General features: G+C 39.8%; 7 protein-coding genes, 1 long non-coding RNA gene and 2 other non-coding genes across 11 annotated transcripts in view; 5 read left to right on the top strand and 5 right to left on the bottom strand.

Annotated features, from left to right (window-relative positions):
* LOC121862819 overlaps positions 1 to 634 on the bottom strand; it is a 987-nt gene extending 353 nt beyond the window's left edge. Inside the window, exons 1-2 of one of the 2 annotated variants that reach the window (XM_042361138.1) lie at positions 183 to 634; positions 1 to 98 (exon numbers count right to left, since the gene is read on the bottom strand). The exon at positions 1 to 98 is cut by the window's left edge and continues 353 nt beyond it. In XM_042361138.1, the coding sequence (XP_042217072.1) occupies positions 1 to 98; positions 183 to 488 (404 nt within the window). In that variant the 5' untranslated portion in view covers positions 489 to 634. The other variant, XM_042361137.1, reaches the window with a different exon arrangement.
* An 8,675-nt stretch (positions 635 to 9,309) lies between these two features.
* On the bottom strand, positions 9,310 to 11,004 carry LOC121862818 (DNA-directed RNA polymerase II subunit RPB1-like). The gene is made up of 2 exons (XM_042361136.1): positions 10,916 to 11,004; positions 9,310 to 10,276 (listed from the first exon to the last, which is right to left on the bottom strand). The coding sequence occupies exons 1-2, from the start codon at positions 10,916 to 10,918 to the stop codon at positions 9,464 to 9,466; spliced, it is 816 nt and encodes a 271-aa protein (XP_042217070.1). The 5' UTR covers positions 10,919 to 11,004; the 3' UTR covers positions 9,310 to 9,463.
* Positions 11,005 to 16,065: 5,061 nt separating this feature from the next.
* Positions 16,066 to 17,082, top strand: LOC121862817. The gene is made up of 2 exons (XR_006088287.1): positions 16,066 to 16,145; positions 16,628 to 17,082. It is a non-coding gene; the product is annotated as an uncharacterized LOC121862817 (long non-coding RNA).
* A 4,693-nt stretch (positions 17,083 to 21,775) lies between these two features.
* On the top strand, positions 21,776 to 23,241 carry LOC121862816 (glycine-rich cell wall structural protein-like). The gene is made up of 2 exons (XM_042361134.1): positions 21,776 to 21,829; positions 22,073 to 23,241. The coding sequence occupies exons 1-2, from the start codon at positions 21,827 to 21,829 to the stop codon at positions 23,006 to 23,008; spliced, it is 939 nt and encodes a 312-aa protein (XP_042217068.1). The 5' UTR covers positions 21,776 to 21,826; the 3' UTR covers positions 23,009 to 23,241.
* A 2,289-nt stretch (positions 23,242 to 25,530) lies between these two features.
* Positions 25,531 to 27,417, bottom strand: LOC121862844 (glycine-rich cell wall structural protein-like). The gene is made up of 3 exons (XM_042361166.1): positions 27,379 to 27,417; positions 26,196 to 26,989; positions 25,531 to 26,133 (listed from the first exon to the last, which is right to left on the bottom strand). Exons 1-3 carry the CDS (start codon positions 27,415 to 27,417, stop codon positions 25,851 to 25,853), a joined length of 1,116 nt encoding a protein of 371 aa, XP_042217100.1. The 3' UTR covers positions 25,531 to 25,850.
* A 4,670-nt stretch (positions 27,418 to 32,087) lies between these two features.
* Positions 32,088 to 35,914, bottom strand: LOC121862843 (uncharacterized PE-PGRS family protein PE_PGRS54-like). Its single transcript, XM_042361165.1, has 3 exons — positions 35,897 to 35,914; positions 33,855 to 35,407; positions 32,088 to 33,765 (listed from the first exon to the last, which is right to left on the bottom strand). The coding sequence occupies exons 1-3, from the start codon at positions 35,912 to 35,914 to the stop codon at positions 32,088 to 32,090; spliced, it is 3,249 nt and encodes a 1,082-aa protein (XP_042217099.1).
* A 7,302-nt stretch (positions 35,915 to 43,216) lies between these two features.
* LOC121862815 (glycine-rich protein DOT1-like) lies at positions 43,217 to 45,482 on the bottom strand. Its single transcript, XM_042361133.1, has 2 exons — positions 45,470 to 45,482; positions 43,217 to 44,735 (listed from the first exon to the last, which is right to left on the bottom strand). The coding sequence occupies exons 1-2, from the start codon at positions 45,470 to 45,472 to the stop codon at positions 43,902 to 43,904; spliced, it is 837 nt and encodes a 278-aa protein (XP_042217067.1). The 5' UTR covers positions 45,473 to 45,482; the 3' UTR covers positions 43,217 to 43,901.
* A 2,050-nt stretch (positions 45,483 to 47,532) lies between these two features.
* On the top strand, positions 47,533 to 47,605 carry Trnav-uac. The gene has a single exon. It is a non-coding gene; the product is annotated as a tRNA-Val (tRNA).
* A 2,707-nt stretch (positions 47,606 to 50,312) lies between these two features.
* Trnav-uac lies at positions 50,313 to 50,385 on the top strand. The gene has a single exon. It is a non-coding gene; the product is annotated as a tRNA-Val (tRNA).
* Positions 50,386 to 66,360: 15,975 nt separating this feature from the next.
* On the top strand, positions 66,361 to 69,397 carry LOC121862801 (glycine-rich cell wall structural protein 1.8-like). The gene is made up of 2 exons (XM_042361117.1): positions 66,361 to 66,376; positions 66,892 to 69,397. The coding sequence occupies exons 1-2, from the start codon at positions 66,374 to 66,376 to the stop codon at positions 69,235 to 69,237; spliced, it is 2,349 nt and encodes a 782-aa protein (XP_042217051.1). The 5' UTR covers positions 66,361 to 66,373; the 3' UTR covers positions 69,238 to 69,397.
* The last annotated feature ends 2,692 nt before the right edge of the window (positions 69,398 to 72,089 follow it).

Genomic DNA, 72,089 nt, shown 5'->3' with positions numbered 1-72,089 from the left:
TGCATGGTGACCACCATATGTTGGTGTATGAGGCGCATAGCTTGTGTGGTGACCACCATAAGTTGGTCTAGGGGGAGTGTAGCTTGCATGGTGACCACCATATGTTGGTGTATGAGGCGCATAGCTTGTGTGGTGACCACCATAAGTTGGTCTAGGGGGAGTGTAGCTTGCATGGTGACCACCATATGTTGGTGTATGAGGCGTATAGCTTGTATGGTGACCACCATAAACTGGCCTTGGAGGGGTGTAGGACCCATGAAGTCCCGTGGAGTGGCCGTGAGCAACACCATGGCTACCATGAGCAACACCACGGCTACCGTGAGCAACACCATGGCTACCATGAGCAACACCATGGCTACCGTGAGCAACACCACGGCTACCGTGAGCAACACCATGGCTACCATGAGCAACACCATGGCTACCGTGAGCAACACCACGGCTACCGTGAGCAACACCATGGCTACCATGAGCAACACCACGGCTACCATGACCTATATGAGGTCTGGATGAGACTGACCCATGATGGGCTCCACCTGAGGAGTGGACGTCAGCGTGACCACCGGCCACCAACACCACCACCACGGCCACTAGCAGCTTCTGTATGATAAAGTAGACATGTTAATTATACGCAACATACGATACAATACATAAATAGACGCACAATTATTGAGAGGCTCATTACTTGCCTGGTAGATTTTTCAAAACAAATACAGGAAATGAAGAAGAATTTCACTTCATCTTTCCATTAAAAACTTTTTGGTTTTAATATCATTCGTATGACCATTTGTCTTATGTACAAGATTTGGTTTTCTTTTTGAAGCTTTTAATGATCAGAGTTTATGTATTCACTTTACAACAATTTGTATATTATTTCGGTAAAGTTAAAAATTTATGTTTATTACGTCAATAGGTCTATTAGTTTTGTAGAATATGGAAGTTTGGTCAGCTTATATCATCGTTATGTACATATTGAAAACTCGTAAGATCGAGAGAAGTAAGAGATGCTTACCATGTCGAGGTTGAGAGACAAGTTGTCAGTGTGGGGCCGTGGATGCCTTTTATAGTCCACACATGAGCTATTTTAGCACCTGGTGAAACCAACCTCGGCTGTATTCTGAGAGGCAACGCCCATCGGTTTAGGCGAGGACACGCGAACTTTTAAACTGGTTCCTGCATACAACTGATTTTCATGTTTCAATTTATTTTAGAAGATATGTTAGACACGAATCAAAATTTGTTTGTGTTCCTTAATGGATTTAACAAAAGCATATATAATGTATTTTTATAACAAAAATTAATTATATGTAAGTTTATGTATTAAAGATTTTGTTTGGACATTATGCATTATTAGGAATAATGTCTTCATCTCAATAATTCCTCGCTGCATCTCTCATTATACCCCTGAGTGTTCATCAGTGTATCTTCCTCTTACTCTCATTATATAATCATTTATTTCTCTTCCCTCTCTTCTTTTACCTCTTGTTTTTTTATTTAATTTGCCTTCTATTTTATCTATATGGATTGATCTTTTCTCAGACGCTGTACAAAATTATTTTAAAAATCACGTCTTTACGACTATTGAAAATAAACAGATATCATATAATCTCAGAACTACAATTACTGTTTTAAGGAAATACATGTATCATTATTATCAGTTTACTCTTCTCGTTACTCCATCTAAATTTTCCTTGATGAACGGAGGTAGACCGAAAAAAAACAATTAAAATTATACCCCAATTCTTCAAGCCTTAATTGTTGTCCATTTAATCGTACAGTAGTGTTGTAAAATACATCATCTGATGAGACAGTCCCTTGCAACAAGAAAAAATAAATCTGGTGTCATCACGTCGCTTCACAAGAACCAGCGTCACATTGTCACCAAGAAGCCTTTCGATAAAATCCTCTGCACATCTTACGAGGCGTTCATTCATATACACACCTACAATATCTCCTACATGTCCACCCACCTTAGTTCTTTTGCATCCATCACCTCATCGTTTATTTTTCTTCTTGGTCTCTCCTTCACCCTGTTACCCTCCATCTCCGAACAATTCGTAGCCCGTAGGTAGTGATCTCATAGTTTAAATAGATTATAACAATAATTGGTTTTCCATGAGACGCTTGACCACCAGTGGTTTTGTATTCATGAAAGGCGTTTTATTTATTCCCCAAGTATCGAGAACACAAAATAAAACAAATAAAGGTTATGGTGAAGGAAACAACTCATTATAGATGCCTTTGTTTCTGTGACAGTGTCAGGAAACTCTGTAATCAGAGAATATAATATAAACAATTATATAGATCAGGATTCTGGTTAGTGTCATGAGTATAATCAATAATATATAAAATTATCTTCACTTTCAAGGGGTATTCATAAATATTTATATTCATACTTCATAGGTTTTATTTTATGTCAATAACACATTCCAAAATATTATAAATATATAGTTAAGCCCAATTTACTGTTCAAGAATAATTGTGACCACAAGTTCTTCCAAAAAAATTTTATTATCACCAGTTCGTATTGTATGTTAAAAGATTCTTAATGATGACGGCCGTAGCCTCCTGTTGAACCGTGGGGAGCGACGTGCCTGCCCACAGATGACCCACCATAGACTCCATGAGACCCACCATATGTTGGTCTATGTTGCGTGTAGTTTGTATGGTGACCACCATAAGGTGGTGTATGAGGCGTGTAGCTTGTATGGTGACCACCATAAATTGGTGTATGAGGAGTGTAACTTCCATGGTGGCCGCCATGAAATGGTCCATTCGGTGCGGGAGGAAAAAAAAAGAGACCCACTAACGGTCACGCTTTGATACAAATTGATAGTACCTGACAAGGCTACATTAGGAAAAAAACACCATTACATTGATTCATAGAGTGAACATAGAGATTCATGGTCACTGTGTTAATTATAGCTCTCTCTCTCTCTCTCTTTCTCTCTCTCTCTCTCTCTCTCTCTCTCTCTCTCTCTCTCTCTCTCTCTCTATTCGTGTTTTCTCCCATTCTTTCTATTTCTCATAGAGTGAACATAGAGATTCATGGTCACTGTGATTAATTATCGGCAGCTGCCTCTCTATCTCTCTCTCTATTCTCTCTACGTTCTCTCTTCTCTCTCTCTCTCTCTCTGCTCTCTTCTCTCATGGTCTCTCTATTGACGTGTTTTCTCCCATTCTTTCTGGATATTTCTTCATCCCTTGTGTGTAAATGGTGATTTAGCTCTTGCTTTATTCAAAATTTTCAAGTGTTCTCTTATAAAAAGAAATCTAAAGAAGTTATGTTAATGAGATGTTGTCCTTCTCTCTCCTTCGGTCGGCTTTGCTCTGCCTCAGGGGAACGAGAGCTTCTGCCCCTACTCCGACAACTGCTGCAGTATTGACTATGAGGCTACAGTCACTGAATGCCGCATAGATCTGCGGCTCAACTAATTTAACACAGAAGGATAGTATGTATTAGGATATTTAATATTAAGGTAAATAAATGGCGGCGAAGGTGTGGCTATTGGGGGTAGCAGTAGCAGTAACAGTAACAGTAGCAGTAGCAGTAGCAATAGCAGTAGCAGTAGCAGTAGGAGACAGCCACCACAGTGGAATGGCATGTCGATGGAAAATGCGAACACATGGGTTAAAGAAACTTACTCAGAAATTGTCAGGTGGTCGCCATCTAACCTGTTTGAACCACCCAAGTGTGCGGCCACCATTGAAATGATTCGGGAGATAACTCGCCTCATAACCGAGTACACTCAGGACTGCTTCCTTGCCCCTTTAGCTCTTCTGTCAGAGGACACACACAAGGACTAAGCACAAAGAAAATGAGGCAGCAATGAAGAGAAGATTGACAATGTGGCAGACTGGGGCCCTTGATGATCTCCTATGTGAACCAAGAACACTGCAGGAGAGACTAAAATATATATGAGACGGAAAGCAAAACACCGATGACGTTGAGGGAAAGTTTGGAACAAAATGCGTGTGGGACAAGTGTCTTTGGCGGTAAGATCTCTCACAGAGGAATCCGCCGGTGGGGTTCTGCCAATAAACAGAGAGACATTAAAACAACTGAAAGAAAAACATCCCCCTGCAAGTGAAGAGGAAGGCATGAGGTTCCAGGGTGACTATATCCCACCAAATGCTGTAATGTTCGAGAAAAACAGGAGGAATGGTGTGGAAAAAAGCACTGAAGACTCAGGGAGGTGCCGGCCCTTCAGGCCTGGATGCAGACGGTTGGAGAGTCATCATCAGCACTAACAAGTTTGGCCCTGTAGCAAGTGATCTCTGCACTGCTATTGCCGCCCTTGCAAGAAAGCTAGCAACCTCATGCTGCCAACACCTCCAGGCTCTGACGGCCTGTCGCCTCATTCCCCTGGATAAGAATCCAGGATCATCACCAACATTTGTAAACACAGTGTGTATACATTTTTTCTGAAACTTTACAATGTGTATACAGAAATTGTACTAAGATTTATATAACGTGGGTGATAGAGATTAGGTGCAGAGAAAGAGCGAAAGGAAAAGAGAGACAGACAGGCAGATAGAGAGATAGAAGAAACAGAAAGAGTAAAAAGAGAATGAAAGAGAGAGAAAAAGAGAAAGAAAATCAGACAGTGAGATAGAGAAGAGAAAAAGAAAAGAAAAGAGAGAGAAGACATCAGTGCCAGATTTAGACCTGTGGAGGCCCATGGGCAGCCTCTTTGTGGAGGCCCTCCTCATTATAACTACCCAAGAGGGTGGGGTGGTGAGTGAAGCGAACCTAAACATCTGGGAGTTCCGGGGGGCGCTGTAAGACCCCCGGGGAAAATTTTGAAATTTGAACACTTCTTTGGAGGATTTTGAAGCCATTTGCAGTTATATTGAGGAAATTAGAACATTGAGAAATTTTTAATTTACTGTATATTTATTGATAGTGTACAAATTCCCAACACACACACACACACACAAAAGTGAGACATGACTGGAGTCATTCATGTGGTTTCAAGTCGACCAGCCCTGATATGTGGAGGCCCCCAGATTGTGGAGGCCCCTGGGCAGCTGCCCACTTTCCCCACTCCTGAATCCGGCCCTGGAAGACATAGAGATAGAGAAAAAAGGAGTAGGGGAGAGAGCAGAAGACAAACAAAAAGACAGAGAGACTGGAGGTCACCACCTAGCGGATATTGGTGTAATCTAGTGTGAACTTATGGTCAGGAAACAACCATTATATAAATACGTGGGAATGTTGTTGGTGTAGACGGTCTCTCTCTCTCTCTCTCTCTCTCTCTCTCTCTCTCTCTCTCTCTCTCCCCCTGTCTCTTTTTTCTCACTAGTAGTATTTTTGTCTGTCTGTTTCTCACGTCCGAGTCACATCCGGGGCCAGCCACACCACACACACAGCCCCGAGGCTAAACACGTTCCCATATAGCATTGAGAGGGAAAGTAACCAAGGTGTGAAGGGAGAAGGGGAGGGGTTCGAGAGAGGGAGAGGGGAGTGAATGGTTTGGAAGAGGAAGAAGAGGGGATGGAGGGAAGTGGAGAAATGAGGGGAGAGGGAGAAGGGAAGGGAAAAAATAACGGAAGAAGGGGGAAAAAAGGGAAAGGTGGGAGAGAGAAGAGGAAAGAATGGAAAGGGGAGAGGAGATATATGGGAAAGTGGGAGAAGAGGGAAAGATGAAAGGGGAGTGGCATGACAAAAGGAAAGAAAAAGAGGAAAGGGTGAATGGGAAGGAATGAAAGGAGACGGGGAGAGAAGGGGGTGAAAGAAGAAAGAGGGAGAGAGTAGAGGGTAGGATGGAAAGGGAGAAATGGGCATGGGAGAGCGAATTGAGGGGGAGGAGAAGGTGGGGGAGTGACGGGGGGGGGAAGAGGAGAGGAGGTGAATGGTTTAGAGTCTCTCTCTAGGAAGAAGAGGATGGAACGCTGAGGGACTGGGAAATTGGGGGGAGGGGAAGGGGAAATCAAAAAATACGGAAGGGAGGAAAAAAGGGAAAGGTGGGAGAGAGAAGAGGAAAGAATGGAAAGGGGAGAGGAGATATATGGGAAAGTGGGAGAAGAGGGAAGGATGAAAGGGGAGTGGCATGACAAAAGGAAAGAAAAAGAGGAAAGGATGAATGGGAAGGAATGAAAGGAGACGGGGAGAGAAGGGGGTGAAAGAAGAAAGAGGGAGAGAGTAGAGGGTAGGATGGAAAGGGAGAAATGGGCATGGGAGAGCGAAAGAGAAGAGGAATGGGTGATAGAAGGGGGGGAATAAGGGAAGAGGAAGAGAGAAGAGGGAATGAGGGAAGAGGGAAAGAGAAGAGAGAAGGATGGAAGGGGAGAAGTAAGGGAAGGAGTGAGAGAAGAAGGGAATGAGGGAAGAGATAGAGGGAAGGGAAAAGGAGAGTAAAGGGGAGGAATGAAGGGAGATAGGACGGAACTTATTACAGACTAAATGCAATTTAATTGGTACTTATTTCACGAGTTACGTTTTTCATCACGTACTTAGTTTTTTTAGGCACTTATATATTTCAAGGTACTTATATTATCAAAGTTCTTATATTGTATACAGTACTTAATATCATTTGAAAGTCATATCTCGGTACTTATATTTGTGGTAGTGACTTATATAGTACTTATATCTATGTGATACTTAGAATTATATGCTACTTATGTTTACAGATTACTTACACTTTACACTATACAGAGTGTTGTGTAGAGTATATTTTTAGCCTAGATATAGCGTGTCGGTTTGGGGTGAAAGCACTTGTGTCACCGTGAAGTAATTGTGCGGCTGCCAGGGTGAAGGTTGAGGAGAGAGAGTGCTTGGCTGGTCTCTCTCTAGAATTAGACAATGTGATAAAGTTGTGGCTAGAATACAGGCACTTCTGGCAAGTTTGTTACGCTGTACCCATACCGGAACACTCAGCATGTAAACTTTGTGATAAATTTTTACAGCATACACTTGAACACAATATTATTGAATATGACACTGTCAAAGACTTCAGGCCACCTGGCTTATTGTATCACGAACTTTGTAATTACTACATTGAATCAGGGGTGCTTGAGGACATTCTTGCTGTTTATTCCAAATTTGCTAGCCCACACTGATTAGTCCTCAAATAGAATATGACGTCCAATGTATATGAACCACTGTCCTGCATGGCAGTGAACAGTACTTGACTCTGACCGATATATACTGCTAATGAATATGATGTATTTCTTTGTGTACGAACCTCTGTCCTGCATAGCAGTGAACAGTGACATTAACCCATATGAATCTGACCTATATATATACTGTTAATGAATAAGATCTATTCCTTTGTGTATGAACCTCTGTCCTGCGTGGCAGTGAGAAGTAATACCACCCTCAGTGTCAAGACCTGACTGAAATACTCAGAACAGGCAAACTGTACTACAAGCTTTGTCAATAAATTTTTTAAGCTAAAAAGAAATCTCTCTCTCTCTCTCTCTCTCTCTCTGTGTGTCTGTCTGTCTGTCTGCCTGTCGATTTATTTATTTGCCGATCTGTTAATCTATCTATCGTCTGTTCATATATCTGTTAATATCCTTCGCTATCTGTTTATTTATGTTTTTCTATCGGTTTCTATCGGTCGATCGGTCGATCGGTCGGTCGGTGTCTGTCTGTCTGTCTGTCTGTGGTTGTCTCTCTCTCTCTCTCTCTCTCTCTACTAAATATTTAATAATTAAAGATACCAATTACAAAATAAGAAAGGTTGTTAAATAAAACAAACTTGATTTCTCTCTTTAAACTGAAATTCTCAAATCATCCCTGAGTTCAGATAGACGCAGAAGTTCTACAACACTTCACTGCTCAATGTTTTTATTCTATATGCCACTTTTCTTTATCATGGCAACCCTTAGACCTTGCATGTCACTGTGTGTGTGTGGATGTGTGTGTGTGTGTGTGTGTGTGTGTGTGTGTGTGTGTGTGTGTGTGTGTAAAGATCAGTATAAGAAACGTTTCAGTACTTGGCACGTCTGTTCACCATGACAACACAGAAAGTTGCTGCGGTGTTGTTTGTGTCTTTTATAGTTCAAAAGGTCAAAGGTTAAGGTCGTATCTTAAACAAAATAATTTGCTATGACCTACTTAAAGAGAAAAATTAAAAACAGAATTGGCTACATCATAATAGAAGGTGAATTATTGCAAGCATCTTGACAACTGAGGCATTTATTAGAGAATTTCTTGCCTGTGAGTAAGTAGGTTTGTGGTTAACCTACAAATTATGACACACACACACACACACACACACACACACACACATATTCTACTACTACTACTACTCTACTACTTACTACTACTTTGCTGTCACTATGAATCGAGTATGACGATCATCCACCTATGATATTATGATAAGAGTTATTAAGGATGTCACCTAGGTTGGTGAGTTCTGAGGTGACTAAAGAGACCGATACGGAACCAGCAGGGTCGATCACAGATGTTGTACATGTGGGGGGGCTACATCTAATTCGGGAGGGGAGGCGGCAACATGGCCAGCCCAGCGAAATTGTTCACCGATAATGGTAGCCTCGATGCTTCTACAGTTGGTGCCAACAAGTATACTGGCATTTAGTCTTGTCTTCCCAGCGAATTCGGAGGATGGAACATAGACTACGTTGGTGAAAGTTTTCAATTGCCTTGAGGTGCCTCCTGTATGTGACTCATGTCTCACTGCCATACAGTATAGCAGGGTGGGGAGGACCACTGCTCGATATACGTGTAACTTTGTGGATAATTTCAGCTCCCTACAGCTGAAGACACGGGTACGGAGTCTGCCAAAGGCTTGAGATGCACATCTGATCCAATGATGAATTTCTTCATCGATGTCCGCGGTGCTGGACAGGTGGGAGCCGAGATACCAAAAGTGGGTAACATTAGAGAATAGTACTATTAAGCTGGACGGATGGTGGAGGTGTGGCTGAACCAGAGTCAGGCTGAAAGAGAATGAGTCTTACATACATTCACCTCAAGGCCGAAGTGTGCATACACATCTGCGGAAGTGTTCAGGATCTCCTGTAGGTCGCGTTCAGTGTGAGCGACAGGGGTGAGGTCGTCTGTCCTCCATAGTTAACCTCAAGAATACGATGACTTAATCCCCTGAAAACAACGACGTCTTATTCATGGCGCTGTCCAATATACTCAAAGGGCTTAGGCATCTTACTGAGAGAAATAGTGCATGGTCGTGAAGGGATTAAGTCATCGTACTCAATATATTAAGATATTATTCAGTCGGTTAAGTCGCTGTACTCAGGTAATTGACATTAGACAGATGTATAAGAAATTCTTCACTAAAAACGTTATTCTCACTATTGTAGGTTTTAATTAATATTCGTATCAATTATTCATCTTTTATTCAAATTTGAGTTATGCATTTCAAAAAATAAATATAATAAATATCTAACACTACAGAGATTAGGTACAAGAATGTTTTCCAGTGGTGGTTATGATCGCCCTGTGTCTTGGCCTGTTTGTGGGTTTTTTATCAGTGTCTTAATGACCATAGCCGTAGCCTCCAGCTGAACCATGGGGACCGCTGTACCCACTGTAGACTCCATGTGGTACACCATAGGTATTGCTAGGGGGTGTGTATCCTCCGTAGGTTGGTGGGGTGTAATAAGGCGTGTAGCTTCCATGGTGGTGACCTCCATAGCTTGGCCTCGGGGGAGTGTAAGTAGGTGTGTAGCTTCCATGGTGGTGACCTCCATAGCTTGGCCTCGGGGGAGTGTAGGTAGGTGTGTATCCTCCATGATGGTGACCTCCATAGCTTGGCCCCGGGGGAGTGTAAGTAGGTGTGTAGCTAGTATGGTGGTGACCTCCATAGCTTGGCCTCGGGGGAGTGTAAGTAGGTGTGTAGCTAGTATGGTGGTGACCTCCATAAGCTGGTGGGGTGTAACTTCCATGAGGCACACCATAAGCTGGAGGGGTATACGACCCATGATTTCCACCAGAAATGCCATGAACTGAACCACCTACGTGAGATCTGGACAAGGCTGAGCCGTGAGAGACTCCCCCACCATGAGGTCTGGTAAACGAAGAGCCATGGGAGACTCCCCCACCATGAGGTCTGGTAAATGAAGAGCCATGGGAGACTCCCCCACCATGAGGTCTGGTAAACGAAGAGCCATGGGAGACTCCCCCACCATGAGGTCTGGTAAATGAGGATCCACGAGAGAATCCCCCACCGTGAGATCTGGATAATGATGACCCATGATGGGCTCCACCTGAGGAGAAATGAGATGAGGAGTGGACGTCAGCTTGACCACCGACGATCAACGCCACCACCACCACGGACACTAGCAGCTTCTGTGACATAAACAGAATAAACATACAGTTAGGTAATAGGAGAAAAAGATTATGTTTATCTGGACATCTAGCTATCAACTCCCATGGTTTTTTGTTTGGGTTAAGAATTGACAGAAATGTGTAACTAATGGCAAAAAATCAATCTGATATTGAGAGATAATGTTGAAGAATGTCACCTCAGAGAGAACACTTGTCCTGTGCTCAGATTTCAGTGTGTTTACAATCGTATTGGTAATAATTTTGATGTTTTTAGACTTCTGTTGTGTTCAGAATACTGGAAAGCATAAAATCTAACAATCTTGTGATTTTTTACATATTCCTTAAACATCCTGATTTTTTATTATAATTTCGATGTGCTTGTAAGTTCACATTGTTTAAAAGTTCAATCTCCTTAGAAATACTCTACATTTAGAATCTGGCTATACTTAGATCTTACTTATATTTAGATATTTAAGTATAGAAATTAAATATACATAGATATCCACTATTGTAAAAAAAAAAAGCTCACTATGTCAAGATTTTCAACATGTTTAAAACTTTAACGTATTTTAAACATTTTGAAGTGTTTAAACGTTTAGAATTTTTTGTAGTTGGGTATTTTTACAACTCATAAGAGACAGAGAACTCAGACATGCTTACCATATTGAGGTTGAGAGACAAGTTGGTAGTGTGGGGGTCGCTGACGTCTTATATAGCCCACGAGTCAGCTATTTTACCACCCGGTGAAACCAACCTCGGCTTGATTCAAAGAGCCAACGCCCATGAAAGAACCGAGGACATAGGAACTCTACAATTGAACCCTTGTATCCAACTGAGTTTCCCAATTTTTCTTGTTTTCGTGGGAATCATTAAAGACGAATTGGAGTTTTGTGTTTTGTAATGTGGTTGTGTTTAATTGTTTTATAATTTTGTTTATTCCTATGAGGGAAATGGATTTGTATCTAAGAATTTTATAGATTTTGCCTTTTGTTTATAGACGAGGTAGCTTAAGGATGCGTTTCCAATATCCTTCTTTACTTCAATATATTCTACGATGACTTTTATATAGTTTCTTCTAATTTAATTTAGTATACGCTAAATTAACATCCTTATTTTTTCTTCTATATTCCTTCATTTTCTTTTAATCTCCTTATTGTTATGATAAACATGATGAGTGATATATAGCAATCTATTGCAATTGCAAGATTGTAAAATATTATATCCCGAGAGAGAGAGAGAGAGAGAGAGAGAGAGAGAGAGAGAGAGAGAGAGAGAGAGAGAGAGAGTTAGAGACATTAAAAACTACTATTACTTTAGCCAGTGAGATATAACAAAATTTGACCACAACATCTAGTGACTCACAAAACGCGTCATATTAATAATTGTTTAGACAGTTGATCCTGCCAAGCCCTTGAGCACTGAGTCATATCGTTTACCATGACTATAGGAAGTGAGTCATATCGTTTACCATGACTATAGGAAGTGAGTCATATCGTTTTCCACGACTATAGGAAGTGAGTCATATCGTTTACCATGACTATATGAAGTGAGTCATATCGTTTACCATGACTATAGGAAGTGAGTCATATCGTTTACCATGACTATATGAAGTGAGTCATATCGTTTACCATGACGATATGAAGTGAGTCATATCGTTTACCATGACGATATGAAGTGAGTCATATCGTTTACCCTAACTATATGAAGTGAGTCATATCGTTTACCATGACGATATGAAGTGCGTCATATCGTTTACCATGACTATAGGAAGTGAGTCATATCATTTACCATGACTATATGAAGTGAGTCATATCGTTTACCATGACTATAGGAAGTGAGTCATATCGTTTACCCTAACTATATGAAGTGAGTCATATCGTTTACCCTAACTATATGAAATGAGTCATATCGTTTACCCTAACTATATGAAATGAGTCATATCGTTTACCATGACTATAGGTAATGAGGCAAATATATCTATCATTATCTAATATAGAAATGCAAGAAAATATCTTGACTTTATGTACCAAGAACTCCAAAATTATAATCACCTTCCCATTGAGCCGTGACATCTACCCTCACCTGAGTTATTTAAAAATAAAATCTACATTACCAATAATAAGAGCTAAAAAAAGTTACTGACCTTGATTGACGAGGCATTAAATATGTTTTGCACATTTATTTTTATTTTTTTTACAGGCATTAGCCCACCCGGGCACAGGTCATTTTTAATGACCCACATCAAGGCCTGAAGGACAAAAATATAATAATAATAATAATAATAATAATAATAATAATAATAATAATAATAATAATAATAATAATAATAATAATAATAATAATAATAATAATAAAGAGCCATTAATAAATGCAAATATTAAAAAATATCAAGAGTGTGAAATGATATATGTATGTTGTGTTGTCAATAGTAAGAGAAACAAGACCCTGCAATTGTGTGTAAATGAGGCAGAAAGTCAGATCAACAACCTGGTCACATATGGCAGCAGGGTCTACCATTAGACAACACATTATGCTTCCAATATCTTCCCAGGCGGTAGTACCTCCCTGTTTGATAGCTGCCTACTTCCTACTACCTACAAAGTAGGTACCCATTCACAGCTGGATGGACTGGGCTATCCTTGGCGCGAACCAGAGACCCTTAGAAGAGGTGGGTGCTTTATTCACTCGGCTTTGAATATTGAGCCATTAAATGTACGCTGACTTTAATAAAATAAGCTACAAAATGTACCATGACTGATTATTGCGCTAGTAATTGTAACAAGACCTTAATAAAACGACCAATTAAATGTAACAAGACTTTGATTATTGAGCTATTCAATTCACCCAGATCTTTATAAAACGAGCTATAAAAAGTACTGTACCATGACTAATTTGTGAGCTATCAAATGTACACCGACCTTACTGGAACGAGCGATAAAACGTGCCATGACTGAATTAATTACATCCACCTTGATCTTAGCCATCATTACAAGGTCTGGTGTCTTTTTTTTTCTGTTTTTAAGTCTCGGTGGGGACGAGAAAGTCACCATCTACAATGTGAGAGAAATTTGTCTTTTCTCAGGTTTTCTTGGGAATTCGAAAATATGAGTTTGAAGTCTATATTGGTTACCTGAAAGAATGTCTGTATATGTCATGTGTTTTAGGGATAATTTCAGTATATTTCTGATGTTTTGTTGTTTAAAACTTTGAATTGATTTGTACATAGGGCCGATTATAGAGATTGATAAGATGTCGGTAAAGTGTAACTGGATATCGTGACTATTAATCAAACGAAATTAATCTTATCGAGTTTAAATTAATCTAACTCTAATTAATCTTGGTTATGTTAAGAGAATGAAGAACATCTCAAACTAAAAAATATACAGTGAAAATTATAACACAAATAATTCCTGCGCAATAACAGAGTCAATGTGTTTTTTAAAAAGTGAGGAACTCCTGTATCAAGATACGAATTCTTATAACAGATCAAATGTTATTATATATGAGCTAATTTTCCTTAAATGGTGTGTGTGTGTGTGTGTGTGTGTGTGTGTGTGTGTGTGTGTGTGTGTGTGTGTGTGTTGTGCAATCTTACGTTCACTTATATACAGGCTCTGGTCCAATGCTCTTAGGCTGTTTATACCCTGGAGACATAAGCATGAGAGCCTTGGGCCTCCCCTGGTCATATGAAATTACTTCATACCTCAGTCATTGTCATGCGTGATTGTGTAAGAAAAATTATATCAACAATATCAAATAACATTATATGATACACACTTGGATTTTACTTATTTAGTTATCCGTGTTAAGGACAAACTCGTAAGCCCAATAAAAGGAAGTTGTTGGTATTGAAGGTGTTAAATTTGAATTGCTTAGCTCGGCTATTTCAGAAGATGAAGAGCTTCAGATACTGTCCCTACCCAGGTGTTACTGTCGTTCTCCCCAGGATATTTTATATACGCTCTATGTCTGTAGCTTTAGAATCTAAGGCTTAGATAGACGAGCGTTTGCATTCGTTCAATGCGATCGTGTTATTTCGAAGCATTAATGTAAAGTACAGTGCATGTTATCAGTTTCGGAACTCGGTTATATACAGCACATGGATACCATCAAATTATACGACATCAATAATCACAAACTATAACGCTAAAAATTTAAATCCACACATGACATAGAGAATCACTAAGCACAGTAGATAAAAAAAAAGTATCTGACAGGGTGGGTCCAATGACTTCCGAAATTATACGAACAACTCATAATAACTCGGGAGGGTTGGTATGCGTGTCTTCATCCACCATCATTCAGTATCCAACACAGAGGTGAATTGACATATATGAATAAAATAAATGGTTAAGTAATTACCACCATAAAGAATAAGGATACAACACACATATCCCAATACCTATCGTCCGTGGTCTCATATTGTTTCACACAGTATGCACAGATACTTTTTTTGCCTACTGTACATCAATGAGAGCTAAGTAAACACTACACAAAACAAGCACTAATTATCCGTTGACAATAGATTAGAAGAAGTATTTATGGCTTTTAGACGATATAATGACGCCCCCAAACACAGTCTCTCTCTCTCTCTCTCTCTCTCTCTCTCTCTCTCTCTCTCTCTCTCTCTCTCTCTCTTCAAAATTAATGACAAAGCAGTATTAAATTTACCCACAATCTAGGAGGGAGTGAGTACTGACACTGTAATCAAGACCTTGAAAATTTTGTAAGGTCATGGACTGTTTTGAGTTATTCCTTACAGGTAACAATTCTGACCTCGGCTGTGTGTGAACGACCAGGTATACTTACCCAACAATAAGAGAAACAGCGAGTCATGACACTTATGTATAGATTACTTTGACAAAATTCCAGAAAAAAACGAAAAAATAAATCGATCGTAATTCTCAGGAAATAATATTAAATAAATATGTTGAACGTATAAATCTTCCCTCTTATGGAATAGCTTCGCAAAGACATAGTATTTTTCTTCAGATTAATCAGAGGAATTGAATAAAAAAATTAACAAAATCTGTGAAAATTCTAACATAGAAAACCAATCTACAGCTTCGAGTAGAGTATATACCAGAAAAACAAGTACTGAATTATTTAATCATGCCACGTACAAAATTTACCTTGATAGATCATAAACATCAATTCCTCTATATTGAGGGAAGCACAAATCTAATTAAGTGATCAGTGTTAAAACAGTAAGTTATGTCAAACTTTTTTATTCTTACAGATAGAGCATGAAAACAAAAGAAGAGCGTTGTCTATAATAATAATAATAATAATAATAATAATAATAATAATAATAATAATAATAATAATAATAATAATAATAATAATAATAATAATAATAATAATGGTAATGACAACACTAATAATAATATAAAAAATAACCATAGCAATAAAAATTATCAACGTAATAATAATAAAAATAACTTAACGACACAAAAATCATCAGTCAAGGTACAGATTCAGACGATGATAGATAGAGGGTCAACATCTGAGGCACCATGACACGAACTGACCTTTAACCCAATAAAATTTGAGACCCCAAAACCTTCAGAAAACAATAACATGACACAAATTAATATTAAAACACCACAATAAAGACAAAACAAGCAACTATATTACTAATGATATAGTTTATTAAAAAAGTTCAGAAACAATAATTATTCGTTCACCAAAAACTAAGATATTGAAAAGGGTGAATTATTGTAGCTAGTATGTACTCATGTTATTCAATGGGCGTTGGCTAAAAAAAAAATATAGCATTGGAAAAGTGAGGTTGATTGCCCCAGGTGCGAAAAATAGTTCACTCGTGGACTATATATAAAGGAGTCGACTACGATCCCACACTATCGACTTGTTTCTCAACCTCGATATGGTAAGGATCGTTGGGAGAGTTCTCTGTCTTCTAGAAATTCAAAACTTGGACAGAAATATACTTGAGTTTTTTATTTAGAGACGAATAGAAAGAAATAAGGTGATTTTTCTATCTTATTTCTTTCGCTGACAGCAATAATGACGTTTTTGTTCACTTCTTAACAAAAAACAGTTATTATATTGCATTTCTCAAGACTTACATACAGTTCAATGTTCCTTGAGATTTGTTGTAAAAAATAATAAATATTTAGAAGTCATAGAACTACAAGTAATATCCCCTACAATTTTTTTTTAGGATTTCTATTCAAATTTAAATTGTCAACCTGAAGCTTCGATAATTATAATTGATGCAAAAATTCCTTATTAGCTCACGATAAACATATATAAATAAGTGAATCCGAATTAACTCTGTATAAATATGTACAACATCAATCTATATATTGATTTATATTATTTCCTTATATTCCTTTTTCTTTTTTGCAGAAGCTGTTAGTCTCTTTGGTTGTGGTGGCGCTGGCTGCTAGTGGCCACGCTGACTATCTATCAGATAATCCATATGCTGCCAGACCATCCTACACGCCCCCTTCACCATCTTACGGAGGCGGGTCTCATGCTAGCTACGGTACAGCAACAGGCTACAGTAATTTCAACCTAGGAGCTCCTCTTAGCTACGGCGGAGGTTCTTCAGGGGGAGGAATTGGCTCCGTCGGTGGTCTTGGCTCCGTCGGTGGTTTTGGTGGTGGTGGTGGTGCAGGAGGGAACTACGGTCCTCCCCCGACAGGATATGGTCACTAAACTTCATTCACCTCACGGATATGGTAATGAAAACTCCTCCAGCATCAAGACTAACTCCATAACAGTTAAAGTTAGATAGTATTTATTTAATATTCTCTGATACTATTAATATTACGGGCACTAATAAAAGTTAAAACTATCAAGAACGAGTTGAAATATTTCATTTGGATGGAGAGAAAGACAAATAGGTAGGGAAAATGAGAGAGGAAGAGAGAGAGAGAGAGAGAGAGCGTATCATAACTCCTGGCACTATACTGTTATCCCACACACACACACACACACACACACACACACACACACACACACACACACACACACACTGTTATCATTCTCTTTTCACTGCCACCATTTTGATTTTTTAAAAGCATCCTTTCTATTACCACAATGACACCTTCACTACCAACTTACTGACATCTTCATTACCAACACCTTCACGACCAATGCACTGACACCATTAACACTTTAACACCATAATATTACTCCCGGTGGCACCCTTAGCCCTTAATGGCATTCTTAGTCTTTCATGATGAAGATCGGTTGATGATGATGATGATGATGATGATGATGATGATTATATTTATCACAATGTTAATAATAATTGTAATGGTTATGATAAAGGTAATAATGATATACTTATGATGAGGATGATAATGATGATGACGATTATACCATTTATTAATCTATAAGTGTCACAGGATCTTCGCCATTAAGTTAAGACACCCCGAGGCTATACCCTGAGTTGCTTAAGAAAGACGAGAACACAACAAACAACAAGAAAGACTAAATACGTAGAGTTATTGACTGTGTATAAATGGGTTTTGGGTCGGGATAAAACCATTGAATATCCGCTGACAGGGAGAAGCGAAGGGGATAAAATAGTTATCCCCAGATTTGCTTTTCCCCCCGAACAATTTTTTTTTAATACAAAGTCAGTTAAGAAAAGCAAGCATAGGGTTTATTACGCAGCTACAAGGGATCGTGTAGGAAATGGTACTGATTAATATCCCCATATGGATGATTCTGTTCCCACGGTCCCTGGTGAGGCAGTTCATGTGATCCACCCTATTGTGTTCATGATGAGAATTGTGTATTGTATTTTCATGAAGATTTTTAAATGTATGTGAATGTTTACGAATTTTCCGTATACAGTTGACGACTATATTCCCTCTACGTTTGTTCATACTTGACATCTGTGTTAGTCATGTACACTCGCTTGCACTTATACCTGGTACAGTGGCTGGTACAGTTTATGAGATGTAGCAACTCTGTATTTGTTTACATCGTATTAACATTCCTGGAATGGTCCTAAGGAACCTCACAATAGTAGCCAGACTAAGGATGCGAGATAAATATTCCACAGAGTTGCCAAATCTCAAAAAACACCAGCCACTGTACCAGGTATAAGTGCAGGCGATTTTACTTGTATATGATTCGTTTACAGATAGTGAACTCTGTGTTTCATTATAATTGATCTCAAAATTAATACGAAAAGCATTCTATACTACAGAAAAACTGGAAATAAGTAAATATTTAAAATTACCATCTCAATTACCTGTTTATCACTCGAGTATATGATGACAGGTATTGCCAGGTGTACGGGTAAATTTCTCCCACCAATATCTACTGTAATCCTACTTTTACCTGACCATCTCATATACCTACACCCCACCATCCATTCACAGTATCTACTAAGTGATCGATTATAGAAAGACTGTTAACCGTGAGTGAGGTTTAGTGCACCACACGTTATCTGAAGTACGTTTGTGAGAAGTCGGGGAAGGGAAGGGATGGTGAACTAACCTCGATATATGGGTGTTTCCGTCTATCCTCGAGGCTTCATCAGATTTATGTTCGTTTCCTAATCAACCAGACTGTGTATCGTAATGTCGTTCATCTATTTGTCTCTTTACACCAAAATAGATAGAAATTATTTGCCTTTTTACTACACAATATAAAAGCATTTGAATGAATATTATTATACGCCATGAAAGGACACAAAAATATTCTGATACTGAAATCTATCAAAATTTTACTCAAGATTAACATATCGTATCTGTGTTTGTTTATTAGGGAAAAATAAGTTCAAATATGTGTAATTAAATGTTAAACTGATTATTTGTTTTTTACCCCACCATGAATGATCAGGTTCATATAGTGTTACCTTCTGCGGTCTGTCCTTCCATCTATTCGTTTGTATGTATGTACGAATGACTTGATTTTTCACAATCACTACAGATCTGACACTAAACGTCACACTCACAGAGGTATCTTCATGAGTCATACAACATCACATCTAAAGGTAGTGACTCTGACCTATACATTTTGGAACCGTTTTTTGGCCATGGTTAAAACTCATTGTGTGTTTTTTTTTTTACAGGTGGGAGGACGGGGGCATTAATAACTTTTTGCACATATTTCTGTTTACTACAATAAATACAAAATTTAATAAACATCTCTCCTTTCCCTTACGTCATGTTACAGCCCAAAACAATATGACGAAGCACTACACTGCAAGGCGAGGAAGTGAAGCCTACTTTAGAAATTGGTATCAAAATTCCCTTCACATTTACCTGTCCGCGTGTTATATGGAATGATGACATATATATATTTATATACCACACATCACCTTTACAAACTGTCTCAACTCACAACTTGACAAGGAAATATTTTTTTTTTTTTTTGACGATTGAGAGTTCACTGTGATATTGCGATTTCTAGCAACTGAGACACTAAGATTTGGCAAGAAGTTTAATGTGAGAGCTCTAACACCTTTTGTGATCTCTGTTGCCTGATTATAGTAATATTGTTTTTTTCGTCTGGGTGTGTATGCGTTCAGTAGACTCACTCTCTCTCTCTCTCTCTCTCTCTCTCTCTCTCTCTCTCTCTCTCTCTCTCTCTCTCTCTCTCTCTCTCTCTCTCTCTCTCTCTCTCTCTCTCTCTCTTAATATCACAAACACTCTTTTCCTTTTCTCTATCTCTATTCTCTCTATACTTCGCCATAGTTTTAGTTAATAAATTTGTTATATAATCCTTTTGTACTGTCACACACACACACACACACACACACACACACACACACACACACACACACACACACTACATCCTTGACCACCGGAGGGTCAAGACCTAAAAGGAGCTGCCGTGCAGCGGCCCCCCTTGGCCATGTTCGGCCCATTACCCAAGTCCCTCTCCCCGACCCATCCTCACCACCGGGATATCAACATAATCAAAAATGACAATTTCGTTTCGGAAAGAAGTGGGATCAGTGTTGAACAGTGATGAACAGTGTTTAAGCAAGTGAATTCAGCACTAAACAGTACCAGTGAGAGCCGTGATCCACCACTCAGATAAGCACCCCTGGGAACTGACCACCATCTTCTGACCAGGAGGTGCTAATCAGTCCACCCTGGGAACAACAGTGGGTAATGTGTTCTGGTAGTTGAGGTGGTAGTTATGATGGCTGTAGTGGTGGTAGGTGTGGTAGAATGGTGTTAGTTGTGGTGGGAGTTGTAGTGTGGTCATGATAAGTAGGAACCTTAAGCCAAGTAAACAATGTGTTGTTGCTCGTAACAAGGTTAATAAAGTACTTGGGTTCATACAAAGGAGTGTTAGTTACAAGACTAGCGAGGTCATCCTAAAATTATATCTTGCGCTTGTGAGACCTCACCTGGATTACTCAGTTCAGTTCTGGTCACCGTATTACAGAATGGATATAGAATCCTTTGAAAGAATCCAGAGGAAAATGACAAGACTAATCCCGGGCATTAGGAACCTTGAGTACAGAGACAGGTTAAAGCATCTTAATTTGCACTCCCTCGAGAGACGTAGAGTGAGGGGCGACATGATAGAGGTGTATAAATGGAAGTCAGGGTTAAACAAAGGGGACATTACAAAGGTACTCAAACTATCCAACCAGGAGCGAAATCGTAACAATGGTTTTGAATTAGACAAATTTAGATTTCGGCGTGAAATAGGTAAACACTGGTTTGGAAACAGAGTAGTGGATGAATGGAACAAGTTACCAAATATCATCATTAACTCGAATATGCTGGATAGCTTCAAACATAGGTTGGATGCTTATATGAGTAATAGGGGTTGGGTATAAACGGGACTGCCCAGTATGGGTCAATAGGCCAGCTGCAGTTTCCTCCATTCTTATGTTCTTATGTTCTTATGTATCATGGATCAATCCTACACCCTATAACTATACATCTCTCTCTTTCACTCGTTATATGAATCATAACACCAATATTAGAAGAGTCAGTGTGTTAGTGATGTGGAACTAGTGATGATGTTGGTGATGATTCTTAGTGGTAGTGATGATCCTTAGTGATGGTGGTGGTGACAGTGGTGATTCTTAGTAGTAGTGGTGAGATTTATGGTGATGATAGAGGTCGGTTGTGATGATGGTAGTGTTAGGAGTGAGTGGTATGGTGAAAGTCAGTGTAGCGGTAGTCATAAATATTTGGCATAAATATAAGATTTCTTTGTTTCATTCTGTTCAGATTTCAATTTCAGACACTCAAGATTCTCCAAAGAATAAAATAGAAGTTGCATTACATGTATGACAAGATTATAGTTAGAAATTAAACTTCCCGTTGCTACACAGTGCCTTACCAACGCTATTTAATATCTACGCTTAATTTCCTGTGTTACCTCATATCACGCAAACAATAAAAAGTAATTCCGTCTTCACCAACCTCAACAATACGCCACGAGTCAGTCATGAACCTGGACTCATTACACTAAACCCTTAACCCTAAGGTCCCTAAAGTCTTCCCAGGTCACACATTTACACAACCACACATAGTAGAAATAGCGGGTCATATGAGGGTATATAAGACGTGGTCCTTGGGTTCACAGCATAGTTTGTATCATAACACCAGCATGGTAAGAACCAACTGGTTTTATTAGAACTCAATAACCAGATATATAGATAATATACGTAGAGTGTAAGAAAGAAAGAGAGAGAGAGAGTGAAATGATTTAGTTTGCGCCATAATAAATTGCAGTTATCATATATACTATTATTGAAAAACCACCTAACGTATTGGAAAATCATTTTAGCAAGTATTCTGGAGTGGATCAACAGAGTTCAAAGCATTAGTAACATCAACCTTACTTTTCTTACAGAAGCAGATAACCTTCATACTCCCGGCGCTTCTGATTTCTCGGTGTTATGGAGACTTTGGTTACGGACCACTCGGCCCCATCGGTCCAGGACCTCATGGAGGATTCCTAGGTGGTGGACCATACGACCCACATGCTGCTAACCCTCATAGAATCCATGGAGGACATCATGGCTCCCTCAGAAGATTACAAGGAGGATATTCACCTCCAGGATACGGAGGAACTCGTGGAGGATACAGTACAGCTACAGGGTACAGCGTCTTCAATCTTGGGGCTCCAGTAGGCTACAGTCGTGGTGGAGGCAGTGGCTCTTTCCTGGCTCACGGTGGGGGTGTTTATAGCCCAGGTGGCTCTAGAAGTGGCCTAGGGGGTGTTCATCATGCCCGGGGGGGTAATGGTATTGGAGGTTCTTTTAATGGTTATGGCTCGGGTGGTTCACTAGGTGGCCTTGGTTCTGGTGGTTCACTAGGTTATGGCTCGGGTGGTTCAATAGGTGGCCTTGGTTCTGGTGGTTCAATAGGTGGCCTTGGTTCTGGTGGTTCACTAGGTTATGGCTCGGTTGGTTCACTAGGTGGCCTTGGTTCTGGTGGTTCACTAGCTTATGGCTCGGGTGGTTCACTAGGTTATGGCTCGGGTGGTTCACTAGGTGGCCTTGGTTCTGGTGGTTCACTAGGTTATGGCTCAGGTGGTTCACTAGGTGGCCTTGGTTCTGGTGGTTCACTAGGTGGCCTTGGTTCTGGTGGTTCACTAGGTTATGGCTCGGGTCGTTTTCTAGGTGGACTTGGTTCACGGGGTTCTCTGGGTGGTTATGCCTCAGGTGGTTCTCTAAGTGGCCTTGGTTCAGGTGGTTCTCTGGGTGGTTATGGTTCGGGTGGTTCACTAGGTAGTTCTCTTGGTGGATATGGCTCTGGTGGCATCATAAAGGACATATATGTTTGATGCAGTGATTGAAGAGACTCTTACATCATCCTCTTGTCTTGTGACCTCGAGAAAGGAACTACGATCGACTAAAGTGGAAGAAAAGTTTACATACTTAAGAAAATGTGAAGAAAAATATCCCTTCTATATATTTATTTATTATATCAGTCTTTCTTTAATATATATAATGTATAATTTATAAGATGTATATTAACTTCTATATGTATTTTTTAGAAATGAAGAATTACTATATAGTAGCTGGTATTATTGCAGTTTCACTCCCAATTTGGTTAGAGCAATTTTGGGTTCATCAGAATTTATATCTCGTCAATTGCAGCAAGTGTTTCTAATGCCACTTCTGTCGCTAATGGATAACAACCGAGATGGTAAATACACGTCAGAAATTCACGTAACTCTGCAGTCATCGCGTGTCGTCTGTTTGTTTAGAACAGACCTGCTAGGTATGAGCAAACTCTCACGTCCACAAACACATAAAATTACACCATGATGCTTCAACAAAGTTACTTTCATTGGAACCAAATACAAGATAAGTACTTTCTGTTTAATATGGCGGGCGGCACCCCCGGGGTTAGGAAGTTAGGAAAGGGTAAGTCGGTTTCTTTGGTTGGTTAACGTTAGGTTCTATGTGGGAAGGTGGTGAAAACTTAAAAACAACTCATTTCCGACGGAAATGAAGGTCAAATTCGAATGAATCACCAAATACCTTGAGAAAAATCTAAATTTCTTGTAAAAACAAAAAATAATCGCTCGTGAATGTGTAATTTTACCATATATTTGAATTTGTTGTTTTCACTTTCCAGTATGTGTTGTGTATATTGAGTAGATAAGAAGAGTGTCTGGGGTGGATATTCTCCACGTGATCCTTCATATGTACATCAATTTAAAATGCGTCACAAAATCAGATATATACATTGAAATTATCCTTATGAAGTAAATATTCCCAAAATGCATGAATGATAAACGTTTAGGTATCAATGGTAAATATCACCGAATATATATAGCTATTTATCGAAACTTAATTTAGTATTATATAAAAATAACTCGCAAAACATAAGAATTTTCTTCACTTATTCCAATTATTTTTATCCTTGATTATGATTATTTAATTATTTCTTTATTTAATGTTTTGTGTGTGTGTTTGTTTTATTTTTGTAGAGGCTATATTATAAAATATTTATACAGAACAGTTCATAGATTCGCAAATAATAATTTCTATTCGTCTCTCTCTCTCTCTCTCTCTCTCTCTCTCTCTCTCTCTCTCTCTCTCTCTCTCTTTACGTGACATTAGACCTTACCAACAACAGCAACGTCATCCACAACTCTCTGGAAAGTGTCTAATTTTAAAGGCAAAAACACAACACAACGAGAGCATTGAGAACAGCCGCAGGGAGCCGTAGTGTCAGGGCCCTGGAATTCGCTATTAACGTGTGAAGACTGTATATACCTGTCATTTGGTCCTGTTATCACTCAGCTAGGAGGAACTGGAGGTGAAGGGTAACAAGTGAGAGAAGGAGGGGGGTAGGAGATTGGAGAAAGAGAAGGAAGAAGGGGGGGTAGGAGATTGGAGAAAGAGAAGGAAGAAGAGGGGGCGTAATGGGAAATTTAGCGATGTGGAAGGGGCGAGGATATGAGATTGGTGAAGGAAGAGGAAGAGCTGTGTGAAAATGAGGGAAGGAAGTTAGATTGAAGTTAGGTGGAGCTTAGGTAGGGTGATGGATAGTGTAAGGGACTGAAGGAGGGAGGAAAATACGAAGGGGAAGGAGGAAGGGAAGGGGAAGAAGGGTAGTGAAAAGAAGATTGCATGGAGAACGACAGAGGAAAGTGGACAGAGAACTTGTTGCATGACTTATTGGGTAACTATGGTATTTTACCCTAGCGTGTGATACTGTATGTATGACTAAGTACAGTTAATGTGTGGTTTTCTATGTATTTGTGTGTGTATATAAGAAAAGATGAATACTAGTCATTTGTATCAACGTCTGTTCTGTGCGTTTGTTTAAGTGTATGTATGTATGTATGTATGTATGTATGTATGTACGTATACGTATGTATGTATGTATGTATGTATGTATGTATGTATGTATGTATGTACAGTATGTATGAATGTATGTATTTACACTATCTCAAAACTAATAAATCTGTTTTCATATCAATAACAAACAGAATAATGATATCATCAGCTGAAGGTTTCTACAAAATAATACTTAATAATACCATTCAATTTACAAGCATAGATATAATAAGTAAAGGTCCGATCACGAACAAAAGTCCCTGTACAGGCTCAAGATCCTAAAGTTCTGGTACGAGTCTCTGAACTGCTATTATACCCATAGATGGCGCTCTTAGTGTCTCTTGTCTGGGTGTCAAACATGAGTGTAAATGATCAATTTGTTAAGGACTTCTAAAAGGTATCCTTATAATAAAACTGTATCTCCCTATGTGATCTGGCTGTATGTTATTGATATGTTGATAAATATATATGACAATGACGCTTTATAATTAGGAAAAGAAATAATATATGATTCATAATGCAATCTTTATGTATTTGAGAAAACAAGACATGGAAGTGGCGCTATAGTCTAACAATACAACATAAACATTCCTGACGCTGTATGGAAATGAATATACACAAGTGACAACTGGTCTTAATTATTACGATCAGTTAGTAAAATCAGAAGAGTTTGTAGTTAAGGCTTATTGGTGTGTCTCGTTTCATCACCAACAACGCATAAGAGTTAAGAAAGTTTTATCGTTATCTTTGGGACATGGACGGACAGTACATAGCAGTAATAAATATATCCAGTGGTAAAAATACTTGAGAATTAAAATGTTTTCAATTGCACTAAGCGTAGCCTCCGCTTGAACCACCAAAACCTCCGCTGTGGGAACTGCCAGAGCCACCGAAGGAACCTCCAGCACCTCCACCGAAGGAAGAACCTGATCCGTAACCTCCAGATGAACCGCCGGCACCTCCACCGAAGGAACTTCCGCCGAAGGAAGAACCAGATCCGTAACCTCCAGATGAACCGCCGGCACCTCCACCGAAGGAACCTCCAGCACCTCCACCGAAGGAAGAACCTGATCCGTAACCTCCAGATGAACCGCCGGCACCTCCACCGAAGGAAACCCAGCACCTCCGCCGAAGGAAGAACCTGACCCATAGCCTCCAGATGAACCGCCAGAAGAACTTCCACCGAAGGAACCTCCAGCACCTCCCGAAGGAAGAACCTGACCCATAGCCTCCAGATGAACCGCCGGCACTCCACCGAAGGAACTCCAGCACCCGCCGAAGGAAGAACCTGACCCATAGCCTCCAGATGAACCGCCAGCACCTCCACCGAAGGAACCTCCAGCACCTCCACCGAAGGAAGAACCAGATCCGTAGCCTCCAGATGAACCACCGGCACCTCCACCGAAGGAACCTCCAGCACCTCCACCGAAGGAAGAACCAGAACCGTAGCCTCCAGATGAACCGCCGGCACCTCCACCGAAGGAACCTCCAGCACCTCCACCGAAGGAAGAACCAGATCCGTAACCTCCAGATGAACCGCCAGCACCTCCACCGAAGGAACCGCCAGCACCTCCACCGAAGGAACCTCCAGCACCTCCACCGAAGGAAGAACCTGATCCATAGCGTCCAGAACCTCCTCCTGTAGAACCTACAGGATGACCAAGCTGGAAGTGCACGAAGGAGGTCGCTGAACTTCTTCCATTACCTCCAGTAGGGGCTGCATAGCTTCTCTGGGGACCTCCTGAGCCCCCTCCTCCAAAATGACCACCACCACCACCACTACCACCACCACCACCACCGCTGGTGAAGCCGCCTTGGCTACCGCCGTAGGATCCACCTCCTCCTCCTCCTCCTCCTCCAGAAGACGCGACAATCCCGCCACCAAGGGACCCGCCACCTCCGCCTCCATAAGAGTACTGGGCATGCCCTTGACACACCAGCAGCACCACGCCCACAGTTGTGAAGAATTTCTGAAATATAAAAGAAGGCTGGTGATAAACTTTGACGATATACTGTATGTTATACAATTTTCAAAAGAACTTCAAATAAAACTGAAATTATGTTTACCTGATTTCATATGTCATTTTTGTTCTAAATTGAAATATTATATTATATATCTCACTATTTTTGCCTTTATTATATCTCTTCTCGGTCTTGGGGTGACGAAGAAAAGAACTGCTATTGAATCCTTTGACCGCCGAAAACACACTGACAATAACCGGCACGCACACACACACACACACACACACACAGGTCGATTGCAATACTCTTAACTTTCTCAAAACGGAAAGAACACTTGAGTTATTTCTTTTCCTCGTTACAAGTAAAGAAACAAGGTAAGTGACGCCAGGGAGCTTACCATGTTGTCTGAGTGAAGGCAGAAGGATGAGTTGGTCATCCTCGCTGCGGACACCTTCTTATATACTCTCAAACACCAACGGTTCCGCCCCCCCCTCCCAACCCCTCCCCCTTCCCAACCACCTGCCACCCCCCCCCACTCCCACTACTTCATTGCTTAGACTTACAAAATTCACACCAAGAACGCCGTGAGCGTCGTCGTGCTCTGCCTGGTGGTGGTGATGATGATGAATTTCAACAAGTCCCCCAGCTAGAGGTCAAGGTGATGTTGGTGAATCATGAATATTAATGAAAGAATTAAACATTTACTTGAGTTATGGAAAACCACCTAATTATTTTCATTTCCCACTAGTGTTTATTTATTTATTTATTTATTTATTTGTTTGGTTAATTTTGAAACACTGACCGTAATTAAACATTCATCTTTCTATTTTTAATTTGTTGCTTAGTGTTTAAGTCCTCGCGGTTGGGTTCTAGTTATATTTACGAGACGTGTGGAAAACTAAATATTTCTCGAAATGGTTAGTGAAGGTGTAAAGCATGGAGACGTTTCATATATGTGTGTGTGTGTGTGTGTGTGTGTGTGTGCGTGTGTGTGTTATTCAAGTAAGTAACTACTATATTCATCAAGTGAATAATATAAAAAATTAATTAATCAAGACGTATTCAAAATATATACATCTACGATATTTATAGTTGATCTATTACCTTATTTGGATAAACTAAATTATATTTCATGTTCAGTTGTTAATTTTACTCACTTAACATAAAGTAGGAGAACAATGATTGTATACATCGGTCTATTTCATAAATTCTTAAAACAAAAAGTGTTTCGAGAAATTTTGCCAATTCTACAATTATGATCAATTACATCTACCCCATTTTGATAGTTTGTGTCTACTATGTATTGCTGCCGCTGGTGTTGTCTACTATGAGTACTCTAGACATAAAAGAAACAATTTGTCAAGAAGTAAATCAGACTAAGATATAATAGAATACAGAGATCAGGCAATTCTAATAATTTATACTATAGAACAAATGCATGAAGGCATAAAATACAAATGGACATACCTGTTATAACTTAAGCCCTGAGAAGACAAAAACATAAATAATCTCAAACATTAAACATGAGACTCATTATAACAGGGGAACATTAGTACTGAGGTCTATGCGTCCTGAATCCAATTTATGAATAAAATGTCAGCTATTTGCGATAAAACTTGATGTAACCAAATAATGTCATTCGATGAGGTTGATAAACAATGTTTGTTTTTTCTCTTATTAGTATTTGGAATGACTGTCCACTATAAGGATACTTACAGGTAACAGGACATAAAGGTACTGCAGGGGTGTAAATGATAGCTGTTTGTTTGAGGGGTTATGGGCTTACTGGACCAAATGAACACACAAATATATGCATATATATATATATATATATATATATATATATATATATATATATATATATATATATATATATATATATATATATATATATATATATATATATATATATATATATATATATATATATAGTGCCTGAAGGTCAGGTACACAGGTACAATGTTCTGATTTATAACATAATGAGTGAGTTTAGATGTGAAAAAGTGTGATATATCATATATTTGTATAATAAGACTCAGTCGACCTTGTGCGTGAGTATGTCAGACATAATAACATATGTCAGTGATGAGAAAATGTGACTTAATATATACCAAAAAATACAAACATATTTATCCTTCATTTGTCATTTTTATTCCCATGGAAGTTTGCAGAAATTTCTGTCTGTCTCTCTGTCGCTGTGTCCGTTCGTCTGTTTGACTGTCTGTCGAGAGAGGAATCGAGGTTGATAGAACAAAAATAATTAGACCAATCAATGAAAACGAAAGTGTATCACGGAAAGGTATTCCTATTTGATGGGATGAAACTTTCGTGTGGTGTTTAAATATCACTTAATTTTAACAGAACGTGATATTTGGTGTTCATAACTCTCTCTCTCTTTCTCTCTCTCTCTCTCCCTCTCTCTAGAGACAGGAACAAACATAGGAGAATCAACACCACAGGAACAAACATAGAAGAATCAACACCACAGGAACAAACATAGAAGAATCAACACCACAGGAACAAACATAGAAGAATCAACACCACAGGAACAAACATAGAAGAATCAACACCACAGGAACAAACATAGAAGAATCAACACCACAGGAACAAACATCAACACCACAGGAACAAACATAGGAGATCAACACCACAGGAACAAACATAGAAGAATCAACACCACAGGAACAAACATAGAAGAATCAACACCACAGGAACAAACAAAGAAGAATCAACACCACAGGAACAAACATAGAAGAATCAACACCACAGGAACAAACATAGGAGACTCAACACCACAGGAACAAACATAGAAGAATCAACACCACAGGAACAAACATAGAATCAACACCACTCCTACACAGCCATCACAAAAGACAAGAGATACACCGAGTTAAACCATCACTAATCTAATACCCTCAATATAGCCACTGCTCCTACCATCATAGCCTGTCGCAACCTGCTCCTCATTTGTCTTCCACCTTGGTCTCTCCGGAGGTGTGGATAGTCAGTTCGTCCAGCCTTGCCCTCCCCCGGAAGTGGAGATTGATAATGTGTTATTTAGCCTTGTGTGCATTTCGTCAGTCAAAAAATAGCCAAATAGCGAATCCTTGAAGTAACAGGATATAGTTATGACAGACAACTAGTTTTGAGTACACAGACAGACAGACTGACTGACAGATAGACAGACAGACAGAAAAAGACAGACTGAATGTTCGTAGTGATGAAATGAGAGAGAGAGAGAGAGAGAGAGAGAGAGAGAGAGAGGTGAAGGGGAGAGAGAATGGGAGAAAAATAAAGTGAAATACACATAAAAAATTCATATCATGATATAAACGACCTGACGAAAATTTCAACCTTGTTCCAGTACAGTGTCGTAATAATATAAACTCCTTCATTCGATTAACAACACTCTTGTCTTTCTTTTATCTCTCTTTTATTAATATATCTCTTTCTCTCTACCATCTTATCTAATAGTCTCATCAATCTCCTTATTTTTTCTTATTCCTCATTTCATTATCGTTTTTTTCTATTTCCTCGATTTGTTTCATAACTATCATCATTCATTTCAATCTGACTCTCATGTGAAATTCTACAGGTCGCTTACACGATAATCACGACCCCAGGAAATGTGCCTTGTAAGTGTGACTCCACTCTGAAACTGTCATCATCGTCGGGTTGTGTCTGACCCAGATCATGCTGATAAAGAGAGTGAAATTCTTTAGTTGTTTGGTTTAAAATAAGTAGGAAATGGGCCCCAGAAAATGGAATATTTGTAGTAGTAACTTTATCAAGAATAGCAAGATTTAAAAGAATAATAATGTTATTACTATTAAGAATAACTAATAATAATAATAATAATAATAATAATAATAATAATAATAAAAATATATGTTGAAAAAGTAGACAATATTGACTAATGTAAAAACTTCGCTACTATTTATAGCATCAACACTCGTAATAAATGTTCTACAATCACTAACAATAATTTCATCACCATAGGTAAAGGACCAGTTAACCTGCCTGTGTTGTAACCCAAGTATGTGGCCTCTGCAGCGTCACTTTGTCTATGACCTGATGTTTCTGACCTCACCATAGTTACTTGTGTTTTTTCTTAATGCGTGTAAGTTATCAGTGGGAGTTTGCCTTGGGTTTAGTTTACTTGTTATTGCATTCTGTGATGTTCGAAAAATTCTTGGAAAATTTGACTAAAATGTTGCAAAATCTGACTTTAGGTATGAAGAAAACACGTGCCTGTAGTCGTGTTAATAAATTTTTTTTCTCGAGGACAACAAGAAGACTCTATTATGATTTAAGCTCTAAGTTTGTAGATTTGCAAGAATTTTCCAATGTTACTAACTTAATACATAAATACTCTTCTTATTGTGTACATGGGATATTAGTATTGACTCTAGACGGTGAAATGAAACACATGGAGTGAATTTTCTTCAGTGGCTCTTTATCCTCCAATTATATATGCAAAATAATCTTGTAATTCTGAAGCATGTTCACTTAGACAACAAACATAGATAATAATTTGTCCCAGTACAATATAACTGTATAGGGGAAAATATCCAAACATTTGTATTTTTCAGCTTTGAGTCATTCAGTAGTCTAATGATTCTTTAAACATAAATTAATCCCATTTCTCTAATATATTAAACTCTTGTATTAGATACTTACTGTATGAGTTATTTCTTTATTTGGGAATAAGTTTAAAGTCTTCGGTCTTTGTCGTCTTATGGTTTACAGAAATCAACACTCGCCCAATCTTTAAGTAACCCCGACGGCTGCTTGATAACACATATCATACAGTATAATCTATCTTACGTTTCATAATTACCTAAATGGTCCTTCTGATGTGTATATGTATATTATAAATGGTTTCTCTGATCACTATCCTTTATAAATATTCTATCTCATCAGTTTATTCACTATTGTCTATAAAGGGGTGAAAATCAATGCAAAAATACTATATACATACATTTTATTTTATTCTATTTCAACAAGTAGGTGTACAAAAAAAAGGTGATAATGAACACGTTCGAGAGTAATATTATCGGGTAGGCAAATATCAAGGTGCAAGATAATAGAAAACAATTAGTGAGACTAACTATCATAAGCAGAGGGACTTCCAGGGTTTTTAATGACTATACCTTCAAGATTTCCGTCTCTATGACCACTGAGTCTATCTACGTGTCCACCTGTTGATGAAACTCTATGTCCACTTATGGTAGATCCAGCGAGTCCGAAATCAAGGGCACCATCTGCTCTGTAACCAGTTGATGATCTTACGTGTTTACCTATGGCAGCTACTATATGTCCACTGCTGAGACTATCAACTCCTTGTTCATCACTATGTCCTCTAACACCGTGTCCGCTAAGACCTCCAGATTTGTGTCCAGTACCAAGACCTTCAAGGGCTTCACCGGTATTGTAGTCAACTGAAGAACCTACATGTCCAGTGAGATCTCTTACGTGTCCACCACCAAGGCTTCCAACTCCGTGTCCACCACCAAGACTTCCAACTACGTGTCCGCCCAAAACAACTCCTGTGTGTTCAAAATCGATCGCCTCTTCCTCACTATATTGTTCTGAAGGATGTTGACGTCCAGTTACGGCCACTGCCTCTACGTGTCTGCCTCCAAAACTCATTTCAAGAGCTTTACTAGTGGCGTCGTTAGCCGAAGGACTTCCATGCTTAGGGAGAGGTCCAAAGTGTTCCCCACCTGTTCTAAAGCCACCTGAATTACTTTCATGTTCTCCTAAGGCAGCTCCTGTGTGTCTAAAATCAGGGAATCCACTTGCACTGTAGCCACCAGAAAAATCTCTGTTTCCACCTCCAGCAACTCGTGATGCGTGTCCAATGACCCCAAGATCTTGAAATTGCCCTCCAGAGGTTGTGGGCATATGGTGGTCAATATCCTCTAAATGGTCGACTACTGCAACAGCTCCAGGAATTCTAGTTTTATGATCTTTACTGTGAACAATATTAACATCAATATTACCACCAACGTGCCCTACTTCCTTAATACCGTAACCTCCAGCAAAACCTCCAAACTGGCTTCCAAAATATGCTTTCCCATGACCACCGCTTCCAATATCTCCAACATTTCCTACAACACCTACAACGTCTTCAACACCTCTTACAACCCCCCCAACACCTCTGACACTTCCCACAACACCTTTAGCTCCACTCCCACGAACAATACCACCAGTTGCAGCAGTATGACCAACATTCACTAAACCACCGTGACGAGATGGAGAGCCATGATTATCAGCTCGTCGAAGAGGACCACCTAGGCTAAAACTGACAGTAGCTGTGGCTCCAACCCGACGCCTACCAGAAGACCCATAACCACTGATGGAGCCATGATGTTTGCTATTAAGGGAAGCAACATGTCCACTATTGAGAGAACCAGTATGTCCAGTATTAAGGGAAGCAACATGTCCACTATTGAGAGAGCCAGTATGTCCAGTATTAAGGGAAGCAAGTCCACTATTGAGAGAGCCAGCATGTCCAGTATTATGGAAAGCAACATGTCCACTATTGAGAGAGCCAGTATGTCCAGTATTAAGGGAAGCAACATGTCCACTATTGAGAGAGCCAGTATGTCCAGTATTAAGGGAAGCAGCATGTCCACTATTGAGAGAGCCAGTATGTCCAGTATTAAGGGAAGCAACATGTCCACTATTGAGAGAGCCAGCATGTCCAGTATTAAGGGAAGCAACATGTCCACTATTGAGAGAGCCAGCATGTCCAGTATTAAGGGAAGCAACATGTCCACTATTGAGAGAGCCAGTATATCCAGTATTAAGGGAAGCAGCATGTCCACTATTGAGAGAGCCAGTATGTCCAGTATTAAGGGAAGCAACATGTCCACTATTGAGAGAGCCAGTATGTCCAGTATTAAGGAAGCAACATGTCCACTATTGAGAGAGCCAGCATGTCCAGTATTAAGGGAAGCAACATGTCCACTATTGAGAGAGCCAGTATGTCCAGTATTAAGGGAAGCAAGACCACTATTGAGAGAGCCAGCATGTCCAGTATTATGGAAAGCAACATGTCCACTATTGAGAGAGCCAGTATGTCCAGTATTAAGGGAAGCAACATGTCCACTATTGAGAGAGCCAGTATGTCCAGTATTAAGGGAAGCAGCATGTCCACTATTGAGAGAGCCAGTATGTCCAGTATTAAGGGAAGCAACATGTCCACTATTGAGAGAGCCAGCATGTCCAGTATTAAGGGAAGCAACATGTCCACTATTGAGAGAGCCAGCATGTCCAGTATTAAGGGAAGCAACATGTCCACTATTGAGAGAGCCAGTATGTCCAGTATTAAGGGAAGCAACAAGTCCACTATTGAGAGAGCCAGCATGTCCAGTATTAAGGGAAGCAACATGTCCACTATTGAGAGAGCCAGCATGTCCAGTATTAAGGGAAGCAAGTCCACTATTGAGAGAGCCAGTATGTCCAGTATTAAGGGAAGCAACATGTCCACTATTGAGAGAGCCAGTATATCCAGTATTAAGGGAAGCAAGTCCACTATTGAGAGAGCCAGCATGTCCAGTATTAAGGGAAGCAGCATGTCCACTATTGAGAGAGCCAGTATGTCCAGTATTAAGGAAAACAACATGTCCACTATTGAGGGAGCCAGCATGTCCAGTATTATGGAAAGCAACATGTCCACTATTGAGAGAGCCAGTATGTCCAGTATTAAGGGAAGCAACATGTCCACTATTGAGAGAGCCAGTATGTCCAGTATTAAGGAAAGCAACATGTCCACTATTGAGGGAGCCAGCATGTCCAGTATTATGGAAAGCAACATGTCCACTATTGAGGGAGCCAATATATCTACCATCAAGAACGCCTACATGTCTTCCAAGGGGACCACTATGTCCAGCACCAAAGGAATCATCAAATGTCCTCCTCGATGAGCTACGATGTCTACCAGAAAGGCTGTCACCATGTCCAAGACCAAGTGATCGCACGTGTCCAAGACCCACCTCCTCGTCACCAACAGATGAGTCATATGACCCTCCAAAGGCCGAGCCACTGTTGGTCTGACCAAAGCCATGTCTCGCTGTGGTTAGGTCTCCGTGTCCAGTTATTCCAGAGATACCATGGCTTCTTCTTCCCCCTCTTGGAGAGTCATTTGGTGACACGCTGCTGGGGGTAAGAACTCTGTGGGTGCCTCCTACTACGACGCCGCCCGGAGGAACAGAAGAGGTGGGGCTATGTTCTTTTCTTCCTGTTGCCAGAGATCCTGTCGGTGATACCCTACCGGGGATGCGTTCTGTGTGGCCACTTCTTACAACGACGTGGTTTATATTGCCTCTGTATCCTGTGCCTCCTACACCAACCCCTCCCGAGTCAGCCTGGCGGCAAGTTGCGAGGAGGGTCACTCCAAGGGCTAGTAGATGAAGATTCTGAAAGGAATTTTAGAACAGTCTGAAATTTTTTACGAACCTCGAGATGAAAAGATTAATAATTTAATCCAAGTATCAGGTGAATAATTACCATACACACTGTGTTGGCCCACCACCCATACAGCCTGTATCATTATTCACCAAACTTCCATATCTCCATCACTCTTCCTTTCACCTCTCCCACTGCCCTCCATAAAGACATTAAATACGCATTATGACATTATACATCCTCGACGTTACCAAACTTTTACTTAGATATAATTATCCTCATTCCCCTCCCCCCACACACACATGATAGCGCAATATGTCATATCCGGAGATCCCAATACAGTAAAGCTGGTGCCAATCCTCACCATATTGACGCAGACACCCGACTGGCTGATGAGACATGGATGAACTACCTTTTATAGGCCCTTCCCCTAGCCACATTTTCGGGAAGTCACGGATGATGATGATGATGATGTCTAGTGGAAAGACTATTTTTTTTACCTTACTGATGAATCTCATGTTCTAAAAAATGTATATAGGTAATAATGTTTTTTCTTTGGGTTTATTTATCACTAGATAACTTTATACAATGATTCGTAAGGAAATAAGGATGACTGAAGCTTATTGCTAGTGATCTTGTGACCTTTCGTGAGTACTAAGAGACATTAATCGTTTGTCAAGGGTCTCGTGCCTTTCCTCACCACTAGGAGGAGGAGGTGGAGGGAAAGGTAGAGACATCATTTTCTTCCTCGTTGTTAGAATATTCACCGTAAACTTTTACTCATGGTTTAAGTTCCAACTATATGCCTTTAAAAATATATAATATGCTGATATATGAAGAAATTATAATATATAAAACTAATGCGGTATAATTATCTCGTCATTCAATAAGATATAAAGCCATAGACCTAACATGGGAGTCAAGACGCCTGTCCAAATTACATAGCAGCACCTTCTCTTACAATCAAATGAATAAGAGAAATATGAATTACTTAACAATACACATAAACAGACTGGTGGTATAATATTGACGTAGAACAGCATACCTAAGCTATCTGGTAATATCCACAAGTGGTTAAGTGTGCGTTACTATAACCACCTAATGTACTGTAAGAAACTCTACCTATTGCCTAATACTAGAGGACTGTCAGGAAGCGTCTTTGTACAAATTGATTTATAAAATGATGAAACTGTGAAAAAAAAATGTGATTCTTGGTGTTTTTTTTTTTTTACTGCAATAATGAAATATAAGAATAGGAGATCTTTAACTATGAAGTGGGAGATCTTCAACAATGATAGTGGGAGACGTCCAATTATACACGAGTTCCCCAACAATAAAACAAGAGATCTCCAACAACAGTATGGGAAATCTCCAACAAAAATATAGATGATCTTCAACAACAATTACTAAAGTCTCCAACACTTAAAACAAGTTCTCTAACACGTAGCTTTACACACAGAAGCACAGACCCAGATGGAAAAAGATAAACGCTCACTCTACTGAACACACACCAGAGACTAACGTGATGTGGTTAACTAAAAGAAAAATTATAGGTTAATAAAAACTTATTTCTCCCCAATTTTCCCCCTATTTCCTTCTATTAAAATCTTGCGGATGACAACATAAGACAATTACAATTATACCCATCCAATTACAATCACGTATAACTCATTACCAAACGATTCAGTATAATTACTTCTTGTGTAATCTAGCAGGCGATTGGTATACGGAGTTAGGAAATTCGTGTGATAAATATTAGTCTTCAGTAAAGGTGTCTACGAATGAATGCTACCTGGAAATAAGACTCCTGGTAATACTCATACAAAGAAGGCTTATAGTAGAGGTTATATTTACACAAAGGTTGCACCAGTAGATACGCTAGAATGCAGGAAGTCAATAGCGAGAGTATAAATTTGCTTACACTAGCACGAATAAGGTTAATAGTAATGAATATACCTTTTTAATTGCACCTTAGCATATGTGTGTGTGTGTGTGTGTGTGTGTGTTCTCTCGCTTATGATTGGTATTCATTGAGCATTCTGACACAGTAAAAGTCTCAGGAAACTTGGGACGTGATTGAACTTAGGAGGGAGAGAGAGAGAGAGAGAGAGGGGAGGGGGAGGATAAAGAAAGATAAACAAGATAACTAGAACTACGATTTAGCTTTTCACACATTCACTTTCAGACATTCACTGTCACATTCACTGTCACATTCACCGACACACATTCACTGCCACACTTTAACTGTCACACATAACTGTCACACATTCACTGTCACACTTTAACTGTTACACTTTAACTTTCACACATTCACTGTCACACTTTCACTGTTACACATTCACTATCACACTTTCTGTTACACGTTCACGGTCACACTTTAACTGTCACACGTTCACTGTTATACTAATAATGTTTCACGTTCGCTGTCACGTTCGCTGTCACACGTTCGCTGTCACACGTTCACTGTCTCATTTTAATTATCACACATTCACTGTTACACTTTAACTGTTACACGTTCATTGTTACACTATTAATGTTACACGTTCATTGTCACACATTCACTGTCACACTTTAACTGTTACACGTTCACTGTTACACTATTAATGTTCCACGTTCATTGTCACATGGTCACTGTCACACAGTGGTCAGTTAATGGCGTCAACAGTGGTGTAGATTACATTCATCCACAATAATTTGGCTGAGTCATTAAGAGGCGTGAGGGAGGAAGGTCAGTGAAGGAGCAATGCTTACGCTCTTCTCTCTCTCTCTCTCTCTCTCTCTCTCTTGGAGGTAAGATTTTGTGTGTGTGTGTGTGTGTGTGGAAAGAGAGATAAAACACCAAGAAGACAACATCAGGTCCAAATAACAACACCTCCATGGACTTGTGTAAGACGCACCACCTCCAACAGTCAAGCAGAACTTTGAGTCTACACAGTCTACCCGTGTACTCGTATATGCCCAGTTCATACAATTGGGCCCCAGTATGTATGTATGTATCACAGCATATTTACCTGTAACACATTAAAGTATGATTGGCGGTGCGTTTTTGCCAATTAGGTTTTTTTTTTTGAGGGGGTACAACTTAATGGATACTAATTCGTTTACGGTAAAATTTGTTCTCTTTTGCTTCAGATGTCATTTGCCATCAGTGAAAGAAGGTTAATCAGAAGTTACTACCTCTTCCCCCACCCATCAAATACAAAGAAGTTATCCGTATTTAGTCATGATTTGGATGACGTCAATTGATTATATTATTTGATTTCATTGTTTCCTTTTGCCATATTAATACTGTACATGAGCGTGTTTCGTTTCTCTGAGCATTTTTTCTAGTGATTGTTGTGATAATGGTTACTGCGATAACTGATACATTACCTAATGGCATAGGCGCTATAGAGTAAGTGGTAACATTTTCATTATTTGTCCCAGCCTTCGTATAACGTACACTCGCAACAAATAGTATCGGTGCATACTGTAGTGTGAACAATTTGAGACCAGTGACGATAGGTATTGGGAAAGGCGAGTTGTTCCAGCCGTATGTTGGCAGCCCTGATTGTCAGCCATATGGTAACACCTAGTGGAGGGGGGGGGGGGGTTATGAGGATACACTTACCAACCTTCCCGACATATCACAGTGTATATGTATCGTTTCGGAACTCGTCGATCTCACCCTGCACCGATACTTTTTGGTGCAAGTGTACATTTATGATACATGCAGCAGTGAGCCCTAATGCAGCAGTCCTGTCAGTGTCAGTACAGTATATACACCATTGTACCCAGTGGCCTCATTAATACACTTTTTTCACCATCGCGTCTCTCATTTATTACACTAAGTACACAGCTGGCCATATAGTGACCTCTCTGCTGTAGTCAACATAAAATAAAACACCCATTAATGTATACATCAATATATATGGATATATAACCTTTTCTTGCAAGATATCATAAACAAAGTTGCTGTATGTTGTTCACGTACGGTATTGACAATCGATGAAGATATTAGTAAACATTTCTTTTTCTATTAGCAACAAAAACCTATGGAATGATGTTTGATAACCCTGGTTAGGTTAGGTATTTATCGTCTTGGTTTACGTTATTTTCTTTACTGCTGAAAGTATGAAATATTCAAACCCAAAGTAACCTAACCTAACCTACACAAACCTGCCCTAATATCGTCAGGTTGGGTTTGATTAGGATTTATTTACACTATATTTCCAAAGGTAACAAAAAAAAGAGCAGTTAATCAGCGGTTGGATAATAACTTACGTCGAAAATTGGACCAATCAGAGACGTGGCTGATGTAGTGAACAGCAGCAACAGCAACAAAATCTCAATACGCTTTTCTATCTTCCACAGTCTGACTCCAAATTCCCACTTTCTATGTTCTGTGCACTAGTGAGTCGTCATTCCCCAGTGGTCAAGGTCACACGGCTGTAAAACGCGAGGAAATGTGAATAAGCGGAAATATTACACTTTCCTGCGTTTATAGCGATAATTTCCACCAGTTCTTGTCTTAGTTGCTGGATATATTTCATTAATAATATCCTTAACTCCTCACTGTCTTTTGTATTACTTTTCTTTACCATTATCCATCATTATTATCATTATTATTATTATTATTATTATTATTATTATTATTATTATTATTATTATTATTATTATATTTTCGCCCCCAGGCCCTGATATGGGTCAGTGACCTGTGCCCGGGTATATTTCAAAAAAATATATATATATATATATATATATATATATATATATATATATATATATATATATATATATATATATATATATATATATATATATATATATATATATATACAGTACATATATGTTTATTTCATATTACTGTATCACTTTTAGGTATTTCTGTCCTACTTGAGACGAACATAGACTCTTGAATTTTTTGTGCACACACGCACACACACACACACACACACACACACACACACACACACACACACACACACACACACACACACACACACACACTAAAACTCATTCCAATATCTCTATAACAACAAGTTCAAGAACGCACATACACTTTTTGGGGTGATTTTTTTTGCCCATCATCGAAAACTTATTTAGCAAAAAATACACAAGTTTTCTTTTGTTGGTCAAGAACTTGATAAACGTTAAAGGCAAATGAAAAGGGTAATTACTTGGACAAGAATATAAACAACGTAAATTATATTAATAGATAATGGACAGATAGATATACCTTTAGCTGGTTTCATTACCATATGTATCATACTGTCTCTATCAACAACAGAAAGTTAGATAGAATACTATTGTCTCTGTGAAGGTTTCTCCCTTAAATACGGTTCAATCAATCGATAGATGAACAGACAAATAAGTAGACACTTTAACAGATACAAAGATAGATGGGTAGAGAGATAGACGAACAGTTACATAATTAATAGATAAACGGACAGCCATAGTGTCAAACATACTGTAGCTCGACGGGAGACAACCTTCATTGCGAGACCTCTTACATAACCCGGATTTAACAATATGTTTTGTCAGATAATGGTGTTACAAAACAGGCACACACACACACACACACACACACTTTTATTGTCACAAAAGTTCACAGAGTTTGGAAATATATAACAAATTCTTAACATTGCCTTTGGGTAATTTTCTCAAGATAAGACTTTTTAAAGATGCTTAATGTTTAGAGAGTCTGATATTACCTGCCTTACCGGACTGACTAATGGGTGGATCACCTGAAGAATAAATACCCCAGTTTAATTCACTTAAAGATAAGCCACCCTAACGCTAACCTACCTAACCTATATAACCTAACCAAACTTAACAAAACCTCTTCTAACATATCCTAATCTAGTAACTTAGCCTAATCTAACCTAACCAGCTACCTAACCTAACTTAACCTAACCTAACCTAACCTAACCTAACCTAACCTAACCTAACCAAACTAAACAAAACCTATTCTATCATATCCTAACCTAGTAACTTAGCCTAATCTAACCTAACCAGCTATCTAACCTAACCTAACCTAACCTAGCTGCCTCAGGTAGCGCTAAAGTGACTAGTAATCTTCTGGTGAATTAAGCTAGGTTGTCTGATATTCAGGTGCCCCAGATTTTTTTTGTTTTTGGCAAATGGGGGATTTTGTTTGCCTCCTTTTCCATGTGGTGATTAAAGCAATATGCCATGTAGGCCTCTGCGTCACACGTTACTTGCAGGTTAAAATAGTGAACCACACTGGTGCTGACGTAACATATGATACACTTGCTGAGAGCGTTAACCTATGGCTTCAGTCACGTGTTTCCGCCCTCATATATCAGAGACTTGGTACATTCGGTATATTTCTTCCGTCTGGATATCTGTACAAGCAGCTCAGTTTGACCGGTTATCATTAGCATCTATACGTGTTTGTGAAAATTGTTTTGTTATTATTTTTCGAGAATTTGGAGGTCTTCATGTGGGTCACCCGCTTTCCTCTTACGCAAGACAATGACGAAGCTTTCATAAAACATTCTGAGAGAGACCTTCAACACATACCACCTTGTTCATTCTCTTACCTTTTGTACTGAGAGAGAGAGAGAGAGAGAGAGAGAGAGAGAGAGAGAGAGAGAGAGAGAGAGAGAGAGAGAGAGAGAGAGAGAGAGAGAGAGAGAGAGAGAGAGAGAGAGAGAGAGAGAGAGAGAGACCCGAATATTTAAAGATCGCGAAGAAAAACACTGACTACACAGTATTATATTTTGTCTCTTTTATAACAATTCCAACATTATCAATCAATGTCAGGCTCTGAAGCACCTCAGGCCATTACAGCAGAACTAATATTTTCATTACGTAACACAACACAATACTCACTCACTAAAATACACTGTCAGACGTAAAAGCACACTTCTTTCATAAATATATTCCATTGGTTAAATCACCTTCCGAGAAACTGCTATATCGCAAGTATTTTTTTTCATTGGTTACTCGCCTGTATGTCTTGTTGTATTGATTATATGAAATAGTAAACACCAGTAATATAAATCAATTAGGATCACCTGAAGATTAGCCCCTCAGCTTATTTCACCTGAAGATCAAACACCCTAACGCTACCTGAGGGAGGTTAGGTTAGATTAGGTTAGGTTAGGTTAGGTTAGGTTAGATTAGGTTAGGGGTCTCATCTACCACCTTATTACAGCCAGACACACAACGTGGGCTCCCAATTAAGAATCGTGGTGGTCGTAAAAGGTGAATCAAGTTTTAAAGTCACGTCAGTAGTCATTGTAGCATTACATGTCATACTGTAATTCATTTCGAATATCTTACATGTTTTTTTTATAAGAGGTAAGATGGACTGACAGACAGACGAACGGACAGACGGACGGATGGAGAGACAGACAAACAGACAGACAGACAGACAGACAGACAGACAGACAGACAGACAGACAGACGAACGGACAGACAGACAGGCAGACAGACAGACAGACAGACAGACAGACAGACAGACAGACAGACAGACAGACAGACATTCAATGAAATGTCACACAGGCTCACATTACCTCAGCAAGTTCATAGTTAGAGCGGGTATACATAGACTAGCAATCAATGTGTCGATATAAACAATGAGTTGCAAGAGTTCCACGAAATCTAAAAGCTAAACTTATTTTTAGTTAAAGTTTTTTGTGAGAGTTTTGTAATGAATTGTAATGATACTTTTTGTTTTTAATATAAAAGTTAGAGAAGTAAGACAAAGTTACATTTCTTGATTAGATGTTTAAAGAAATTACAATATATTTTACAAACATTCTTACTGAAACTGTAAAACAATTATCAATTACATTTTAAAATAACCTGTAAAACTATAATCATTTTTTAAACGTAATAAAAGTGTCTCATTTGCTATTGCATTTTAACATAACTAAACCACTACTTTCACCATTTTCCTATTGATCTGTGAGTATTAGTCAGAAGAGTCTTAGTATTACCACAGGGGGAGGTGAAACCAAAATGAAATATCATGTGTACTTAATAATATATTACCAAAAGTACAAAAAATAAATAATGGTCGCATATGAGGTGAATTATATATGAACTATTAGATCTAGTGAGGATTTTTAAAGAGGCAGGGACAGACAGGCAACGGCAGAGATACAGACAGAAATAGAGAAGCATAGATAAACAGAAAGACAGACAGACAAACAGACAGACAGAGAGGAAAGAGAGAGAGAGAGAGAGAAATCATCATATACAACCTATGTAACTATATTGCTTAATAAAACAAAACAAAATTCTTTGGGGAGAAAGAGAAAGAAGAATAGAGAGAAAAAAAGGGGCAGAGAGAGCATAAATCCCCATACACAATAATGTACAAATATAATACTCAATCTAATCAAGACATCATTGGGGACATTGAGAGAGAGAATTAGCTGTCGCACGTGATCAATAATATTGTGGTTGAGGCAATTATGTTTGGTGGCGAGGCGAGGGAGAGAAATGCTCACAGTATAAGAGGATACATCATCTTGGGAGTGAAAAGGAGACTTATTTTCCATATCCTGGTGGACCTACAGGGTGAAAAGGACCATATAGGTTTCCAGAACCAAACCTTCCCGAGTCAAGGGGTCCTAGGGAGCTCCTGGAACCATAGACCCATGGGGAATGAGCATCATATAATCCCCTAGAATCTGGAGAATGAGCAAGTAGGGATATTGTACCCGAGCCGTACACACCAGCAGACAGATCACTTAAAGGGGTGCTGCCATAGGTGACAGAAGGACTACCATGGGCAAGCCTAGAGCCACTACTAGTGTGACCTGCCAGAGGACCTCCGAGATTGAAGTGATTTACACTCGTCGCTCCACCAGACCCGTAGCGGTGATGGACGACGCCTCCACGACCACCACGTCCATGTCTACTTCCTCGACCTCCATATCCTCCACTAAAGGGGTTTCTATTCCCTCCCCCATATCGTTCACCAATAGGGCCCCTATTTCCACCTACGACACCCCCTCCATGTCCATCACCGATAGGGCCGAGGATACCTCCGTGCCTGTTTCCAAGAGAATTTCTCACAGGTCCCCTTCCGTAGAAAGACACAGGCGAAAAGACGCTTCCACCTCCGTGCCCTCCAGCGTAAGACAGAGGACCTGGAGCAGCATATCCTCCTCCTCCTCCCCCTCCTAGGAATATATGGTCGTCCCGTCTGTCGAAGAAGAGCGCCCCTCCGTCGTGTGTGCCTCCCCCTCCACGGCCACGACGACCATTAAAGCTGCTAGGGCGTTCTCCATAATCATCTCTGAAGAGCTCCGGTATTCCCACAGCCTCACCTCGTTCAGTCACCACCACCAGTAGTAACACAGTAATGTACACGACATGCTGGAAGTAGGAGAGTGTAGGTCTTGTTACAGAATCTCGGGCAGGGAAACTTTCTATACAGATATCACTGATTTTATTGTACCTATTGAGAAATCTGTATATATATTACGGTTCTAGATTTAACAAGGAATCGCGACACTGATCCCAAAGGTAAAATAGACAAAATATACTCGGCATTTGTTCCCCACTAATTAACAGCGACTCGGAGCTTATCAGAATACAAAAATACATTATACATTTATTTTTAAGATAACAAAATAAATAAATAAATAAATAAATAAATAAATAAATAAATAAATAAATAAATAAATATATATATATATATATATATATATGTATATATATATATATATATATATATATATATATATATATATATATATATATATATATATATATATATATATATATAGGCCTATATATATATATATATATTGATAAAATCACACGGGAAAAGAAAAAACAACGGAGCACCTTAGCTTTCATCTTTATTCAAGACATCTTCAGTTGCCTCTGAAGATGTCTTGAATACAGACGAAAGCTAAGGTGCTCCGTTGTTTCCCTTTTCCCGTGTGATTTTATCAAGATTTATCTTATCCACGTTTTCATTGTGGATCTACATGAAATATATATATATCACTACAACTCTGAAAGTTAATAAAAATATATGATTACTTTTTCCTCATTAACACATCACCGTATCCAGACGTCGACTCCACCACAACAAGACTTACCATCACGACGCCCCGGGGGAACTCAGCAGCTGCCCAGCCCTGCTCTGCCTTATATAGCACATCTGTCGTTCATTTTCTCAGTCATAATAACAAAAATGTGGACAATCAGGTGTTATGAGCTGAGGTTATGACCGACCTTGCCACAGTGACTCCCTGACCCCCGCCACTTTATCGTCTAGCTTAATGACATACATGAACTTTTATGAGTTGCAAAAGTGAGAGAAAAGTAGCACAATACTTATGCTCAATGTAGCTATTGAGATGTTAACATGAGATTTAATATGAGATGGACGGAAATATATTAAATAGCTCTGCTAAGTACGTCCTGTCGATACGATAGTTGAGTGAGAATGAGCAGGGATCCATCGAGGGAGTACGGAACCATTCACGATGGCTCTCAAAACCGTCTTCCTCTAGTGAGTGATAATGAACAACTGGAACGCACTTTCCTTGCAAGATCATTCTGAGACGCTGGAATAGTGTTTCCGACAGCGACGAGAATCTTGTGAAGGGTTCTGAACCGCTGCCACCTTATGAACTGCGTCCTTTGACCGTTGATTCCTTCTGGGTTAATGAGGCTGGAGCATGTAAATTATATAGGGTTTTAGTAGCCAAACCCAATTGCCTGTTATCTATTTATTGAGGAACTATCTCAGATACAGTTCCAAGAGTATATCACCGTAACTTAATCACTGTAGCTATGAGTGTTACCATGAGGACGGAGGCTATGTTAAAGAGCTCTTCTAAATACGTCCGGTTGGTGTGAGGTGTTGAGTGACAATCCCATAATACCCGTCAAGGGAGAACGGTAATATACGTCCTCCCTCGAGGGAAGACGGAACCATCCACGATGGCTCTCACGACTTTCCATGGGCACACCTTATCACGTGCTCTGAACATGCTACCTCATAGCTAGTGGAAAGTTACAGAGGGTGATAGAGTATATAAATCAAATGTAATTAACCCATTTATATAATACGTACTTCTGCCTATAAGACAGGGGCTATTACAGCACTAACAAATAAATTTGTGTAACACATTATCAGTTTTGTACTGACCATCACTAAGGTTTATAGAATTCATTTCCCAAATCAGACTTACTTCAACTAGAAGTCTTTCTGTGACACATGATGATTTATCCACTTCTAAACTGTTTTCTCAATCCATGGGATGATTATTGTTTCTTATATGAACGAAAAGTGAACTGCCTTCAGTTGCTGTTCTAATATTATACTTGTTTTGTTTCATTCTGAGTTGTAATGCTTTCCCAGTGTGACCAACTTAATTTCCATTACAATTACTACACGGAACTAACGGGACAAATTCATGGCATAAGATGGAGTCAAAATATTTTTATATATAGGAATTTGTCTTGTATGAGTACAATAAAAGGATTTTTTTAGCTATTTTAAGACAACGATCAACAAACAACGAAAGGTGGCCAAGCTTTTATGCAAATATCTCAAAAAATAGCAGAAAAAATTACATTTTGGAATTCAAGGTGACTCGATAAAAAAATGATAAGCATATAAAGAAAAGGAAGGGGTCCATTTATTTCTCTTTCAATTTTGAAGGTAATACTAGCTAAGGTGCTCCAGTGTTTCCCTTTTTCTGTTTGGTATTGTCGAGATTTATCTTGCCCACGTTTCCATTGTGGATCTGCATGATATATATATATATATATATATGTGTGTGTGTGTGTGTGTGTGTGTGTGTGTGTGTGTGTGTGTACACTCGCGGATGAGTGTATCTTTAATAGCGACGGTTTACTACGAGATAATGAGGTAAAAACTTTTTAGTGGTCATAATGGTTTATTAATAACCAATAAATACTCGTATTTTTCTTGTGTTCCTCACGGTGATATAATAGAATGTGACCTATATTTTCGGCGTTGGTGTATATTTATGGTGATACGACAATGGTGTTGTAAAAAAATGAGCAGGACTTGATCACGACCGAATTTTTATCAATAGTACTTCTTGGTAATACAGTACTATTATAATATCACTTATAAATACAGACATCCAGAAATAATAACAAACACAGCCTATCTATTAATACAGCTCTCGTAGTGTAGTGGTTATCACGTCTGCTTTACACGCAGAAGGTCCCAGGTTCGAGCCCTGGCGAGAGCACTTTTCAGTTTTGGTCAAGACAGCAGAACAGGTTTATCTGCTTATGGAGTATGATGTTGCGAACTCCAATTGTTATTTAGTTATCAGTAACGAGAACGAGCAGAACCTGACACCGTGTTATTATAATTATTATGTCCCTCAAGGTTTACTGAAACATTCAGTTTCTCAGGTGTGTGTGTGTGTGTGTGAGAGTAATAATAATAATAATAATAATAAGTAACGGTTTATTGAAAATGTTTAGCAGCCCAAAGGCTGAAAATATACATAAGACAAAAATGACTTATAACATACAAAGACATTGGGTAGGTGGGTCGTTTAACAAAAGTGTTCATTACTAAAAGGAGAAGGAACATGAATTGAACATACAAATTATTAAATTTTGCAGTTCATGGTCCGGGCTGGTCTCTTGCCATACTGTGTGAGGTCACGTAGGCCACGTGTGTGTGTGTGTGTGTGTGTGTGTGTGTGTGTGTGTGTGTGTGTGTGTGTGTGTGTAATTGACCACATGATAAAAGATTGGACCAATACCGTCAGATACCGGCGAGCTAACTGATAACGACGGAGAAATGAGCAATAACAATAACCTGAATAGATATTCTTCAACAATTTTCACCACCGAAAACTTAAACATGATACCCGAGGCACCGACTGTATACAGAGATAGTGAAGAAAATAGATAAAGCGAGATAGTAGTGACTAGTAACGATGTTAGTAAACAAATAGACAAGCTGAAGCTTAATAAGTCACCAGGTCTCCATGAGATATTTGCCAAAGTATTAAAGGAATGTAAGGAAGAGCTTAGTATGGCCTTAGTAAAGTTGTTTAACATGTCATCAAAAACGGGTGTAGTACCAGAATCCTGGAGGATAGCGAATGTAATACCGATTTTCAAGAAGGGAGATATTTCACTATCCTCTAACTAATTTCCAATCAGTTTAACATCAATTGCAGGCAAATTACTGGAAGCAATAATTTCAAACTCTATTCGAAATCACCTGGAGACGCACAAGTTGATCAATGAACCCCTGATTATTGTATTAATAAAGTTGACATTAGAATAAATCTGAGTTACACCAAGAAATAGTTGTTGTTGTCGTTACAGTGCTTCAACAAGTAAACTCATCAATAATCTAGCTAAAGATTCACCAAACGATAGACATCAACACTTCGTGATTAAAAGTGAAATATTTTGCTGTGTGTTGGTAAAAGGTTTATATTATAGAAAATTATATTTTAAAGTAACACTAAATAATTTCGAGAGTCAACCTACGATGAAACGCGGTTTGACATTTGGCTGATTTGAGTTGGCAATATCTGTGTGGCCATCAATCAGCTGACTGGAGGTAAACATCTCCCTGGTCCAGCGACATAAAGCAAGTTAACCGTCGTTCACTTCCCTCAGATAAGAAACTTATCGCCGATGATACTAGTAACATAGTGACGTCTGTATCAGGTAATATAAATGAAATGACCATAACATGTTGTAGGCAGAATATATTTTATGATTTTTTTTTTTTTTGTTCATTGAGAAATTAATAACCAATATGTGTTTTTCTTATGTTTTGGTGGTGATTTAATAGAATATATAAACGCCTTGGGAATAAGGACGTTCAGGTGACGGGCAAGTCAAAGGGAATGATTGAAACCCGTCTGTTGACGCATTCAATATTTATTGATGTGGTCAAAACCTGCAGAGAACAAGGAGTTCATTAGTATTATATGGTGATCTATCTGATACATAATTAGTTAGTCTCACACAATTTGTTATAATTGATTATTGAGTATAGTGACATAACACAAAGTTCATAACTCTATTAGTCTTAGCTTCGCTTCATTCTGCATTGTCTTATTACTCCAAGTTAGGCAGAAACGAGTAGACGTAATTAGTCAACAATATTTCAGTACCGAGGGGTACTTACAAGTGCGGGTCAATGCAGATCAGTATGGTGTTCCAAGAGACAACAGTACTGTGTAAATTGTCTCAGCACAAATTCTTGGACAGGATTGTGTGGTGTTTAGCAGTGCGAGCAGAGGGTTGATCCTTACAGCATAACTCGAGGGCTGGTCCTCCCAGCATCACTCGAGTGAGCGATCTCCTGGAGTCCAGGCGGCCACGCCACCGTTTTAAACCATTCGTTTAACAGAATCAGGACCTCTTGTCTGTAAACACCGCCCACCCCCCAATCTTTATTCGGGTAGGGCAGCAAAGGCCAGCACTCACACGCCAATACTCACTTGCCAGCACTGACGCTGGCGCTAAACGCCTCCCTGCCGCATCTGGCGAGGTCACAGGTAGCGTGGGGGCATCACTGGAGAGGGCGATCTGTGTCATGAGAGCCACGTCACCCCTTTACATTCAGCAGAATCAGGAACTTTTATCAGTAAACACCGCCTCCCCCAGTCGCCACATCTCACGAGGCAACAGGCCGCGGTGGGGGGGCGCTGAGAGATCCAATGTTTGTTCGATCAAGGCAGCGATCGTCAACAACTGACACCAGCATTTATAAGCCAACAGAATATGACCTTTATATTCGCCACTCATGTATATTTATGGAGATAGGACAATGACTGTTTACAAAATAGGCAGAGCTTGGTCACTACCGAATCCTTACCAGTAATATTTTGGGGTAATAAAGTACTATTATAATATCAGTTATAAATACAGACATCCAGAATTAATAACAAATATAGCCTCTAAGTTACCAACGCTCTCGTAGTGTAGTGGTTATCACGTCTGCTTTACACGCAGAAGGTCCCAGGTTCGAGCCCTGGCGAGAGCAGTTTTCAATTTTGGTCAAGACAGCAGAACAGGTTTATCTGCTTATGGAGTATGATGTTGCGAACTCCACCATTTATTGTTTAGTTACCAATAACAAGAACGAGCAGAACCTGATACTGTGTTATCATTATTATTATTATTATTATTATTAATATTATTATTATTATTATTATTATTATTATTATTATTATTATTATTATTTTCCTTCAAGAAATCGATCTTGACGACCAAGAAAGACCACCAAAAATATAAGCAATAGATGAAAAGGTTTAGTGAATAATTTAGTTTCTTATGTGTGTGTTGACAATGTTACTGAGCTGATGGTAGTCTGAGCTGGGAGGGAATAAGCGTAATAGGTGTATATTAAATATGGTTATGAACTGCTGTTAATAATAGTTGGGAGAGAATGGGGAATACAGAGATGATTATTGTTTAAGAAATGTTCCTTGGCAGAAATATTTTACGACTTAAACTCGTATTCTGGTATAAAATCATTTAACTACATATGGAAGAGCACACACAAACACACACACACACACACACACACACACACACACACACACGGCGCAGAATACTCCGGCTACACCAACGCTCTCTCCACCCTGGAAATGCCATCCCTCAGTGACCTCCACCACCAAGCACTGGAAAGGTTTGGCAGTGGACTACTGCACCACCCTCGTCATCGCCACCTCCTGCCACCTGCAGCCCCTCCACCCAACTCGCGCAGTCCGCCACTACAACAAAATACAGCCCATAAGAGCCCGCACCGATAGATATAAGAACCGCACCATCCCATCTATTGTGAAAATAATAAACAACTCCTGATTTATGTACTGTACAGCCCTGTAAATGTATTCAATGCAGATTATATCATTAAGTCTAAATCAAATGTACTGTAAGTCTGTAGATTTTCAGCCACCAGCTGCAACTCTATTAATAAACAGTTTATTATTATTATTATTATTATATACAGTATAATAACTTTTATGCAAATAACTACAAACACACAATAATAAACAAGATTCTTTTTATCTCTCATGATCAACATTTTCAGACCGGGTTGAGAGGCAGCTGTCTGTAACTCCTGTAATATTATGTGAACAAAAATGGGTTGATAAAATCGTGGCTATTATTCCATCACCGCGGTACCGTCATCTATCACATCCTCAGTCGTGAGTCAAGTGTGGGTGGGTGGGTGGTGTGGGCGTGTGGTGTGGGCGAGTGGTGTGGGCGTGTGGTGTGGGCGTGTAGGTGGGCGTGTGGGTAGCCGTGTAGGTGGGATCAGGACGGTGGGGTCATTTCTTGTTAAATTCTTGGGTGACGTTTAGCCTAGAGAACCGGTTGTGTAAGGTGGTTTGTTTGGGAACCTTTTGGTGCGAGATATTTTCTTCTCTCTCAGTTGTATTGTAGGGAGAGATGAGAGAGAAGGGGGGAGAGGCTTTCGCTTGGTAATATCCACAACTGATATTTCTTTATTTCATCATGAAGTTTACAACTAAAATCTGATGAAAACAGACGTACTGTACCGACAAACTTTACACGCACATCTGTGGGTGACCCAAAAGTCAAACAGTATTGGGATATATGACAAGTATAGCAAGTAAGATTTGTGGGAAGAAATTACATTATTTAAATCATAAGGAGTTAATATTACATAAAATAAAATAAAATTAAATTTAAAAGAAAAAATATTCCTATAATGAGTTTATATAATAAAATATAATCTACGGGACACAGGGACCTGAAGTTCACGAAATCAAAATATGAACGTCACATTTACAATAATATTAATGAAAGAGTATGTGAATAAATACTTATGAAAATTAATGGAAGCTGTCAGCCACACACATGTTGACCCTTCACAAGATGTATACAGTCCCTTGTACCTTTGATGATAATATCTTAAGATAATACTAAACTGTCTTTGGCTGCTGGTATAAACAATGATTTAGTCTAAGAACCTAAATACGTAAGTTATTGAAGCCCAGAAATACATATAAATACACATAAGACATAAAGGTAAATATACACATAAACCTCTTCTTCATCATAACATGCAGTGGTGAAAGTAAATCCAATTTGTAATTTTCTCGCCGTCTTAATCACAAGGGGCACACAAAAACCTTCAAGTCTACTTTCCCTCTTAGGAAGAAAGAATCCTGAAGCTGCATATTGACATAATGCCTTATATAGATTCCTTCAAGTAATATAATAAATATGCCTCGAAAATTAGCATAATCTATTATCTTATATTTATTTACAGGTGAAAAATATCCACTTCAAGTATGTACAGGTGAATGATATCCACTTTACGTCGTGCCACTGTGGGAGTCTCGTGTTTATGTTCGGTCAGCTGACGGACGATAATACCACTGGCAGCCAAGCACCAGTTATGCTGCCTTTCCTCTCCACTCCCCTGACGGGTTTCGTTTGGTACTCACATAGTATGACTGCATTATCATAATCTTTCTGTCCCCGTCTCTTTCCCTTTCTCTTGTATTGTTAGGAATTTCTTAGTGTTTTACTTCATTTCAATCGAATGAATTAAAAGCAATTCCAAGCCCACAGGTTGGGTATCTCTCGTTATTTTCACAACTAAGGAGGTTCCAATGTGTGATAATTAGGGTTTACTGCCTCCCCATGCCTTGCAGCGACGGAGCGTCCCTTGTAGGCAATCATCAAGGGTTTTGTTATAAGTCTTCCTAGTGCGGACTAAAAAAATATCACAAATACAGGTACAAAATCAAGTGCACATACAAAGTTTACATTTGCAAAATACTTACTTTATTTAATTTCGTTTATTAATTAAAAGAAAAAGTAACAGGTATTACCATATTGACAGGTAGAGTCATCACAATAATAATAATAATAAAAATATTGTTTTATAGATATTAATAGGAAACAGGGAACGTACATGTTAATATTTAATTTCACTCACTCAAAACTGCACGTCATTCCGCTATTTAATCTCGGCCTTGAGATGCAAATTTTATGAGATCTTTATTGTGTTATGTAGTCATTGTTTGAATCCGAGAAACGGGCTCGAAAAAAATTCCTTTATATATATATATATATATATATATATATATATATATATATATATATATATATATATATATATATATATATATATATATATATATATATATATATATATATATATATATATATATATATATATATATATATATATATATATATATATATATATATATATATATATATATATATATTTTTTTTTTTTTTTTAATTGTCATTCTCATCGATTATAATATATGATAATATCAGGTATACGATGATTAGCATGTGTGCTGCTACCCACACACACACACACACACACACACACACACACACACACACACACACACACACACCACAGATTATACCAAATGTTAACGCTGTTCTCAACTTTAAAGTACAGGTAACTATTTTAACTAAAAGTAATAATAACCTAGATGGTTTTAGCAGCTTCATGGTGACTACAACCACGAGAGATTATAATAGTTCTAAGTGATCTTAGTAACTGTGTAGTGAACTATCAACAACAGGTAACACATACTGATAAACAACTATGGCACGCTTGTCATCACTACCGTACTGCAACATAACTATTCACTAGAGTGTTGTTGTCACTCTAAATCTCTCCTGACACCATCAACCCTCCAGTGACCACACCTACAGTACAGTACCTGACACCATCAACCCTCCAGTGACCACACCTACAGTACAGTACCTGACACCATCAACCCTCCAGTGACCACACCTACAGTACAGTACCTGACACCATCAACCCTCCAGTGACCACACCTACAGTACAGTACCTGACACCATCAACCCTCCAGTGACCACACCTACAGTACAGTACCTGACACCATCAACCCTCCAGTGACCACACCTACAGTACAGTACCTGACACCATCAACCCTCCAGTGACCACACCTACAGTACAGTACCTGACACCATCAACCCTCCAGTGACCACACCTACAGTACAGTACCTGACACCATCAACCCTCCAGTGACCACACCTACAGTACAGTACCTGACACCATCAACCTCCAGTGACCACACCCATGCACAAGTGCTCCGATTAACCCCTCCAGTGACCACACCTACAGTACAGCAGAATACCTGACACCATCAACCCTCCAGTGACCACACACCTACAGTACAGTACCTGACACCATCAACCCTCCAGTGACCACACCACACCTACAGTACCTGACACCATCAACCCTCCAGTGACCACACCTACAGTACAGTACCTGACACCATCAACCCTCCAGTGACCACACCACACCTACAGTACCTGACACCATCAACCCTCCAGTGACCACACCTACAGTACAGTACCTGACACCATCAACCCTCCAGTGACCACACCTACAGTACAGTACCTGACACCATCAACCCTCCAGTGACCACACCTACAGTACAGTACCTGACACCATCAACCCCCAGTGACCACACCTACAGTACAGTACCTGACACCATCACCTCCAGTGACCACACCTGCAGTACCTGACACCATCAACCTCCAGTGACCACACCACAGTACAGCAGTACCTGACACCATCAACCCTCCAGTGACCACACCTACAGTACAGTACCTGACACCATCAACCCTCCAGTGACCACACCTACAGTACAGTACCTGACACCATCAACCCTCCAGTGACCACACCACAGTACAGTACCTGACACCATCAACCCTTCAGTGACCACACCTACCCCAGTGACACACACAGTACAGTACCTGACACCATCAACCCTCCAGTGACCACACCTACAATAGTACCTGACACCATCAACCCTCAGTGACCACACCTACAGTACAGTACCTGACACCATCAACCCTCAGTGACCACCTACAGTACAGTACCTGACACCATCAACCCTCCAGTGACCACCTACAGTACAGTACCTGACACCATCAACCCTCCAGTGACCACACCTACAGTACAGTACCTGACACCATCAACCCTCCAGTGACCACACCTACAGTACAGTACCTGACACCATCAACCTCCAGTGACACACCTACAGTACAGTACCTGACACCATCAACCCTCAGTGACCACACCCACCCAGTACCTGACACCATCACCCTCAGTGACCACCACAGTACAGTACCTGACACCATCAACCCTCCAGTGACCACACCACACCTACAGTACCTGACACCATCAACCCTCCAGTGACCACACCTACAGTACAGTACCTGACACCATCAACCCTCCAGTGACCACACCTACAGTACAGTACCTGACACCATCAACCCTCCAGTGACCACACCTACAGTACAGTACCTGACACCATCAACCCTCCAGTGACCACACCACACCTACAGTACCTGACACCATCAACCCTCCAGTGACCACACCTACAGTACAGTACCTGACACCATCAACCCTCCAGTGACCACACCTACAGTACAGTACCTGACACCATCAACCCTCCAGTGACCACACCTACAGTACAGTACCTGACACCATCAACCCTCCAGTGACCACACCTACAGTACAGTACCTGACACCATCACCCTCCAGTGACCACACCTACAGTACCTGACACCATCAACCCTCAGTGACCACACCTACAGTACAGTACCTGACACCATCAACCCTCCAGTGACCACACCTACAGTACAGTACCTGACACCATCAACCCTCCAGTGACCACACCACAGTACAGTACCTAACTCCACACCTACAGTACAGTACCTGACACCATCAACCCTCCAGTGACCACACCCTACAGTACAGTACCTGACACCATCAACCTCCAGTGACCACACCTACAGTGCCTGACACCATCAACCCTCAGTGACCACACCTACAGTACAGTACCTGACACCATCAACCCTCCAGTGACCACACCTACAGTACAGTACCTGACACCATCAACCCTCCAGTGACCACACCCCACAGTACAGTACCTGACACCATCAACCCTCCAGTGACCACACCTACAGTACAGTACCTGACACCATCAACCCTCCAGTGACCACACCACACCTACAGTACCTGACACCATCAACCTCCAGTGACCACACCTACAGTACAGTACCTGACACCATCAACCCTCAGTGACCACACCTACAGTACAGTACCTGACACCATCAACCCTCCAGTGACCACACCTACAGTTCCTGACACCATCAACCCTCAGTGACCACACCCTACAGTACAGTACCTGACACCATCAACCCTCCAGTGAGTGACCACCACACTACAGTACCTGACACCATCAACCCTCCAGCCACACCTACAGTACAGTACCTGACACCATCAACCCTCCAGTGACCACACCTACAGTACAGTACCTGACACCATCAACCCTCCAGTGACCACACCTACAGTACCTGACACCATCAACCCTCCAGTGACCACACCTACAGTACAGTACCTGACACCATCAACCCTCCAGTGACCACCACAGTACAGTACCTGACACCATCAACCCTCAGTGACCACACCTACAGTACCTGACACCATCACCCAGTGACCACACCACAGTACCCGACACCATCAACCCTCCAGTGACCACACCTACAGTACAGTGCCTGACACCATCAACCCTCCAGTGACCACACCTACAGTACAGTACCTGACACCATCAACCCTCCAGTGACCACACCACCTACAGTACCTGACACCATCAACCCTCCAGTGACCACACCTACAGTACAGTACCTGACACCATCAACCCTCCAGTACCTACAGTACCTGACACCATCAACCCTCAGTGACCACACCACAGTACACTGACACCATCAACCTCCAGTGACCACACCTACAGTACAGTACCTGACACCATCAACCCTCCAGTGACCACCTACAGTACAGTACCTGACACCATCAACCTCCAGTGACCACACCTACAGTACAGTACCGGCACCATCAACCCTCCAGTGACCACACCACAGTACAGTACCTGACACCATCAACCCTCAGTGACCCACCAGTACCACACCACAGTACAGACACACCATCAACCCTCAGTGACCACCCCACACTGCCACCCTCCAGTGACCACACCTACAGTACAGTACCTGACACATCAACCCTCAGTGACCACATCACACCTACAGTACCTGACAACCATCAACCCTCCAGTGACCACACCACACCTACAGTCTGCACCATCACCTCACACCTCTCAGTACCGACACCATCAACCCCACACCCGACAACCTCCAGTGACCACACCACACCACCCTGACACCATCACCTCCAGTGACCACACCCATACAGTCCTGACACCATCACCCTCAGTGACCACCTACGTACCTGACACCATCAACCTCCAGTGACCACACCTACAGTACCTACTGACACCATCAACCCTCAGTGACCACACCTACAGTACAGTACCTGACACCATCAACCCTCCAGTGACCACACCTACAGTACAGTACCTGACACCATCAACACTCCAGTGACCACACCTACAGTACAGTACCTGACACCATCAACCCTTCACTGACCACACCGCACCTCCAGGTAAAGCCAGGTGAATTCCGTACCCAACCATTAGCGTACCCAGCCACGGGTACAGTACTATAATCTGGTCTCTCTCTCTCTCTCTCTCTCTCTCTCTCTCTCTCTCTCTCTCTCTCTTTATTTAGGTTTCTACGAGGGCAAAAGTCTCATAGAGCTGTCGACGTGCCTCAGATTCTTCACAAGACAACAGCTTTAAATTTATGAATATTATCTACTTTCCCTTTTACCAATATGCTCAAGACAGATTATACAATAGAAGAAACATACATAAAGATATATTCTTCTGGAACAAACTTTCATGGTGTATCATGTGTTATAATTTGGCAAGATAAACACACACACTCACACAAACAAACAAACAAACACACACACACACACACACACACACACACACACACACACACACACACACACACACACACACACATCAGGTATCAAGTCATCTTTGAAGCCCTGATATAACCCCGTTAACACAGGCAGGAAGAAAGTGAAATTTAAACGAAGGAAAGTTTGATTTGGGATGATTTTCAAACATTCGAGTAGTGGGCACACCTAGCAGTTCAGTCCTGCTAGACACCCGGGTGAGGTGGGTGGAGGGTGGAGTGGGTGGAATGGGGGATGTTGAGGGGGAGTGAAGTGGGTGGTAATGGGTGGGGATGGTTGAGAGGAGTAAGTGTGGTAATGGGTGGGGTGGTTGAGAAATGAAGTAGGTGGTAATAGGTGGGGTGGTTGAAGGAGGAGTGGAGTAGGTGGTAATGGGTGGGGGTGGTTGAAGGAGAGGTGGTGGTGAATGGGTGGGGTGGTTGAAGGAAGAGTGGAGTAGGTAATGGGTGGGGTGGTTGAGAGTGAGTGGTGGTAATGGTGGGGTGGTTAGGAGGAGTGGAGTAGAGTGGTAATGGGTGGGGATGGTTGAGGAGGAGAGTGGAAGTGGTGGTAATAGTGGGGATGGTTGAGGGGAGTGGATGTGGTGGTAATGGTGGGGGTGGTTGAAGGAGGAGAAGTAGGTGGTAATAGGTGGGGGTGGTTGATGAGTGGAGTAGGTGGTAATGGGTGGGGGTGGTTGAAGAGGAGGGAGTAGGTGGTAATGGGTGGGGGTGGTTGAAGGAGTGGAGTGGGTGGTAATGGGTGGGGATGGTTGAAGGAGGGAGTGGTGTGGTGAGGATGGTTGAGGAGGAGGAGTGGGTGGTAATGGGTGGTGTGGTTGAGAGAGGAGTGGATGGGTGGGATGGTTGAGGAAGAAGTAGGTGGTAATGGGTGGGGATGGTTGAAGGAGGAGTGAAGTGAGTGGTAATGGGTGGGATGGTTGAAGGAGGAGGGTGGTAATGGTGGGGATGGTTGAGGAGGAGTGGAGTGGGTGGAATGGGTGGGGGTGGTTGAAGGAGGAGGAGTAGGTAATGGTGGGGGTGGTTGAAGGAGGAGTGAAGTGAGGGTAATGGGTGGGTGGTTGAAGGAGGGTGAAGTGGGTGGTAATGGGTGGGGATGGTTGAGGGAGGAGGGAGTAGGTGGTAATGTGGGATGGTTGAAGGAGGAGGAGTAGGTGGTAATGGGTGGGGGTGGTTGAAGGAGGAGGGAGTAGGTGGTAATGGGTGGGGTGGTTGAAGGAGGAGGAAGTAGGTGGTAATGGGTGGGGATGGTTGAGGGAGGAGTGAAGTAGGTGGTGACAAGAACAGCTGAGAAGGGTGTGTGATAAGCTCGACAGGGAACCATGAGAAAATGATTAGCACTCTCTAAATTGGTCCCGCTTTGTTCATGTGTGTGTGTGTGTGTGTGTGTGTGTGTATAATGGCTCACTCTTCCTCTCATTCTATCTATCTGTCTATCTATCTATCTATCTATCTAACACTTAAATGCTTCACAACCCGGAAGTCGATTCCCTTATACACCAGGAAACTTAGAAGAAAGGAATTATCATGATGACTCGTGCATTTTTTTTAGGCAGTTCGGTTTTACATGAATCTTGCTTCAGAGATGAACTAAAAAATTCCAAATACGTTCAGATATTATTACAACCAGTCCTTCCTGCCACCCAACCCAACTACCTGTATCAGCAAGTTACTAGTATATCATGGAAAGCATCCCCTCGGAAATGACCACTTGTAAAACAGATGTCACCTGTGAATTATATATATATTTTGTGGTGTAGTTGTATAATGCTCCCACAGGTGTAGCAGCCAGGTGGGTGACTCAACTCGACCCAGAAACTGCGCGACGTGTTCTCCGAAAAAACTATATTCTCTTGTCTAATCTTGGGGGATACAGGCACGGGGAGGGAGAGAATCGAAGTGAGAGTTTGAATTGTTGTTATTTTGTCATTGGTTCTAGGCTTCTTAGATTTGTAAATTAGGACCACTCAACTTGAGACAAAATACGAGATCCAGGTTGTACAGAATTAGTACTGACGATGTATATAATTTAAACCCTTTCTCTAAACGCTCGTCAAGACATTTTTTTTTTCTAGACAGAAGATATCAACAACCATGGATCTACAGTCAAAACATAACACCCGGTAACTCACTACTGTACTAAGAAAAGAAAAAATTCAACATATATTACACTTCACCAGGCAGTTTAATCAGGGGTGACTCCTTAAAGATCAAAAGGTCACGGCGCCGGCAGCCAAAAGAGCCCCACACAAACACAACTCGGCACAAGAGTTGCGTCACTGGAACAGGTTAAAGAAAGTACAAATAACAGTTCACTCCAGCCAGAAAGTGAAAGTCGGGTGAGTTAGCTGGTCATGGGTGAGGACATGTAATAATTATACAAGTGAAGGTTGATAACAGTCAGCATAGAAGACGTAGGGGGTTGATGGGTTTTCATAGGCGGAAGTAACACCACAAGACCGGGTATAAGGACGGGTCTGACCTGGGTGTTGGCTGTCGGAGACGTGTTGAGCAAGTTGGAGAGACACCCGGCTTGCAGTATATCATCGTGGGCATGATGCGTTGACTCTTTTTGTTTTCTTTGCCGTCTTTTTGTATCATCCATGCCTGTCTGTCACTCTGTCAATGCATGAGTGTGTGCACTGAATGTGGCTTGAGTGGAGATGTTTTTTTTTTAATAATATTTTACGGAAATAAAGACTTTATAGCTTGATCTACTTATCCATCTATATATGTTTGACTTTCTTAACAGTGCATGAAACATATCAACTCACAGTACAGAAACAGCTTTAAGAATCTACTGCCTTTATTACACTTCTGACGCTAATGTTACAAACGTTTCATCGTCTACACTCCCACCACCAAACTAACAACACGACTGACGACGAGACACTACTACAACTACTAGTAATAATACTCTTAATAATACTACTACTACAGATATTATTGTTGATCTTTCTACAGCTTTACCACTACAACGTCTACTACAACATCTGCAGCTTATCACTATTTTATCTACCACCATCCTTACTTCCAACACAACAAACTATTACCACTTAAACTTCACTAATGTTTAGAGGATGGACTGACTGCAAACTAGTCTCCAGGAATACTGTTCTTCGCAGGAATAGTATGGAGTAGAGTGGAGGGTGTGAATAAAGACCTGATTTTCAACCGAGATAAAAGTCCAGTTTAGTAATACACCATGATCCAAAGTGGACGTTTTGCACAAAAAATTTAGGGAGAAAGATAGAAATAAGGAGTCACGGAGAGAGACAGATAGAGAGATAAATCAATAAACAAGGAGGAGAATTCATTGTCAAACCCTGTGCCAGGTCAACGACACTACTCCACAAAGCATACCATGGTAAGCATCCTGACCCTGGCTCTGACCTTTAAATAATCACCTGATGACCAAAACGAAGTGGGAAATTTAACAATGACTCTACTGTAAGCTGCATTCTCTTCCTCACTTCAGCGGGGAAATTTTAATGTAAGAAGTATTGACAATCAGAACAATGGAGATTGCTGCAGTTCTAAATGCCCCCTCCCCCACCCTCAAGGACAACAGGCGGGCCAGAGCGGGCTTTCGCGAAGGGGTATCTAACCATTATCAGTGAACCTAGGCAAAAATTATTTCAAATATATGATAAAAAAAACACTTTAGTTAAGTTAAACGTCTGGTATGAGTCTATCCACATTAAATAACAAAAATAATGAAGCGTTCTTGAGAGTCTATTAAATCCGAATAAGTTTCCTTGAGTTGCAGTGGTTGGAGTTGAGCTTTGTAATACACTGTTGTAGAAATATCATATTATCTGATAAAAACTTCGTGTCATGAAATAAATAGACGGATATGACCACAATTTATTTTAAAGATTTACTGTAAAACTAACAGAGTCATTATTAAAAACTTGGAAGAGCTTCGAAAATGTCACTCAAGACGTCTTTAAGATGTATCGACACTTCTTTACTTTTTAGATTTTAATTTTTTTTTCTTCTAGATATTAGTTTTTTCTCTAGTTTCCATTCTTATGCACTCACACGGAACGAAATAACGATGATAGGCAACAAAGAGCCATCATAGCAAAACGAACACGAGAAACTGGTAAGCAATTAAATTTATTGTAAAATTTCATTGATATTAAATTTCTGTGTACAAAATTTTCAGAAGCTATATGTGCAGTTTTCGCTTACCTATCAGTATATATTTACAATATTATGTCAGTTTAGGTAAGTTGTCAGTGTTTTTAGAAAGGTGTTATTTGATCAGGGAAAAAGATTTACTCGTATCTCTCCCTTCAAGGACAAGAAATGAAATAATAGGGTGGGAAGCTGCCAGAGACTACTCAAGCAATAACACTGGCAGACAGGCAGGCAGACACACACACACACACACACACACACACACACACACACACACACACACACACACACACACACACACACACACACACACACACACACACACATTGAAAGGAAAGTGAGTGAAAGCTTACCTCTTACAGTGAACTTGAGGCAACATAACCAGGAATCCAGAATAGGAAATGAAAGTTATGGACATGAACGTATCATCTGACCCTAAGTAAACTATTTCTGGGTTTAGGTGATAACACATAGAACCTTTCCACAGTCAGAACGTACATAGAAAAAACAGTCACAAGACAAAAACAGTCATCAAAAGTCACTCTAAGGTCTATTTTGTCGAGGTAGTTATTATGTTCCGGAGTTACGATCATCATTGCGTCTTTTATATTTAATGTTACATGAACTTGAACCATGAGGAATTTGGTTGAAAAATACAAAGTTTTTCGTTACAAAATAATATGGTAATACAGGTTTAGTGTTCTAGCTATCATTCTTCTATATACATCGACCAACTAACGAACATATAAACATGCAACCACATCAGTAACAGCACACCTCTACCCACTTCTTAACATCATGACCTCGAATCTTAGCCAACTCAACTGAAATGGTTGAAGTTTCCGGTATTTTCCTACCCAAAATATCGCGTTGCACATTCTTCACACCTCGAGAACCCCCACCCAGCCTTACGATAATGGACTGGAAGACACAGATACTCTCAAATGACCTCTTCCCACTCACTGAAAATATTGTAGTTAGGGGATGACTTGTAGTGCATATTCACTGTTTTTAATTTCTGAAGATAAATTTAGACTAAAATCATGTGTCACCCCCTCCACAATGTAACTATGTGTGTGTGTGTGTGTGTGTGTGTGTGTGTGTGTGTGTGTGTGTGTGTGTGTGTGTGTCATTTGCATATATACAACTGGCTGCTTTATATTCAGTAAAATAACTAATAATAGTATTATTGTTTTATTTTCATGAACATTATTATAATTATTATTCAGAATTTAAATGGCCATAAGAGGAAAGGTACATAAAAACTCGTAGAAACATGGTTGTGTTCCCTTGACCCCCTAAGACACACTGACCCCGGAGTACTCATACATCCTGTGTTAGCTGTCAACAATCATCATCACTTCTGAACGGTGAAAAATTAAATTGTTACGTGTTAGTTTTATAGATCTTGTAAGATTTTGTGAATTGTTGTTTAGTTTTAGAAAGTTTTGGTCATTTTTATGAGTTTTCGTAAGGTTTTGTCAATTTGGGGGTACAGTAAGTTTTTCTACATTTTTTATGAGTTTTTCATGGTTGTGTGATGGTTTCTAATTATTTCAAGGTTTCGTGTAGTCTACAGTATGTAAAAAAAAATTATGATTCTATTGAGTTTTGCAACTTATGTTTAAGGTCTTGTTAGGCTTTGAAATTTTCCAAAAAAATGGGTTTTGTAAGCCACTGTAACTTTTCAGCAATTTCCTCATTTTTTCTTCAGTTCTTGTAAAACTATATTAAGTCTTTAACGAACTTACTCTATGTCTTCAAGAAATAAGGTCATGAACTTTTTTCTTAAGATTACATCTGTGGCTATATATAAATATATATATATATATATATATATATATATATATATATATATATATATATATATATATATATATATATATATATATATATATATATATATATATATATATATATATATATATATATACTTGTATATCACACAGAAAAAAGTGAAACAATTGAGCACCTTAGCTTTCGTCTTTATTCAAGACATCTTCACAGGCAACTGAATTACATGGACCACCTCAAACACAAAAGAAGCTTAAAAGAAGGGCGACGTAACTAGTCATGTTACGTCAGGTCAAAAATACGCCCTTTTTTATTATTAATAGACGAAACATGTAGGAAACGGCGAAAAAAAACATAAAAAGCTACAGGGTAAGTTGTGAAAGGTCTTATTCTATTGTTTCAATTTTCAGAATGTAATAGGAAGATTTCTCTTCAGCCATGTCTTCCCATTTCCTAATAGAAAGGCTTCACATACCCATACTTTCCCATTTCCTATTAAAAACACCCTCCTCCACAGTCTTTACTAAAAGGGTTCTCCATTCCCATTGATAGATCTAAATATCAAAAGGGTTGAATCTTCCAAACTTTAAGTAAATATCCACTCAGCCGATGTTCTTCTGTTTCTTTTTTCCTTTAATAAAAACGTTTAATCATATCATCTTCGGCACACGCAATGGCTGACAACTTTTCATCTTACGATCTATTTTATTTTCTCATAACTTTCTCTTTCTTTCATTATATTCAAATCTTCTGAATTAATATGATTATTTTCTTATTACTTAATATTGTAATACGCTAAATGTCGCTTCTTTTCATTTCATCATTTTGAAACCAGCAGCACGAGTAAGGGTTAATGAATGTCAACAATAGTATCATTCAGTAAAAAAAAATATTAAATGTGGTTACTGAAGTAGGATATTTAAATGTCAGTGATTTTATTATTTAAAATCTACAGTACAACTATAAATACTTAATTTTTGACTATAATTTAAGGACAAAATTCAAGTACAGCTGTAAAAATTTCAATAATTATTCATACAAAATACAACATCAATATTATAGAGACTTCAGTATATTATACTTCAAAAACAAAACTGCAGTTAGAGAGATTTCAAAAGATTATAAATCAAAAACAAACCCCCCAAAAAACGAGAGATTTTAACCTTCCATACTTTAGAAATTATATCACAGTTATGTATACAAACCCAGATCAAGATTCACCCACACAGCATTAGGGCGAGTCAGAGATCAACCCGTCGGAGCTCTTGTGTCTCGTTAGTGAAGTTAAAGAACACGTTTTGTTACCATGTTTGATGAGTGTTGCTTAAACAGGTAAATCCTTTCGACTTCCGTATTAATTCTGACAACAAACATCTAACCTAACCTAACCTAACCTAACCTAACCTAACCTAACCTAACCAAACCAAACCTAACCTAACCTAACCTAACCTGACCTAACCTAACCTAACATCATGAGTATTGTGAATGAACCCAATGAGTATGATGCAGTGTTTCAATCCTTCGAATACCATGACTTAACACCTTGAGTATAATGACAACACCCTAAATACGATATCTAAGTATTATGGTCACGTATGGTGAGTATGATGACACTACACTAAACTCAGACACATAAGTTAGCATCTTGAAGGTACAGTGTCACCATATATTTCACAGTCATTGCTTGGCCTGTAAGTTCATTAAATTCTAATAGATTACGAGTCACACTTCTACTTTTCCTGATCAAGCAAACTCATACACAAGATTTGAAAGTGAGAGAGAAAAAAATATATAGAAATAGAAAGAATAAGACAGGTAGAGAGAAGGTAGGAGGGGGGGGGAGGAAAGGGAAGTTAAAAAAGTGAATTCACATTTCCTTAAGCGCTCAGCGGATGGAGAGATTCATAATAGGAGAAAATTACAGACAATTATAGGCCATTGAACTTCAGTTTGCACTTATAGTAAACTAAAGTTTCATTTTGATCTTAAGTAAACAAAGGAATAACATTAACACCATCAAAAATATCCCAAAACCTGAAATAATTAACCAAAAAGGGATCGAAAAAGCATCTTGTATTTCCCCCACTCGACATCAGCGGGCAAGCTTGCTATATAAGCGCCTGGTGCCAGCCTACGTCAGGGAGTTGGCTCACAGCTGCGCCATGGTAAGGTGTGGTGACACTCTCTACAGTGTCGGTCTGGAGAAACTTAAGCAATTTGTTTCATTTTATGTAATATCATTCATGTCTAACATAGTTGTGGTACTTTATAAATTCTTATGTTTGTTTATTTAGTTATTTATTCTTTGTTTATGTAAATTTTTTCATTTAATTAATTTGCTAATTTATTACGCCATTCCATGTCCATTTGTAATATATTTTTTGATTATCTATCCAATGTTTACTTCTTTATCTATTTGTCTCCAATACCACCTTTCTCTTTGTTATTGTCAAACTCTCTATTCATATATTCTGCATCAACAAGCTTCCCTTTATATATTATTTTAATATTCTTCCTTTGTCCATTTTCCTCCCAGATCCTCACTCTTATGTTTGTTTCCTAGTCATGTATTTTCTAGTTTATTTTATTCACTCTACTTCCAGACACTCACATTCATCAATATTTTATTCTTCTCTTTTATTCACCTACTAACTCATCTTTTATCCATTATCACTTTCAGAACGTCTTCCTGATCGCCGCGGGGCTGGTTCTCCTGCTGGACAACATCCACGGGGAACTTGCTCCTGGAACGTCTAAGAAGGTTTCTGGCGGATCTTTCTCTCTTGGCTCAGTGACGGAGAAGACCAAGAGCCCGGTCAGAGGCAAGCAAGGAGGTGGAGGACTTGGAGGCGTTCATTTTGTTGGCGGTCATTTAGGCAGTCATGAAAATGGTGGATTTGTAGGAGGTCATGGAAACAGTAGATTTGTAGGAAGTCATAGAAATGGTGGCTTAGTAGGCAGTCATGAAAATGGTGGATTTATAAGCGTTCGTGGAAACGGTGGATTTCAACCATTTCATGGAAATGGTGGATTTGTAAGCGATCATGGAAACAGTAGATTTGTAGGAAGTCATAGAAATGGTGGCTTAGTAGGCAGTCATGAAAATGGTGGATTTGTAAGCGTTCGTGGAAACGGTGGATTTCAACCATTTCATGGAAATGGTGGATTTGTAGGCGGTCATGGAAACGGTAGATTTGTAGGCAGTCATAGAAATGGTGGACTTGGTGACAGACTTGAAGGTATTGCACATTTTGGATCTACCGAAATTGGTCATGGTGGACCCATTCGGCATGTTGTGGGACATGGTATTGGTGGACCCAAAGGTGGAGGTAAGGGAGGCTCCATTTTTCTAGATGCAAACATTGGCGAAGGCAAGGGCCGACCCATTGGTCATGGTTCTGGGGGACCCATTAGTCATGGTGGAGTATTTAGTTTGAGTGGATCTAATGGTGGAGGTAGACCTACCAGCCACGGTGGACCTGTTGTAGTACTTAGGGATGGAGCCATTAGTCAGAGTGGTCCCTTTAGTCATACTTCGGGTGGACACACTGGTGTTGGAGGGGGCGGCGTTGTCAGAGGAGTAAGCGGTGGTTTTAATCTTGGTCATGGTGGTCCATTCAAAGTTGACCATCCCGGAGGAGTGCTGGTTGAGCTCACTGGACCAGTTGGTGGAGGACACAGTGGTTTTGGATCCGTCGGAGAGAGTCATGTGTCAGTCACCAAAGGGCATGGCAGACCTACAGTAGGCATCTCAGGTGACGGCGGACCTGTTGGATCCTTTGCGGGAGGGCACGCCGTTACCACAGGACATCGTGGACCTGCTGGATTTGTATTTGGAGGAGGACCTACTGGAACCATTGGAGGAGGACATGTCAATACTGTGACTAGGACTAAAGAGCATCGAGGACCGACAGTAGGCATCCCTAGAGGCGTGGGACCACTTGGCGCAGTCGGAGTAGGGGATCGTGGAGGACTGGCCATCACACAAGGACATCGCGGGCCTGCTAGTTTTGGATCTGCTGACAAAAAGCCCACTGGAGGGCAAGGTGTCTTTAGAGTACACAGTGGACCTGTGGGAGGAGGACAAGCCGATGCTGGTGACTTCTTCGGAGGAGGGCGTGACGTTCCTGGCATTAGATACATCGGTCCATCTTTCGATGTTGGAGGTGAGCACCGACGACCTGGACGTGTGGTAACCGTTGACAGAGAACACATTGGTCCTATTAAGAGCTTCTCTGGGAGAGGTCACAGTGTAGGTGTCGGAGGAGGTGGTTTTGGAACTCCTAGGGTTACTGCAGACGCTGGCACTCACTTCAGCACTCACATTGGCCACGGTGGTGCTGGAGATAATGTAGTTGTTGCTGGAGGGAGAGGAGGTCATATTGCAGCCCATAGAGGTGAGCACAGAAATGCTTTAGCCGTCAATAGTGTCTCTGGAGGAGGGGGTCACTCAGTAGCCCACGGAGATGGAATAGATGTGTCTGGAGCTCCTCTTGGTAGAAGCATTCAACACAATGATCCAACTGGTGATGTCTTTGGTGGAAGTCAGACAGATGGCTTTGATATCATCCTCGGCCAAGGAAGATACATCGGTTCTATTGAGCCGGGTGCGGACACTCTTAACCAAGCTTTAATGATGCAAGTCTTCCACGGTAGCGATGCCGAACTTGGACACATAAGCTCTGACGAGGTTGACATCGGTTCTCTCGGAGTTCAAAAAGATAGACCACACAGTAACCCCAAAGATTCAGTATCATTATCCATCGGAGGCAGAAGTTCCGGTGAAAAGGGACATGGGAGAGGCTCTGGACATGGAGATTCTTTAGAAGCTACCAGTTTAGTGTCCGGACTCGGAAGAGACTACATCCTTCCTGCAGGGGGTCATGATGGTGGAGGAGCGACATCTACAATTAACGTCAGCTTCGGCGAGGCTCCCGGCAGTGGTTTCATCAGTCGCGTTGGGTCAGGAGCTGCTGATCATGTTGTAGCTTCAGGTAAAAGCAAAAAAGACTTCTCCAGACACTAATTGTCCCAAGCCAATAGACTGTACAAACATGAGTATACAGAACGATTTATACGAGTTTATAATGTGATATATGCTGATGACGTGTGTGTATTTTGTGTGTTTTTGGGGGGGTGGGATTATTCTTACATGTTTATATTGAAATAAATGTTTATTTTACGTATCTGGTTTATGTTTCAGAGAATCCTCCTATGTAAAAAAAAAGCAATAACTATGTGATTCTTAGGCAACGTGAAGAATGATTGAAGTTTTATTTTTATCATATACTGAAAGAACCTGAGCTAAATAAAATTACTTATATGAAGAGCTAAGCTTGTAAACAAACGTAATGGATGTCACTTACTATAATGGTAAACTAACGTAGATAAAGAAACAGCTTTAGGGTAGATGTTCGACATATTTCTGTGCCACTAACGAACACTGACATTTAAATTGTATCATCCTCTATATCAGTTATGAAAACCTCAGGGAAACTCACGGTTTTAGAAATTACGCATTTAATGAAGTATTTCCTATGCATAAATTATATTCATAATCTTGAGTCCACTTATTAATGTGTCTCTGTTCCATCTGTTTCATCCTATGGCACTCACAAAAATAAGTTTTGTCTTACTTTTCCACTTATTTTCTCTTCACTCTTTTATCCTGTGGTTTCTTAGTTCTGCAGCATCATGAACTGTACACCTACGTCTCCTACCTCACAAAATATTGCATTTTTTTCGTTTCTGATCATCAACTTTTTGCTTTGGAATAAATACTAAACAATATTCTTATCCTCAAAGAAAAATCAAAAGTGCTGGGATAACCTTTTCTCTGTTTAGACACACACACACACACACACACACACACACACACACACACACACACACACACACATACATTCTCGTACAATGTTTACTCTCTGGAAACATTCACCGGTGATAACTAGACCAGGAGTTCTGCAGGAGTGAGGTGGAGGGCGAGGCGAGGCTGTACGTGTCGCCGAGGTCACCAATAGTGTTGTCTACACTCCATCGCCTCAGCACCTCATTGATCCCTGTTGCAATCACCTAACGATATTGTATTGCAAGCAACTGATGTGGGTTACAATTAACAATGACAGAAATGCTTATATATATAGATAAATAATGCCTGTAATGTGCCCAAGTTCACAAAATACAGGTTTGGATAAATTAAAAAGTCAGTGATTTCTTAATATGTCAGAAATTTCAATCAATTTTACTGTATATAATTCATGATGGATATACTCTCATGGACTTCACGTAAGTCGACCAAGACTCAACAGAACGGAATATAATTTTTTGGTAGATGTATAAAATATCACGAAACAGTTCATTGTTAAGATTTACGTGTGTTGGTAACCATTAAATGAAAAAGATACTTATTATGTGATAAATCTCACTATTGTCTGGTTTAACAGTCATGTCATGGTCTGATATTGCAGTTGAAAAGTCCTGGTATTAACACGATGAGGATTATATTATCTTCAACATCTCTGAAATATGTCATGAATATCACATGACTCACATTATAAACAACAATCAATTAATGGTAATACACAACTATAGGAATGTACAACATCATAAAATGTTTCCATGTACAGTATTAGCAGGAAACTTTTTTTATAGGGATTAACCCACCCGGCCACAGGTCACTGACCCACATCGGGGCCTAGGGGGAGAAAATATAATAATAATAATAATAATAATAATAATAATAATAATAATAATAATAATAATAATAATAATAATAATAATAATAATAATAATAATAATAATAATAATAATAATAGACTTATATATAAACAACGGTTTAAAAATATAAATTCACCTTATTTTAAGGTCACTCAAATGTATTAAAGTTCCTAAAATATGAGACTATCTTACATATTTTGCACCAAGCTACATATAATCCACATTCAAAGATGTAAATATTAGGAAAACAATGAATAACATTAACCTAAATGTAAAAGCATTCAAGCCATCAGCATAAAACTGAATGCAACTTATAAACATTAAGAGCCAACATTAGAAGAGAGCAATTATGTCTCTCGTATAAGGTTGGGTGACAGTTGGATTAAGTAATAAGCCGGTTTTCCCTTTCTACACCAGAGACCTTTGAGAAAGTGTCGGGCGTGAACCCGGTACTGTTTTTACCTACTCATCGTGACTAAGCGTTTATCCTTTTATCTTCCTATATCTAGTTGTATATGTGTGTGGGTTTTTTCATAATGCGTTGAGAGTGTCTCCTCAGTATACGCTAGACAAGGAATACCTATTTCTAAATCTCAGCAGTATACAGCATGTGATTTTCGCAATCATTATATAATTGTAACTTTGTGTCATGTTGCGTTGTGTAAACAAACTGTGTGTATAAGGTGTTACAACTGTTGTTTCGGCAGTGTGTCATTAAAGCACAATGGCCAGCGTGAACCCGTCATTAAAGCCACCAATAATAAAGGTCATCACAACAGCTCGTCATCTAAAGGGTTATCGTCAGTTGTGCGACCTGTGGTGTAATAGTCAACACGTTCACCTTGCAAGCGAGCTGACCTGGGTTCGATCCCAAGGGCAGGGTAAAACTATGGGCAAGTTTCTTTACGCCATTTGCCTCTGTCTACCCAACAGTAATTGAGAACCTGGATGTTAATCGATTTATATGTGTGTGTATTTAGTTTTATCTCACCTTTACTCACTGACTCACCTCTTCCTCTCATACAACATCCTAATCACCACAGCATCATTACTTTCTCTCTCTCCCTCTCTACTTCTTTCTCATCGCTTTTCTATCTTCATCTTTATTAGCATATGCTCCTCTTCCTCTTTGTCTTTTCATTCCAGTGTTTATTATGGTAT

This window comes from Homarus americanus, unplaced genomic scaffold, assembly GCF_018991925.1.
Source record: "Homarus americanus isolate GMGI-L3 unplaced genomic scaffold, GMGI_Hamer_2.0 scaffold42657, whole genome shotgun sequence".
Taxonomy (NCBI): Eukaryota; Metazoa; Arthropoda; class Malacostraca; order Decapoda; family Nephropidae; genus Homarus; species Homarus americanus.
Note: the sequence above shows the minus strand (reverse complement) of the source record. Positions and strands in the feature narration are given on the sequence as shown.

What these genes read in the sequence shown, in the direction of transcription:
- LOC121862844 (XM_042361166.1), bottom strand. Translation starts at nt 27,417, where the DNA reads ATGACCAACTCATCCTTCTGCCTTCACTCAGACAACATG. An exon ending in GCCTTCACTCAGACAACATG is followed by an intron (nt 26,990 to 27,378) that starts GTAAGCTCCCTG and finishes TTTATATTTCAG; the next exon opens with AAATTCTTCACAACTGTGGG. An exon ending in GGAGGTTCCTTCGGTGGAAG is followed by an intron (nt 26,134 to 26,195) that starts TTCTTCTGGCGG and finishes GAGGTGCTGGGT; the next exon opens with TTCCTTCGGTGGAGGTGCCG.
- LOC121862843 (XM_042361165.1), bottom strand. An exon ending in GCTCTCTCAATAGTGGACAT is followed by an intron (nt 33,766 to 33,854) that starts GTTGCTTCCCTT and finishes CTCTCTCAATAG; the next exon opens with TGGACATGTTGCTTCCCTTA.